Below are 72,089 nucleotides of genomic sequence, written 5' to 3'. Positions count from 1 at the left end.
AGGCTTCTCTAATTCTCCAGCTAGTTCAATTGATAAAGATTTGAATTGTAGGTGTCAACACCCAATTTTTGCTCGGTCTTCTCTGTAACCCACTTTTCACATTCCAAATGGCCGATTAAACCTTATCAGCATCTTTAGAATATGCCAAAACCCTAAGAAACTAAATTTCAACTCAAATAGCTTCAAGCCCACCGTCGAATCTACAAGATTCCCTTTCGATGGTCCCGATTGTGCCACATCACCACACCCATTACCCGATCAGACTCCTTCACATGAAACAAAGCCATCTATCATCCAATCACACCAAATTTCAGTCCTAAATTCCTTCATTTCACCATTAGATTCCAATTCAACGTATCTGATACTACAACACTTCTCAAACCAAAAACCTCCGTAATTCAAATCCAAGCCAGTTCGTTGTAAATCCGCCGAACATATTATTATAGACTGCCACGTCAGCTTTAACCGCCGGGTCAGACCATTTTTCTTGTAATGGACCACTTGATTGGCGGCAAAATTTTGCAGTATGTAATTAAACATTTAGATTTTATTGTATTTAATAAAGTATCTTTATTTTTTTAATATAGAAATAGATGTAAATATTAGATGTGGAAGATGCATGTTTATGCAATCAAAGGTACGAACAAATTACCCCTAATAACAATCTAATACTAATAATTAAGAGTTAGAGAGGAGAGAATTAAAGGGGAAAGAATAGTCTTTCGTGTTTTCAAAAACAATAAATAAATAAATAAAAGTTTATGTATAAAAATATGTGTTTTCTTTAAACAAAAAACATGTAATGAAGATTCCTACCACAACTCCGCGCGCTAAACAGTGAATCCTGATCAAAGGCTGAGAGGAGAGAGAGAATATGGAACCTATCATTCCTCTTCTCTCTCTCTCACTCTTACCGTATTTTTATTTTTTTTTTTGGCCTTTCTTATCTTGTTATTTAAGACGTGAGGATCCAGACCATGCCACAACAATTGTGAGAGCAATCCTGTTTTGCTGCGGGTGAGTAATTCTGTACGTAATTGTTCATCCATGGCGCCATCAGACATTAACGTGAACGTGCTTGAGCAATGTAGAGTCGCTCCACCTCCTGGTTCGGTCTCCTCCAAATCACTCACACTCACCTTTTTCGACCTGTATTGGTTACCATTCCCAGGCGCCTCAGAATGCCTTTTCTTTTTTGATTATCCCCATTCAACCACCCATTTCATGGAGTGTCTCCTTCCTAGCATTAAACACTCGCTCTCACTCACTCTTGTGCACTTCTACCCTTTGGCCGGAAGTCTGTCATGGCAACCACTGGATTCATGCAAGCCCGCCATGATTAACTATGTTGATGGTGAATCTGCCGTTTCGTTAACCATAGCTGAGTTCAACAATGGTGGTGATCACTTTCACCATCTTTCTGGCAAACTAGTACGAGAAGTGAATGCATCACATCTTCTTGCACCTCCCTTGTCCCCATCTGGTTCGGTTGTTCCAACCATGGCACTACAAATCACCTTATTCCCCAATACTGGAATATGTCTCGGTATAACCATTCACCATGCAGTCGCTGATGGCAGATCAGCTTCACATTTCATCAAGTCATGGGCCTCAATTTGTAAGGGAGACGCACCTTTGTCCAAGGAGTATCTCCCATTTTTTGACAGGTCTGTGATCAAAGACCCAAAAGGAATCGAGCAGATATACTTGAAGCAGTTAGAAGAATTCTTCAAGTCTACACCTGCAGAGAAATTGGAAGTGATCAATAATATTCCGTCGACAGTTGTAGCACCCAACATGGTTCGAGCAACGTTTGATCTGAATAGAGTCAGCATTGAAAAACTCAAGGAATTGGCCCAACGGCCTCGACATAACAATAAGGACCAACTTACACCCCTTCATCCATCAACTTTTTCTGTGACAGGTGCTTTTGTATCGATTTGTTTAATTAAAGCAGGCTGTAGGTATGATATGTTGAAGCTTCTTGTAGACTGCAGGGCTCGTCTAAAGCCTCCCATCCCCGTAGTGTACTTTGGTAACTGCGTTAGAGGTTTCGATGTGGTGGTAGAGGCATGGCTTTCGGAATTGTTATATCGTTATTTGTCTGGGCAAAAGCCAAAAATCAAGCCCATTGTCCTTGCAGGGTCACCTCGGTTCGGGTTTTATCAGACCGATTTTGGTTGGGGGAAGCCAAAGAAAGTGGAACTCATATCAATTGATGCGACTGGAGCCCTTTTCTTATCAGAGAGCCGTGATGGAGACGGTGGGGTTGAGATTACTTTGACTCTCAAGGAGCAAGAAATGGATGCCTTTGCTTCAATATTTGTTACTTCTCTTAATTCTCTTTAATTTGATCCTCTAGGAGGGAATTGTGTTTCTGGGATTAATTTGTTTGTTGATCCTTTTTCTTCTCTGTCATCAGTTCTTGCTCGTCATGCACCTTCGATGTAGAGGTGACTGGTGAGATAAAATAAAGTTGTACGTACTTATCTGCAAGTGATGAATATGTTTTGTTTGGTAGCAATAGCAAGACAATGCTTGAGTTGGGGAAATGTACTCGGACGAAGCAATCGCCTCTTGTATTTTTAATTGCTTTTTCATTTCATTACCTCTCTTACTTGTATTTTCAAATTGCTTTTGTTTATTAAGACATTAGCCTCCTTTGAAACCTCGAATAGTTTGATCGTCGGAATTCTTGCCCCTGAGACCACATCCCAAGGATTTTGATGTCTTTTGACAAGGGCCGCAAAGGGTCGGGTCCGACCCAAGAATCACGAAGGATCCGAACCGATTAGATCAGTTTTGGTTTCAAGAATAGGAACTGACAGGCCGGTTCTGGGTCCTAATATAGTATCCCAATTATTATCGATTTAGAACCGGTTCCACCCAGTCTCAAACCGATTCAGACCCGACCTGAGTTATATACATATATATATATATATGTATATTATAATCAGGTCTATTAGGTCGGACCCGATTGTCCCAAGAATCAATCTATTCGGTTTTGGGTCCTCAATATTTCATGTCGGATTGGTTCTGGTTCTAGGTGGTCTTGACCTAAACCCAACCCATTAAATTAATATATTTTAATGGTTTTATGAAGAAATATAGTATAGTTAGTTATAATTTCATTAAAAATCATATGTTTAACTATAATTTATAAATTATAATTCTTAAGTTTTAATGTTTTATAGGATGGGAAAAATCCAACTCTCCTATCCAACCATAAAGCATGCATTGGCACAACTTGTAAGTAAAAATATAATTAATAATTATTTATTACTTAAATATTTATTATTTATTATTTATTTCCAAAAATTATCAAAAATAAATAAACATTATATAATATATTCAAGAAAAGTTATTAAAGAAGAAATTTCAATTCCTCTATGGACATGATAAATAGATCCATAGATCTAAAACATATTTAGTCTTTATAGGCAGAGAAAAAATTACATTTTCAATTTTTTTGTTAATTTATATTTTTCCCAAATATCTTTATGAATTTTCCATAAATCTACTGATAACACAAAAAAAAATTATGATTTTGAATGTAAGAAATGTAGATCAACATAAATTTAGGCATTCAAGAATAAAAGAAATCACAAGATATTATAAAAATAAATAAAAAACTTACCTATTTTTGCCATATTTTTTTCAAATTTTGAAAAGTCTTCAAAAAAATTAACGATTCACACTTGTTTCTTGTAAATCTAACACTATAATGAGGTTTGGAGTTTTAGAGTCATTTGGGGGTGAAAGAATGATTATTTCAGGGAAATGAAACTTGCTTTCCCCTTTTATTTTTCTTGGTTTTTACTAGGAAGGGCCTATAATGGTGTAGCTCAATTTTTAGCCATCCCAAGGTCCCTTGATGGCTGTTGGATTGGAAGTCCTCTGGACTGGTTATCTTCCATTTTAGTTCCTGTTCTAATGGTTTCCCATTAATACTTGTATAAACTCCAACTCAACCACTAATAAAAGTGATTAATTATGGTTTTTACCATAAAAAAAGGACCAAGTACAAGGCTGCTTAAACTATTGTGACCGCTTATGAGAGACCCTTCTACGTCAAATTTCATTTTTCTAGACCAATTGCTGCCCCAGTAAATACAGCTCATGGAGGAGGCTCCCACCAATGCGGGGTCTGAGAAGGGATAGATGTACGCAGACTTACCCCATTTGTTCTATATCAATCATGAACAAAAATACAAAATGAAACTAGAGACCCATTACCAATACATGCATGACCTTAACCAACATCAAATAACATTATCCTTGTTAGCTTGCTTGACAGAACAAATCACCTCAATTGATTCATTCTAGAATTTAAACAAATCCAGCCCCCAATCCCTAATAGACATTGTGATAGATGTTAGTGGAGATGAGGAGAAGAATAGAGAAAAATGTAGAGAAAATTATTCAACTCATCCAAAGATATTGATAAGTGCAGCTGAATTGTCCATCCAATAATCATAAACCCTGAATTGACCCCATTTTTTGTAAATTCCATAAGTAAAGCAGGTGATAAAATTGGGCACACCTTCATGGCCTAAGGATGGCCAACAAAAAAATCAGAATGTAAAACTGGAGCAAAATACTAATAAAAGCTACAGATTATCTGCTTAGCTTCCATAAAGAAAATTAAAATCCACAAAATTCTGTACGTGGCCCACTAACCCTATTCCATAGAGATCAATTAGTTACAAAATGTTAAAAACGCCAACGATATGCTCCAAAAGCATTTCTCAGTGTATTCATGATCTAGCACATCTGATCCAAGCAAATACATTATTTATATATGTTTTTTTGAAAACTGTATGGTAAAGTATTTCATTAATAATCTTTAGTGAGAAAGATCCTGATTTTTCAAATACCCATTTTCTTTTGTCTTCCCCTACTCCAGTTGTACCTAAATCATATGGAACCTGGGGCAAACTGACCAAGGAATTCACCTCCCGATCATTTAAGTTTCGCCTAAACTAGAGGGGTTCCAAATACAAAAACCATTTTGCCTCTCTATCTACCACTGAAGCATCCTTGTTAGTAGCAATCTTTCCCTAACAAAACATTGTTGACTTGTTTTATTGATCTAATCCCCATACCTCCATTAGCTCTGGAACAACGAACATTTTTCCAATTCACCAGATGGCATCTTGACTCCTTCCACCCCCTCCACTGAAAGACTCTTCATCTTTTTTTCTAACACAACAACCCTATTTGTCAAGATTGGGGATAGAGAGAGATAATAAATTAACTAGAAGGGAGGATAATATGCTTCTAACTAAAGTATGTGGTCTTTCAAGAGGCCAACCATCTACTTTTTCAATATCACTCCCAAGTAGAATTAGATTTGTAATTTTCACCCAGAGGCATGCCTAGGTACTTTGTTCGGAGATTACCAACTTTGAAGCCCCAATTAGCAGCCCATGCTTCCAAGTTTTCAACATTTCCAACTACCACTATTTTACTCTTTTGGATATTAATATGAAGACCCGTGATCACCTCAAACCATCTTAATACTACTTTAACATTCCAAATTTGCTCCTAGGAAGTGTCGTCTGCAAATTGGAGCAAAGAAATCTCCACTTCCCCATTCTCTACTTTGAAGCCTTCCATTAGCCCTCCTTGTCTAGCCCTCTCTACAGGTTTGGCAAGTGTTTTTGTCACACACATAAAGAAGAGTGGGGAGAGGGGGTCCCCTTGTCTTTGACCCCTAGAACTCCAAAACTGCCTAAAAGAAATCTCATTCACCAATACTGAAAAAGATGATGAAGAGAGACACACTTTTATTCAGTTTCTCCGTTTCTCACTGAACTCCATCCTCTTCAGCATGTAATCCAAGAATTTCCAATTCACATGGTCATAAACTTTCTCCGTATCCACTTTGCACAACAGCCTCGCCCATCCACTTTTCCTCCTTGAGTCTATTATTTCATTTGTTATGAGCACTCCATCCACAATCAATCTACCTCCAATGAATGTACTTTAGGATTCAGCAATCAAATTTGATACAACCTTTGCCATTTTGTTTGCCAAAAGTTTTGCTAATATCTTGTAGAAGCTACTCACTAGACTGATGGGTCTAAAATCACTCAACTTCACTACCCCACTTTTTAGGAATTAAAGTGATAAAAGTGTGATTTAAGCTTCTTTTAAGAGCACCATTTTCATGAAACTCTCTTAATGCATTCATTACTTCTTGTTTCACCACTCCCCAACATTTCTTATAAAATAGCATTGTAAACCCATCAAGCCCTAGGACCTTATCCCCCTCTAAAACTGTTATCACTTCCCACACTTCTTCCTCAGAAAAAGGCTTCTACAATTCTCCAGCTCGTTCAACTGACAAAGACTTGAATTGTAGGCCATCTAAACCTGGTCTAGTCCTCCAAGTTTCCTTATAGAGATTCTCATAATATTCAAGAATGTATTTTTGAATCTGATCTTCTTCCTCTATTTCAGCCCCCTGAATCTCTTTTTTTTTTATTATTATATTCTCCTTTCTTCTAGCACTTGCCATTTTATGGAAGAATTTTGTTTCATTATCGTCATTCTTCAACCAAAGACATCTTCATCTCTTCGTACATTTGATTTCTTCTTTTTCTTTCTTCCACACTTATGGAAGTACCCTCAAAAGACATACTATCCCACCATTTTTCCATCAAATCTGTGAATCCTGGTTTTTCAAACCAAGCATGCTCAAACCCAAATGTAGTCCAACCCCCCCGTCCCTAAATTCCCACAGTTCAACATGATAGGTGAGTGATCGGATAAGGTCTGAGAAGAGCTTCCAAGGACATTGGGGAATTTTTCCTCCCAATCTAAGGATTCCACAAATCTGTCTAACTTTACTAGAGTTGCTTCTTCTCGGTTTTTTGTCGAGGTATATTTCCCTCCTATCATCAAGAGATCCACCAACTCCCATCTCCTCATAAACTCAACAAAACCCCTCATTCCCCTTCTATTTTATCTGCATCCATTCTTTTCATAATAGAATCTTATTGTATTGAAATCCCCCCCAATAATCCATGGTTGATCCCAATTTATCCTACTACCATCCAACTCCTCCCAAAAAGAATCCCTCATTCCCTCTTCGTTTGGTCCATAGACCACTGTTAGAATCCACCCCAAATCGTTTTCCTAGGACTGCATCAAGAGGGAAATAGAGAACTGGCCTACAATACTATCTCCCACATTCACAATATCAATATCCCAAACAAACCAGAATTCCCCTAGTTGTACCTGATGAAGGGAAATTTGGCCCGACCTCGCCATCACTCGACGCGTGGCAAAAGCAAACAGCTCGAGGCAACAGAGCGCCCAAAACACAAGCACCAAAAGAAAAAGGAGCACGAGCTCCCAACCAGGAGCCCGAGCTCCCTACTAAGAACTCGAGCTCCCTGCTAGGAGCCTGAGCTCACTACTAAGGACCCGAGCTCCCTACAAGGAGCCCGAACTCTCTTCTGGGCCCAAAACCTCACAAGGCCGTGACCCGAGCTGGCCCATGGCAGCTCGGAGCACTCCCCAAACCGAACTCAAGACTTTGTCCCCCCCGTTACTCCGGCACTTCGCCTCCGAAATGCCAGACTAACCAAGCGTACCATACCTGACACCAAGGATGTCCGTTTCCAAGGGCGGCGCATCTGACTGATTTGGGATTTGACGCTTGACAACCGCATTTCAAATGGCCTCCTGCCACCGCCACCTGCCACCGTCGTCACCAGCCGCAGAAACGGCTCCGACAAAAGGAGCAGTGGCGGTTCTGCCCGGCCAGAAGGGATGACATCCAAACTAGCAGGAGCTCAGAGATAGTCAGGCCCGATCTGACAGAAGCCTGGAAGTGAGTGTGCGAGGTGGTTATAAAAGGCTCTCTACCCCCCAAGAACAATGTATGCAAACTTTGCGCTATCTGGTTTATCTTGCCTTTGAAGGATTCTAACTTGAGCTTCGGAGCCTCTACACTGGGTTCTCCTCGGAGCTTCTTCATCTCCCCCGTTTCAGGTCCCCAGTTACTCAATTCAGAGGCAAGGTCATTGACAGCTAAGACCGGCCGGATTGCGCATCATCAATTGGCGCCGTCTGTGGGAAATCGCTTCAAAAAGCCTCCCTCCAAACTCTCATACCCCCTTTTTTCTTCTTCAAAAAACCCAACGCTCATGGCCTCTTCCAGCAACGCCGGACGTGGCACAGAGACAAACACCACCGGGGAACAACTTCAAGTTCCCGTGGTGTGCGTTGGACAGTTCACCATCCCCCTTTCGGTGGATGGAATCCCCAGTTTAAGTGCGCCACAAGCAGTGGCGCCCATAAACTTCCCTGCCACACGCATCCCCTTTCCTCCCCCTATTGAGACAACCTTTACTGAACCGACTGCCGTCCTCTTGGCAGCCAGCCAAAACCGGTTGGACGACCTAATGCAGTGCATGCGGGCAATGCAAGCCCAAAAGCAACAGTTTCAGCAACACCAGCTTCACCAGCACCAGGTGCTGCACAACATCTCCCAGTATCACTATCAACAGCAGTTCCCCCAACTGCCACTGAACCAACCACTACTTCCACCTCACCACCCTGCTCCGAGGCCGGCCAAGGCCTCCCCACAGGATGGACCCCCCCACCAAGGCAAGGCCTCCAGGCCCCAGAACCCCCCTAATAGCCAGGCCTCTTCCCCAGGCCAAAGAGAGAAAAAAGTCATCCCCGCCTCGCAACTCGCAGGCGGGTCGGGCACCTCGCCCGCGAGATCGGCACCTCGGCGCTCCAAGCCCGAGTTCCCACTCGCGGGAAACCGATTCAGCGCACTGGCAGCAGCGGACTACCAACATTTCGGGCCCATCGAGCTCGGCAGCACGGAGGCCAGCAGTGCGAGTACAAGGCCCACTCAACAGCGAAGGCGTCGGCGAAGTCACCGAACCGCCACCCGTGTCCTGTCAGAGCTCAGAGGCAAAGAGATGAGCTCGGATGAGGCAGGAGTCACCCCGATTCTCTCAGTTCCCTCCCCCCTCGCCTCAGAACTTCTGGCGGTCCCCTTGCCTAGAGATTTCAAGCTCCCGCCTCTGGACAAGTATGACGGGTCCTTCGACCCCAACGACCACGTTGACGCTTTCCAGTCCCAAATGCACCTCGCCAGGGTCAGCGAATCATGCATGTGCGTGGCCTTCACCACCACCCTCTGAGGGGTAGCCCGCACTTGGTACAGGAACCTGGCCCCCGGGTCGATAAAGTGCTGGGCTCAGTTCGTGCAGGTCTTCACTGCACACTTTGTCACCAGCAAACGGTGCCCCAGAGCAGAGGAAAGCATCTTCGGAGTAGTCCAAAGGGAAGGAGAATCCATATGGGGCTACATCAAGTGATTCAACGAAGCATGCTTGCAGATACCGCGGTTAGACCCTACGGTGCAGCTCGCGGTGGCAAAAAGAGGGGTAACGCACAAAGAATTCAAATGGCACATGGTAGCTAACCAGCCTGCAACCGTGGCCGAATTCCTCAAGCTCGCGGACAAGTTCATGAGGACGGAGGAAGAAATCAACCAACGAACCGAGGGCGGAAACGAGAAAAGAAAGAGGGAAGGCGAACCCTCTAACCCAGTCGACCGAAAAAACCAGGCCCGAGAGCCGAAGTCGGGCCAGTCGTTCCGAGCTCCCCCAGCAGTTTAGACGGATTACACGCCACTGAACACAAGGCGGACCAAGATCTTAATGACGATCAAGGACGCCCCATACGTGAAGTGGCCACCTCGCCTGAAGGGAAATCCGAACGAAAGAAATAAGAATTTGTACTATAGTTTCCATATAGACCATAGTCATAGTACCGAGCAGTGTAATAATCTCCGAGACGAGATAGAGGGGCTCATCCGTCGCGGATACTTGAGAAACTTTGTACAGCACAACAATAATAGCAATAAGGCAGATCGGCTAGGGGAGCACGAAAAGGATGCCCCCGAATCTAGCAGCATGCCTGCCGAACCGTTACAGCGATAGCCTCCGGTGGAGAGGCCAGTTCGGGGAACCATCCATGTAATTGTGGAAGGTTCGGTGGTAGCAGGGTGTACCTCGGCAGCAGCCCGAACTTCAGTTCGTGAGGCGGCCCTCGAGGAGCGGAACCCTCCAAAGAGACCAAAGACCGAAGAACCAATCTTCTTCACGGAGGATGACGCGCGAGGAGTCCGCTACCCCCACGATGACGCGCTTGTCATTAAACTGAGGATCAGCGACTTCGAGGTCAGACGTGTACTCGTAGATTCGGGCAGCTCGACGGACATCCTCTTCAAATCAGCGTTTGACTAGTTGCAGCTATAGAGGAGCAAACTGAAGCCCGCAAACACTCCCCTGGTGGGTTTCAGCGGAGAGGAAGTCAGGCCCCTCGGAAAAATAACAGTACCTGTGGAAGTCGGTACATGGCCTTGTGCGGTCAGACTCAACCATGACTTCCTGGTGGTCGCGACCCCCTCCCCATACAATGCCATAATAGGACAGCCGATCACGCATATCCTACGGGCGGTGGTCTCCACCTACTATTTGGCCATGAAGTTCCCTACGGACTTCGGTGTGGGGGTAGTGCGGGGCGACCAACTCGAGTCCCGCAAGTGTTATGTTGTCTCCCTGAAGGGAAAAACCAAGGCGGCCGGCAACCTCGATCTAGAGCGGCCTGCGGAGCAATGAGAGGAACGAGCTTCGCCCACAGAAGAAACAGTCGCAATCCCGACTTCGCCTGCGGACCCGGCTCGCACACTCCAGATCGGTGCTTCCGTCGAAGAACCCCTACGGATTGAACTTGTGAGTTTTTACTTCAAAATTTAGATATTTTTGCATGGTCCGCAGCCGATATGCCCGGTATTGACCCCGGCCTTATAACTCACAAACTTAACACTGACCCTGTAGTCAGACCCGTTAGACAGAAGAAACGCAACTTAGCCCCAGAACGCAGGAGGGCGGTTGACGAGGAGGTCAAGAAGCTCCTCGCAGCAGACTTCATAAGGGAAGTCCATTACCCGAGCTGGGTGGCCAACCCTGTGCTGGTAAAAAAGGCGAACGACAAGTGGCGCATGTGCGTCGACTACACCGACCTGAACCGAGCTTGCCCGAAAGATTGCTTCCCCCTCCCCAGAATTGACCGCCTAGTGGACACGACCTCGGGACATGAGTTGCTGAGCTTCCTAGACGCCTACTCAGGCTACAACCAAATCCGGATGGACCAGTCCGATGAGGAAAAAACCAGCTTCATAACCGAGTTCGGTTTGTACTATTACAAGGTCATGCCCTTCGGATTAAAGAATGCCGGGGCGACCTTCCAAAGACTTGTAAATAGGCTGTTTCAGCCCCTGATTGGCACGAAGATAGAGTGTTATGTAGACGACATGGTCGTCAAGACGCAGTTTTCACAAGAATTAATACAAGACTTATATTCTATCTTCCAAATCCTGCATCAGTTTAGCATGAAATTGAACCCCAACAAATGTGTCTTTGGTGTCACCTCGGGCAAATTCCTAGGCTACATTGTCAATCGGCGCGGTATTGAGGCCAACCCGGACAAGATAAAAGCCATCCTAGATATGAGACCACCTCGGAAAGTAAAAGAAATTTAGAGGCTAAATGGCCGCGTAGCCGCTCTAAGCCGCTTCATGTCCAAGTCAGCAGACCGCTGCCTACCTTTCTTCAAAGCAATCAAAGGCAAAGGGTTCGAGTGGACCCATGACTGTCAGCTCGCGTTTGACGAGCTAAAAGGTTACCTCGCTAGTGTGCCAACCTTAGCCCGGCCCGAGGAGGGCGAGGTCTTAGAACTGTACCTCTCGGCAAGCGACGAAGTGGTCAGTTCGGTACTAATAAAGGAAACAGACCGGGTCCAGCGACCCATATATTATGTTAGTAAAATTTTGCAGGGAGCAGAGACAAGGTACCTGCAGATAGAAAAGCTAGCATATGCACTGGTGATAGCAGCTCAAAAACTCCGCCCGTACTTTTAGGCTCACACCGTCATCGTCCTGACCGACAAACCTCTGAGACAAGTTTTACTCAAACCCGAGGTTTCCGGTCGACTGACGAAGTGGGCCATCGAACTCAGCAAGTACAATCTCCAGTACAAGCCGAGAACTGCCATTAAGGCCCAAGCCTTGGTAGATTTTATCGCAGAATGCACGTTTAGCCCCGAAGCCCCTGAGCCGGTTGAGCCCGAGGTCCCCAGTTCGGGCGAGCTCGGAGCTCCCAAGCCAATCGAGTTCGAACCCCGTGGAGTAGCAGCCAGCGTAGCATCTCTCCTGGTTAGACCAAGCGCGAACTGGGATGAGGAGCCCTGGATCCTTCACGTAGATGGCTCCTCGAACCAGTAAGGTAGCGGGGCTGGAATAGTGTTACGCGGCCCGAGCGGGACAAAGTTGGAATACGCACTACGCTTTGAGTTAGCGGCGTCCAACAACGAGGCGGAGTACGAGGCACTGATAGCCGAGCTGAACCTAGCACACAAGGTTGGAGCAAAGCACATAGTTATCTGTAGTGATTCTCAGCTCATGGTCAACCAGGTTACGGGCGAATATGAAGCACGTGAGCTCACTATGATTGCATACTTGGCAAAAGTAAAGGAGGCTCTGCTCAACTTCCAGTCACACTTCATCAGGCAAATCCCAAGGTCACAGAACACTGAGGCCGACGCCCTGTCCTAGTTAGCCAGCACTAGTCACAACGCCATGAGAACTGTGTACATAAAGGACTTACCTCGGCCCAGCATTCTCGGCGGGGCAGGAGAGGTCGCTCCCGTCACTGAAGCAGAGCCGAGTTGGATCGACCCACTCGCGAGCTTCCTGCTAGACGGAATCCTCCCCGCAGATCGCAACACAGCCAAGAGGGTGCGGCGTCAGGCAGCCAAATATGTCATGATAGACGAACGGTTGTACCAACGATCCTACACGCTCCCCTACCTACGGTGCTTGTGCCCAGCCGAAGCCGAGCTGGTACTCCGCGATACTCATGAAGGCTTGTGCGGCGGACACTTGGGGGGCAGAGCCCTCGCCCAAAAAGCACTACGACAAGGATACTACTGGCCAACGATGAAGATAGAGGCCATCGAGCTCGTCAGAAAATGCGACAAGTGTTAGAAGCATGCCAATATCCACCATCAGCCCGCTGCCAACCTCAAATACCTCACCAGTCCATGGCCCTTCGCCCAATGGGGCATCGACCTTCTGGGGCCATTCCCACCAGTGATAGGTGGGAGAAAATTCCTAGTGGGGGCAGTAGATTACTTCACAAAGTGGATAGAAGCTAAACCTCTGGCAACAGTTACAGCCCGAAACATACAGAACTTCTTTTGGAAGAACATAGTATGTCGCTTCGGGCTACCTTGGGTACTGATCTCCGACAACGGCAAACAGTTTGAGGATATCAAGTTCCAAGAATGGTGCCAAAGTATGGGAATTAGTCAGAACTTCACGTCGGTCGCACACCCGCAGGCAAATGGCCAAACAGAAGTAATGAATAGAGCCATCCTCCGCGGACTGAAAGCACGACTAGACCGAGCCAAAGGGTTATGGGCAGACGAACTACTAAGTGTTCTATGGGCTCACCGAACCACGGAAAAAACCGCCACAGGAGAGACCCCCTTTAACCTCACCTACGGCACCGAGGCGGTGATCCTGGCGGAAATCGAAGTACCTACGCTGCGACTAGAAGCATACGACGAACAGACAAACGAAGGTGAATTACGCATCAACCTCGACCTACTGGACGAGGTGAGAGACCTCGCGCACATCCGAACTGCGGCCTACCAGCAAAAAGTAGCTCGGTACTATAACGCCAGAGTAAAGAAGAGGAACTTCCGCATCGGCGACCTGGTTCTCCGTAAGGTCATGGTGCCTGAACCCGGCGTAGGGAAACTTGAACCAAATTGGGAAGGACCCTACAGAGTAAAGAAAGCAATCGAGGGGGCATACGAGCTCGAAACCCTAGAGGGAAAACGAGTACCCCGAGCATGGAACATTGTCAACCTAAGGCGATACTACCTATAGACTGCCAAGGCAAGTACCCCGAAGCCGAGGTAGAAAACGAACTAGTAGAGGACCGAAATAGTCAGTTCGGCAAAAAACACAGCTCGAAGATAGGACAACCAACACTTAAACAAAAAGGCCATTTCATTTCAGATAATGAGGTGTACAAAAAAAAATGAGGAGCCATTTCATTCTTTACAAGTCCGGGGCTACTTCTTCGTTATCAGAAGCCACTTCGACGATACCCGAAGGCCCTGCCTCCCCCTCGGAGTCCTGTTCACCATCCGCAGCGTTGGCCATCTCCTGAGTAATACGCGAAGTGGATATGGCGCTGATGTCGAGCTCGGGGTACGTATTCCAGATCATCCACCGGCTTAGCTTGAAACCCCTCCTGTAGGAGTCCACCATCAGATCATCGAAGTCCGGCGAAGCAATATAATCACTAATAGCTTTCTTCTTCGCATCTTCAATGCCTTGAGAGAAGATCTGAGTCCTCTCCCTGATATCCTCTTGAAGATACTCGACCTGATGTTGTAGGTCCAGCTTGAATTCCGCCATATGTTTCACAACCACTCCCATAGCCTCAACATCTTTTTGAGACCTCGCCTGCCTAGACCGCGCGAGGCGAGTAGCCTCCTCAACAGCATGAGCAGCCTCCTCGGCAGCTCGTGCCTGCCTCGAGCTCCTCTCCACCTGGTTCGCCAAGGCGTGAATAGAAGAGTTCACCTATCGAAAGGAAACAAGTGATCAGAAGAACGAATACAAGAATAAAAGTCGAAGAACTCTAAAAAAGGGAGATCACTTACCACCATGGCATGGGTAACAGCACGGCAGGCCACTTGGTGCAGAGGAAGATCGGTCCACGCCGCGACTTCTTCGAGGAAAATGGCTTCCTTACTCCTCTGAAGAGCGTGAGTAGGCGATAGCACACTCCTAAAGTCCCCCAGGGCCCCCGAGCCTGATGGCCCAGCTCGCGTTTGGGCAGACTCGGAGTAGGCGGGAGCCCCTGTGTGAGTAGTTTCAATGTAAGGAGCCCCCGCCGGCTCCTGCATAGGAGGAACCATCTTGGGCTCCATAGGCTGATCCTCCGCCGAATAGTCCGGCACCTCGGGCTCCGCACCCTGGGGTAGCTCGGCGCGAGTTTGCTTAGCCACCCGTTTTCTCCTTTTCATGCCCTGGAACAAGTGCCCACCTCGGGTCCCTCGAGAGTCCATCGCACCTGCGAAAAGGAGTTCGACATCAGTAAAACAAGCAAAAGAAGAGCAAGACAGGATCGCTAGGGGAAGAACCTACCCGAACTCAGGCCAGCAGCCATAAGCTTGGCCTCCGTCAGATACTGTTCACACTTCAGCCCAAGCCGCGCCCATTGACGGAGGCCCTTCACCGTCTCTTTGTCAAGTGTGACGCCAGAGTCGGGAGCGGCCATCCCCCAGCCGGTCTGAAACGGCCACCCCAGCGCACTTTGCACCCCGAAATAGTCCCGCTTCCACGCCGGGACCTTATTAGGGAGTTCGTGTAAGAGCTTGAAGACAGGGCGAGGAGACAGGTAGTATGCCCGCCTACGCCCAGGAAGGGGACCCACTTGCTTTTTAAGCATTAAAATAGAAGAAAAAATCTCCAAGTCCAAAGAAAAGTTCTCCTCGCAGAATAGGGAGATCGTCCCCACTAAATTCCTAATGGAGTTCGGGTGAAACTGGCCGACCGTCACACCGAAGTGGTTCAGGACCTCGACAAGAAGAGGATGGAAAGGCAGCCGCAGCCCCGCAGCGAGCTGCTCCCAGAATATCACGATCTCATCAGGACCGTGTTCCCAAGGAAAGCTACCCGTAGGGATAAAGTAGGCGAACTCCCCGGGCAAGTTATAGTAGTTTATGAGGGATTGGAGTCCCTCAGGCGTCATGGTCGAAGGTCCGAACTAGTCTGGAGCCCGACCCCGACGAGAGGTGGACGCAAAACTACCCGAGGCCCCTCGACCTATGGGTTCAACCTCTTCCTCAAGATCTACATCAGAATCGCTAGAACTACCGGGGGATGCAACATGATTCGTAGAACCTGCATCAGACCCGCTTGGACTGTCTGAGCCATCTGAGCTAGACATCAGGGGGTGAAGACGGGTTCCAGGAAAAGAACTCACCTGGGAAGAAGACTGGAGTAGACCACGAAAGCTCGAACAAGAGGAACCTGGGACGCGAGCTGAAGAGCCTGGACGCGAATTGAAACTTAGACGCGAGCTGAAGAGCCTGGACGCGAATTGAAACTTAGACGCGAGCTCGAGAGGTACAGTAGCAGCGACTGGGGTCCCCCCCCCCCGCTATTTATATCCACAGCAACCGGAAAACGACGATCCAGATCGAAGCCGATCCAACGGCCCACAATTGCGCTGACCGCACGTCCTCCGAAGCCAAGACATGACCAACGCACGCCTTTTCGAAACTGACAGGGTATCAGCGCACGTCTCCCCACAGTAAAAGCGGTTGCAGCACGATCCCCGAAATTTGAGAAAACGGCTACCGTCACGTCTCCCAAACGCGCGCCCTTTTGAAAAATCAAACCAAAGTGCACGCCACCAGTTGAATAAAATTCAAATTACGGGCCAAAATCCTCCCGCCTTAGGAACTCCCCGCGCCAAGACCCTTGGCGTAGGGAGTGGGGGGCAATTGATGAAGGGAAATTTGGCCCGACCTCGCCATCACTCGACGCGTGGCAAAAGCAAACAGCTCGAGGAAACAGAGCGCCCAAAACACAAGCACCAAAAGAAAAAGGAGCACGAGCTCCCTACTAGGAGCCCGAGCTCCCTACTAAGAACCCGAGCTCCCTGCTAGGAGCCCGAGCTCACTACTAAGGACCCGAGCTCCCTGCAAGGAGCCCGAACTCTCTTCTGGGCCCTAAACCTCACAAGGCCGTGACCCGAGCTGGCCCATGGCAGCTCGGAGCACTCCCCAAACCGAACTCAAGACTTTGTCACCCCCGTTACTCCGGCACTTTGCCTCCGAAACGCCAGACTAACCAAGCGTACCATACCTGACACCAAGGATGTCCGTTTCCAAGGGCGGCGCACCTGACTGATTTGGGATTTGACGCTTGACAGCTACACTTCAAACGGTCTCCTGCCACCGCCACCTGCCACCGTCGTCACCAGCCGCAGAAACGGCTCTAACAAAAGGAGCAGTGGCGGTTCTGCCCGGCCAGAAGGGATGACATCCAAACTGGCAGGAGCTCAGAGATAGTCAGGCCCGATCTGATAGAAGCCCCACCACATAGTATCATGTATTTCTTTTAAGATGTCGCTTCACTTGATCCTAATCAAAAAGACTAAAACCTTAATAACATTATTTTATGTTTTCTTGAAAATTTTATTCTTCATCTCCTCTCTGTTGTTTGCCTCCCAAAAAAGATCTATCGTAAGCGATAACTCATAATAAACTATAGTCATTTCTAACACTTGTTGTTTTTTTTGAATTTTGTACCAAAAAAACAAAAAAAAAACGTCAACAAACAAATAGTAATGAGACACAGGATTAATATATGTAGTGAAAGTTGAGTTAAGACCTAAAATCAAGAAATTCTATGAGGTTTTAAGGGATGGGAAGAAGGTTGGGTTGGACCCAACTCCAAATTGATTTCAGGTAGGGTTGGGTTGGGTTGGGTTGGGCTAGAGTTAAAGGAATTTAGTTAGGGTTGGGATAGTTGGGTTGGACTAGGGTTGGCCTTAACCCGGCCCTACTTGCAGCCCCACCTTCCAAACTGAGCCTAGGCTGTGTTTGGTTGCAGTGCAATTTTATTTGCACTAATACAAATAGTGCATCCTTCCAAAAGAATGCAAATTCTCATTTAATTTCGTTTTGGGTTTTACTTTATTTTGCTTCAAGTCTTAAGTTACTTCATGCAGTCAAACAAAATAAGCTAAACTTTAAAAGAAAAATATATTAGAATTTACACTCAAATCTTTTGCACTATCATAGTTTTTCATCAGTGCAAATTTATTTGCATTGCAACCAAACACAACCTTGGCACATTTTCTTCAATGTGAAGCAATTAGTTAAATTTCATAGTAGAGATACTTTTGCTGTGGAGAAAGTTCAAATTTATAAAGCAATGTTCAAAGTATTGAAAACGCAAGGTGTATCAAAAAGACAATTTTAAGAAACGTATTAAGATACACTTTGGATACGGATGAAAAATTAAGATACGCATAAATATGGTAAAAAAATTCAAATAAATCTTAAAAAATATATTACTAACTATATTTACAAATTTTATATGATTGTAAATTAGTCATTTAAATATAAAAAACCATAATTTAATGGTTTATATAAAGTGACATATCGGGACACAATTAGTAACCATTGAAAAAAATGTTGGAATAACTAAAATGTAAAAAAAAAACAAAAAAAAAACTAAAATGTGAATGCCAATTTTCAAGAACCAATATAATTAATCTTAATATTTATTAGTATATAAATTTTAATAATTAATTCTAGCATTTATTAAGAAAAGCTCGTCACTCATTAAGAAAAGTGAAAATTCACTTAAAACTAAAAATACGTATAACTATAGCAAATAAATATGTTTGGCCCATTGGTGAACTTGTGGTTGTTAAAACTTAAAATCAAGTGACCAATTCAAATTTAAATTTAAATTTGCCTTGAAGTAATTGGCGAATTAATGAAAGAGAAATTAGACATAAATAAACGACATTAATGAGAGATTGGGTATTAAATATGGATTAACAAATAACGAATATTGCCGATAGTACGATTTTATAAGTTGCGATATTTTGAACCTTGTTATAAAGAACCAACTTCTTAAGAAGGGAAGATGGCCTTTGCAAGTTTGGCTTTTAGAGCTTTCTAACTGCAATTTCCATACTTGTGGTAAAGGAGACTTTGCCTTAGCAAACTCTACAGAAAGAAACTTTACATCTGGATGTAAAATTATGGAACCACTTCCCTTCACTCCACTTCCAACATGTAAAACGACCCAAATGGTCTAGGTTTTGAAACAAAAAAAAAAAAAAAACCCATTAAATTTGCTGTATGAGGTTCGACATCAGATCTGGAATTTCTGTGATTTTTTCCTTGAAAAATCCACAAACCATCACTACAAGAATCATATCAAAAAGCTTCTAAAATCAGGGCGAATCAAACCATATATGGAAGATTCATTGGCTGTCGCCATAACCTGTATGGACTGTTGACGTCATCCGACGACAGTCTGATATCAATAGATCATCTTGTAGGAGAGGATCAGTAGAAGAAGTGTTCCTCAGAGCCTCTACCTTGCTCTGATATCAAGTTGTAGTTATAGGGTTTGTAGAAGAAGAGAAGGATGTATCAAAGAGGAGTGTGTGTACTATTCACACCCTCAAAAATGCAATTTATATTTTGAAGAAAAATTACAAGAAACCAAGTCCAATTCAACTTTAGCTTGTGTAATTTTTTTGTAATACATACATTTACATGTTATTTATTTAAAAAAATTGAATAGTTAAATCATATTATTTGATGTCATGGCCCAAAATCATTATTCATTAGGCCTGAAAAGCTTGTACCCAACCCATGCCTGGGCCTAGCTTAAAGCCCTCATCATTGGTGCTAAGTCCGGCTCAACCCGGCCCATGGACCCCTAAGCTTGATGTTAGAACGTACAATGCAATAAAGTTAAAAAATGGAAGAAAAGAATTATCCTCCTAATTGCTTCACCTTCAATATTACAATTGAAAGAATTTTTTCCTGAAAAAAATAAGGTTAAAAAATTAGTACAATTTCTTAGTGAAGTGGTGAAAAGGGGTTTTGTAGTGGAGTGGAGATGACGATGGTGATTGGGAAGAAGATGGTGAGGCGGTGCCACGGTGGTGCAAAGTAGACAAGCATAGTTTCTAGGTGGCTTCTTTTTTGGCAATGAAATCGGAGCGGACTACAGTGGTGAGAAGGAGAATGCAAAGAAGATAGAATGACCGGTGGAGTGTGAAGTTCAAACCTTCAGGAAGTAAAGAGAAGGTGGGAGGAACGAAGTTTTCCTTTGTTGAAAAAGTTAAAAATTTTGGAAGGAAACAAAGTGGTGGTAATTACACTGGCTAGGAATTCTACCAGAACGTCATAGGAAACTAAAGAAGGTCATGCAGGCAATATTAGCAGAAGATAGGTGGATTCATTTAGCACTCTCGGGGTCGGACATAGAAGCTGAAGTGGTTAAAAAATAAAAGGCAAATTGGCAGAAGAAGTGGTGGTAGGAAGAGGGGTTATCAGTGTGTCACAGAAGACATTGGTGGAAATGAAATGGGGAATAGGGACTCTAGGGAGTTGGTGGGACACGTAGCAGAAGCTAGAGAAGGGCAAGAGGAAGGGGGTCAGTCAAACAAAGCCCAAACAGATCTGGGTCATAAATCTGCTGCGAAAGGCTCTGTACCGTCAGAGATAGGTTAGATGGCAACCAATGACTTGGTTCAAAATTTAAATTGGGATGCTTTTTGCGTAGTAATAGTTGAGAAGTGTTGTAAAAGGATGGAGAGTTGGGGAGATCTCGGTTGTTGGTGAGGGAGAAGCAGATCCAAATGTCATCATCAAAGAAGATGGTCCAAATCTTTCACGAGTCCCTCTCCACTGGACAATCAAGAGGCTGACCTCACGCTTAGTGTGGGTGGGTTTGAAGTTGGATCCATGTGGGATAGAAGAGGCTAATGGGCTAACAATGCCAAGCCCACCACAAAACATGCAGGGGACCACATTGATGAGACTCAAGAGAGTAATATAAATTCTGAACCCAAGCAGTGCAAGTTGGAGGGTAGACCCAAACCAAACCAGATATGGTGGAAGCGTCTAGGGAAAGGCCAGGTTAAAGAGGAAAGAGGGAGGATCGACGAGGTGGAGATTTGGTCATTCTAAGCAAGACCAACATTGAAATCGTTGATGGGGAAGAGCTGCAACCATTATCCATGATTCCGACTGAAGAAATACATAAGACGATCTAGTTGCTTGGCTTGTTTAGGTATCATCAAATTCATTTGGAGCAGCTGATGGTAACCCTAAAGTTTCAAGCTGGGTGCTTTCTAAGATATTAAGCACAGGAAACTTCCTAGGGGTATTGATGAAGGGGTTGGGAGGCCACACCAAAGAATACTTGGTTGAGATAGAGAGGAATGTTCTGCAGGAGAAAAGGAGAAAGGGTCGATCGGGGAACAAAAAAGGAATTATTTAGATTGGTGTGGGGATTGAATGAGAAGGTTGGAAGTGCAAGTAGGGGCAAGAAAACAATAATGGGAAGATGAAGTGCTAGGGAGGGGGGTGTGACAGGTAGTTGCGCATACCAAGCTTTCTTTGTTCTTGTGTATATATGGAGACACTTAGGATAGTCTTGTGGAACATAAGGGGTTTAAACTTAGGCAGAAGGAGGGTGGTAGCCAATGTGTATATGAAAAAGTGGAAAGTAGGAATTTTCTATTTGTAGGAGACGAAGATGGAGAGAATGAATCAAGCAGTAGTCAGAAACATATGGGGTGAGCCTAATTGCGACTGGAAGGCTTTACTGGTAAGGGGTACAACTAGGGGAATTCTGGTTGTTTGGGATATTGATATTGTGAATGTGGGAGATAGTATTGTAGGCCAGTTCTCTATTTCCCTCTTGATGCAGTCCTAGGAAAACGATTAGAGGTGGATTCTAACAGTGGTCTATGGACCAAACGAAGAGGGAATGAGGGATTCTTTTTGGGAGGAGTTGGATGGTAGTAGGATAAATTGGGATCAACCATGGATTATTGGGGGGGATTTCAATACAATAAGATTCTATTATGAAAAGAATCGATGCAGACAAAATAGAAGGGGAATGAGGGGTTTTGTTGAGTTTATGAGGAGATGGGAGTTGGTGGATCTCTTGATGATAGGAGGGAAATATACCTCGACAAAAAACCGAGAAGAAGCAACTCTAGTAAAGTTAGACAGATTTGTGGAATCCTTAGATTGGGAGGAAAAATTCCCCAATGTCCTTGGAAGCTCTTCTCAGATTAGGGGCGGGGGGGGGGGGGGGGGGGTTGGACTACATTTAGCAAGGGGTATTGATCATGCGCAATCCGGGCGGTCTTAGCTGTCAACGACTTTACCTCTAAATTGAGTAACTGGGGACCTGAAACGGGGGAGATGAAGAAGCTCCGGGGAGAACCCGGTGTAGAGGCTCCGAAGCTCAAGTTAGAATCCTTCAAAGGCAAGATAAACCAGATAGCGCAAAGTTTGCATACATTGTTTTTGGGGGGTAGGGAGCCTTTTATAACCACCTCACGCAAAGTTTGCATACATTGTAAGAGCAACTCAATGCAACATGCTCAACCGGTGCATGCAATCCCATCTAGGTTGAATCAAATTGTGCCGAAAACTATGATGGAAGATTTCGGCAACAAGCCAAATCAAAGTGATTGGAAAAAACAAAAAAATAAGAAAAAATAAGAGAAAAATAAGATGATATCGAAAGAAATCTTCAAAAATGATAAAACAAATGTTAAAACATATATATAATGGGGAAGATTGCCCCCTATCCTTCAAATATAAAACAATCCTTTAATCCTCTTAGTGGATCATATAGGAAGAAGACAGTTGTACAAGCTTTCTTGTTTCTTGATTTCTTGATTCCACCACATGTTCTTGAAGTCAGTTAGAGCACATATGTTTTGTATCTATATATACAAGTAAATAGAAAATATTCAACACTCTTCTTACATTTTATATGGTATCAAAGCACCTCAGGTGTTCAAGATCCCTCGTTTCCTACTATCATTCTTTGTTTTTCTTTCTTCCAGTTATTTTCCCGATTCCCATGGCGCCCGATGCAATTTCCGATAACTCTGTTGTTGATTCAATGATCCTGCATCACCTTATTATCTTCATCCCTCCGACAATCCTTGTGTTGTTCTTGTTTCATCTCCTCTGAACGATGACAATTACTCCACCTGGAAAAGAGCAATGAAGAATGCTCTGTACACCAAAAACAAATATGGTTTTGTTGATGGCTCGATAGTGAAACTTGATGAGTCTTTAGTCAATCTGACTGCTTGGTTGAAATGTAACTCGATGGTAGTATCATGGATTTTCAATTCTTTGGAAAAAGAACTCCACAAAAGTTTTTCATACATAGAGACTGCTGCAAAAATTTGGAAAGATTAAAGCATGAGTTGACAATCTTGAAACAAGAAAATCTTCCAATATGAGCTTATTTTTCCAAGATTAAAGCATTATGGGATGAATTGAGGATCTACCAAATAGTTCTAGCTTGTGCTTATGACGCAAAGGAATTTGTTACCGAACGGAAAAGAGAACGTGTCTTTCAGTTTTTGCTTGGTCTGAATGAGAGTTTTAGCGTAGTCCATTCCTACATCCTCAGCAAGGAGCCCATTCCTTCTATTAGTCGTGTGTATTCCTTGATCTCACAAGAAAAGTGACACCAAAGTTTAATGCATTAGAAATTGCCCACTCTTGAAACTGCTGCAATGATGGTTAATAAGCCATTAACCAAGAACCGAAGTTCAAATGCGAGCATTGCAAACGCAATGGTCACACCAAAGACCATTGTTTTGAATTGAACGGGTATCCACCCAATTGGCCTGGAAAACGATTTACAAATAATATCAAGGCAACAACCAAAACTAGTGGTGCAAAATCTACTTCTCCAATTATTGGATCAACACTTGAGCAATATCAACAGTTATTGGATATCCTTACACCACCAGCTTCGGCTAATATCGCTGGTATGTATGCTTCATGTTTCCATTTGAGTTTGTAGTCCTAGATTTTAGATAGTAGGGCTATAGGCCACATGTCTATGGTTGATTCCTTTAGGACTCAATCTACCAGCAGAATAACTATGTCAAGGCCAGTTCGGTTACCGAATGGTGATATCTTGTCAGTATAACCCCGATCTAGAATTACAAGATGTCTTGTGTCTACCTAATTTTACTTGCAATCTCATATCCATTAGAAAGATTACTAAATAGTTGAATTGTGATGCTATTTTCTTTCCTTCATTCTGTCTCCTTCAGGACCTTCAAACGAAGAGGGTGATCTGTTTAGGTGAACAAAGAGGCAATCTATATTACTTTACTATAGTACAAACCTCAACTACTCTACATACAGTAGTTGTAGATTAACAGCTATGGCATCTACACCTTGGTCATGCTTCGTTTGATCACATTTCTCTCATTTCAAACTTGAATATAACAAGACATAGTACTGGTGTTTGTTGTAATGCATGTAATAAGGCCAAATTGGCCAGACTTCCTTTCCTTAATAATCACACCATTTCTTCTACTACTTTTTCCTTACTGCATTGTGACATATGGGGCTCTTATCGAACTCCATCGAACTCAGGTGCTCAATATTTTCTTACAGTGGTGGATGATCACACATTGTGTGTAGGTTTTTCTCATGAAATAGAAATTTGAAACAACAAAATATCTTGTTTTGCTTTATAACTGGATAGCAACAGATTTCAATGTGCATGTATAGGCTATTAAATCTGATAATGGCCTAGAATTTTTAGCTAAACCTCTTTTGGCCTTCTATAGTGCTCATGGAATTGATCATCAGACATCTTGTAATGCCACACCCCCCCAACAGAATGGGGTAGTAGAGCACAAAAATAGGCATCTCTTAGAAATGGCTCGAGCCCTAAGATTTCAAGTAGGTCTTCCAATGAAATTCTAGGGAGAATGCATTCTAACAATGGCATACCTCATCAACCACTTGCCAAAGTTCCTGACAAGGTCCATGACAAAATGGCCCCTTGCTCGGTTCGTTGTATATTCATTGGATATCCCCATGGGAAAAAGGAGTATTGTCTTACAACCTCGAGATAGAATCTATATTTGTCTCCCAAGATGTGATATTCTATGAAGGTCAGTTCCCATTCAACTTCCTGGTTCCTACAACACCTAATCATTCACCAATTATCCCTTTACCAGTCTTGGACAATAAGCCTGTTACTACTACAAATCCAATAAACTCTTCTTTGGTCCATGACTCTGTGAATAAATATGGCATAAATCCTACTATGACTGAATCCATAATACACACTAATGAACTTACTAATCCATCGACTACTCGGTTTAGACATGAAGTTAGACCTCCTTCCCATTTGAGTGATTACATATGCCCCACCATTAAAACTTCCAGACCCACTTCAAACCCAGGATCAGCCTTGTCTTCTACACTCTTGGATCATATTGAACCAAAGAATTATGCTAATGTTGCTACACATCCACATTGGCAAAAGGCCATGAAAGAAGAGCTCTCTTCCCTTGAGCGCAACAACACTTGGGTGCTGACTCCCTTACCTACTGACAAAGAACTCATTGGCTTTAAATGGGCATTCAAGTTAAAGTTGAAGCCTGATGAAACAATAAATAAATACAAAGCCCAATTAGTAGCCAAAAGCTACACACAAGAAGAAGGTATTGACTACCATGAAACATTTGCCCTAGTTTCCAAGCTCACAACTATATAATGTTTGCTCTCTATAGCCGTAGCTCGGCAATGGAATGTTTAGTAAATGGACGTCAATAACGCCTTTCTTCATGGTGATTTACATGAAGTATATATGATTCCACCACCAGGTCTCATACCAATTGGTGATAATTGGGTTTGTCATCTATGAAAGTCCTTATACGGTCTTAAGCAGGCCTTGCGCAATTGGTTTGAGAAATTAGCCCAAGCACTGAGAAACAATGGCTTTCAACAGTCAACGGTTGACTTTACACTCTTCACTTCAGCAAGGCCTAATAGTTTTCTTACTATGCTTGTATATGTTGATGACCTTCTTATTGTTGGTAGTGATCCAAGTCAAATTGTTGGTCTAAAAGCATACCTCAGCAAATGTTTCAACAGAAAAGACCTAGGGTCTCTACATTATTTTCTTGGAATGGAGTTCACAAGGTCAGATTTCGGCATATTCATGCATCAGCGCAAGTATATTCTCAACATCCTTAAAGATGTTGGAACGATAGGATGTAGACCCAATCCACATCCAATTACTCAACAACAACAGTTGACAACAAATAAGGGACCTACACTTGCACATTCAGATTCCTATCGACGACTTGTTGGAATACTCATTTATCTGACTGTCACACGCCCAGACATTAATTATGTCGTGCATTCATTAAGTCAATTCATGAACAAGCCAACTCAGGCTCATATGGATGCTACTTTGCACATACTTCGTTATCCTAAGGGAACCTTACATCATGGACTGTTGTTGTCATCCACTAATGACCTCGTGATTAGAGGTTTCTGTAACTCCGATTGGGCTGGCTGTCCACTTACAAGATTGTCCACAATAGGCTACATCACCTTCCTTGGCAATTCACCCTCTCGTGGAAAACAAGAAAGCAGTCGATTGTAGTGCGTTCAACTACTGAAGCTAAATACAGGTCAATGGCTGTTGTAATTAGTGAACTGATATGGTTAAAACATCTATTCACTGATCTTGGCCTCTATCATACCAGACCAAAGCTTCTCTTTTACGACAACAAAGCCGCTCTACATATTGCAGCCAATCCAGTCTTTCAAGAGCATACAAAACATATTGACATTGACTGTCATTTTGTGTGCGAACACCTTCAAGTCGGGACTATTTCTACACAGCACATTTCTACCTCTGCTCAACCAACTGGCTTATTCACCAAAGCTCTCGGCCGAGACCAATTTCACCACGTGTTCTTGAAGTCAGTTAGAACACATGTGTTCTACGTTTATATATACAAGTAAATAGAAACTATTCGACACTCTTCTCACATTTTATAGATCAAATGGAGAACAGGGATTATACTTCCTCCACCTCTCAAGGGAATTCGAGCAAGGTAAAAAAATTGCTTTCTGCTTCTTTCATGAAGAAAGATTTATCGATGATAAATAAGAAGAGAAAGGAGGTGGCTGATTGCCCGGTGAACATGGATGAGAGAAAGAAATTGACCAAGGTGGATGACAGATGGGCTCTTTGTCTCTTTGCAAAGTCCAAAGGGGAACCTGAACCCATCAAGGTCATCACGGAAAAAGCCAAAGACTGGAAAATCAAATGCAAAACTGATATCCAAATAATTGGAAATGAGTATTATCTTCTCACTACACCAAAGACTAATTATGAAAAAGTTCTTAACGATGGTCCATGGATTACAAATGGGAAATATTTCATGATTACTCTGGAAATTTGGTTTTAATTCGGTCAAAGCAAAGATAGAATTCGTTGATATTTGGATCAAACTTCTAGGCCTTCCCCTAGAGTTCTGGTTCAAAGACAACCTTGAGTTCGTCTTGCGTGATGTTGGCATAGTGTTAAAGCTTGACATAGATACAGTAAATATGTGTACGATGAGCTACCACTCACCTATGATGGTGAGGAGCAAAACATAAGAGTATTTAATGAAAATGTATTCGACCTTTACACTGAATGTGGTTGGAGGGGTCACAAAGTGTTCAAATGTGTTAAGTTGGAAAAGAAAATTAATAAGAACGAATAGACCGGTTAGATATAGGAAAATGGAGGGAAAAGAGAGTGTTTGGGAAACAATATATATAAGTGGAATGGATTTAAAATCCATAGATTTGAATGTGCCAGGGGCCTAACCCGAACTCATTTCCTGAATGCAAGCCAGAAACCATCTTCCTAATAGAAACAACAGTGGGTTCTAAAGCTTAAATTGGCCAACAACCAATTAAGTGGATGAATTAAATGATGGAGAGAGGAAGGAGAACTCATTGACATATCCAAAGCCTATAGTGGAGTTAACTCGCACTCATAGACCTTTTATTTGTTGCATTCTTGAGACTAGAGTTAACCAATAGTTAAGAATATTATTAAATCCTTTTCTTTTTTTCAATGGGTACTTTGTAGTTGATTCTATTGGCTTTTTAGGAGGCTTAGGGATTTTATTGGACAAGAACACTTGTAAAATTTATGTCATTTTGTTAAATGATCGTCTTGTGCATACTCTTATCACTGATTCTGATTTTCTTGGTGGTAAAACTTGGTAATGCACCTTTTTTTATGCCGCTCCAAATAAAAAATGAGCAAAAAATTGTTTAAGACTGGATAAGAAACATTTCTGAAAACACTATTGGAGTGTGGTATTTATTGGGTGACTTTAATGCTATGAGGACAAGTGAAAACAACATAGGTGGAAGAATGGTGCTCCCCTCCCAAACTAGGGATTTTAACAGTCTAATTAGTGATTGTAACCTTATTGATTTAACCATGACAAGAAACTAATTCACTTGAAAAAATTAATTTACTTGAGAAAATCTCGATTGGGTCCTCATAAATGATGACTGGGGTAGAGAATTTCCTAATGAAGTTTTGGAGAATCTTCCCTTTCTCTCATCATATCACTCCCCTATTCTATTAAACATGAATTGCTCTTTCCTTATAGGATCCAAACCTTTTAGATTCGAGGCCTTTGGTGTGCATGATTCAAAATTTGAGGATCTAGTTTCTTAATCTTGGACCCTTGAGAGATGTTAGGGGTTCAAGAGCAATGCAATTTATAAACAAAAGGAATTGTTTAATCCTAAATATAAGAAAGAGGAATAAGGAGCATTTTAGAAATATTTTTGTAAAAAAGAAAAAATTTGCTTCATAGAATTAGTGAAGTCCAAAGATAGATTGTAGAAAACCTGAACAATAGAGCTCTTAGGCGGTGTTTGGCATTGATGTCATTGCTCCAGAAAACGGTGACACATCAGCGCCACGTTGGAAAAATCAGTGCTCCAGAAAACGGTAACATGTTTGAAACCATTTTTCCATAAAAAAATAGTGTTCTAAACCACACCTTGGAAACCGAGAAGGTGTGGTCTGGGGAAACGCCGAATTTGACATTTTTTTCAATTTGGAGCTCGTTACGGCCAACAAGAATATGATGTGGCAGTGCCGTGAACTTCCTATAATGGGTACCAATGCTGAAACTGATATGGAGAATTAGTACCAAACAGAAGGTGTTGTTGTTGCCCCAGGAAACGTCTTACCTAACAGCAACATTTTGAAACAAAAAAAGACACATTTTTCTTAAAAAACGGTGCTTCCAACCCACACATATACAACACCATAGAAAATGGTGATGCTGTATATGCAGCATCAATGCCAAACATATACTTAATAATCTTGATTGTTCTCTCCAAATCCAGCTAGACACTATCTTCAAAAGATGAGGTTTTTTTGGGCTCAAAAAGTAGAATAGATTTGATTAAATTTGGAGATAAAAATAATAATTTTTTCAAACTATGGTGTCAATTAGAAGAAGAAAGAATAAAATTTACAGAATTTAAAAGGATAATGGGGTATGGATTAATAATGATCATCTGGAAATTTCGGATTTCCTTGCAAACAAATTTGAGGAGAAATTCAAATCCGAAGGTGTCTTAGGATTTGAAGGCTTCCGGTCTAGACAGACTTAATGTTCTATGCTTTAAAAAATATTGGAATATCATTGGGGACTTTGTATGCAATGATGTGAAAGCCTCTTTTGTTTTGGAAAAATTAAATAAAACTAATAATGAAACTTTTATCACTTTGATCCCCCAAAGTTAAAAGCTTGGAGTTTGTTAATAATTGCAAATCTATAAGCATCTGCAATGTCATATATAAAATTATTACTAAAATTCTAGTTAACAAAATAAAATCTTTTCTCGGTTCTATCATCTTCCCTTTCCAAAGTGCCTTTGTCCCCAATAGACAAATCAATGATAATATTTTGATTGATCAGTAAATTTGGATTTCCCAAAAAAATGGACTAATTGGGTCATGATATGTATTAAATCAATCTCTTACCAAATTTTAGTCAATGAGTTTCCTATAAGGAAATTTGAACCTTTTAGGGGTAAATTAAGTGCTGACCAGAAATTTTGTGGAGGAAACAAACAAATCCAAGAGTCCCATTGGTTGTAGAACCTCAAAAGGTGGACCTTGTGTTCCTATTCTTTAATTTGCCGATGATTATCTGACTTTTGCTAAAATAACCATTCCTACTTGCTTGAGAATCAAAGAAATTTTATTAGAGTTTGCTAAAGACTCATGTCAAAGCCCAAATTTTGCCAAATATTTCTTTGACGTTTTCTAAGGATATTCAAAATAGACTTCAAAAGATTATATCGAGATTGATGAGAAGAATACCTCTAGGAAAAAGAATGACTCCTTTTTAGGGGCTCCAATTATTAATTGTCGAGTTTCTAGAAATTACTCTCACTCTCGGATGGAAAATATTAAACGAGAAGAAAAATCTTTGAGTTCAGGTAGTGACCCAAAATACCTAAGAAAGGATAAATTTTGGAATACTACTCCAAAAAACAGTATTTCTTGGGCTTGGGGAGACATTCTCAGTGCTAGGCCTTTACTTTATAGAGGGGTAAGGTGGAAAAAGGAAATGGTAGAAATGTCAAATTTTGGAAGGAAAAATGGATTGACTTGGGCCCCATTAAGGAGTTAATGTACAGAGATCTCACCAACGAGGAAAATGAACTCTTTATGTTTGATTTCATTGATCATGAGAGAAAAAGTTCGGAAAGAGGATATGGTTTGTAGCCTTGTGCTGAACCATGTTTGGGACAACATTAGATCTATATTCCTCCAATCCTCCCTTCTAGCTCATGCAAGGATAAACTAATTTGGAGGTATGATCCCAAAGGAATTTCACTATTAAGTCTGCAGACGAGGAAGCTAGTGTGATGTCAAAGAGAGTTGGGAGGGCCAACTAATGTGCTTAGCAAGATTTTGAATCTCAAAATCCCCCCAAAGATAAAAACTTTTCTCTACCTTCTCCTAAATGCCTAGCTTCCATTAAAATCTCTTCTTATCTCTCATGGGATTGTTATTGAAGGAACCTATAGAATGGAGAACGGGACTCGTTCCATTACTTGCATTGCTAGGGATTATTTAGGCAATGTCTTAGATGCTAAAGCTTATGCTATTAGAAGGGCTTCTACAAATGTTGCCGAGGCTTGGGAAGCCCATAACATTGCTCTTAATTTCAAGAACCACCCCGTTTGTATTGAAGGTGATTCTCTCCTTGTCATTTCCTGCCTCAAGGAAAAGATTGAGATCCCTTGGAAGTTGAAGACTATCATTCGTGAATGTTCAAGGCTGGCTTGTGTTGTGAATTGTAAAGTCTCCTACTTCCACTCCTTCAGAGAATCAAATCAAGCTATAGACTGGATGGCATATCAAGCTCTACCTCCCATCCCCCCTTCCTTCTGTATATCAGACCTCTCTTGTGCTCTATTGTATATTTGTAGTAGTGATGCTTGAGGAAGAGCTACCCCCTTGGCTTGTGTAGCTCCTCTTGATCTTACCAAAAAAAGAAAGAAAGGAATTTTTGTAATGTTTATTTTGTACTTGTGTTTTTGTATTTTACAAATAAAAAAATAAAATTGTATTTTTATGAACATGTCATTTCTTGTCGAGCCATAGACAAGGCTAGGCCTATCAATGATACCTGAAAATCCATGGCTTGATCTGACATCTGATTCGATTATCTCAGATTCAGATGATGTACTTATGTAATCGGATCGAATTTAGATTTGACTCTATTTGATCCGATTATATTATAATATTTATTGATTTTAATATATATATATATATATATATTATATGAATTTACATATAAATAAATTCAGCAGGCTATATTTAAATTAATTTATTATATATAAAAGTTGAAAATGGGGTAAGTATGTTAAAATAAACATCTCAAAAACCATTTTGGTTGTCGGTTTCTGGTTCTAATGATCCAACCATTCAGTTAGGAGTGTCAATTGGACTGGGTTCAATCCAATCAAATCTGGTCCAATATGAGTCCATTACAAATGAACCAAGTCTAATCCAATCCGATGAATACTCTGAACCATTTTGGATCAGTCCAATTCAATGGTTTGACCGTACAATCTGTTTAAATTAGTTTTAATTTAGATTGGTTTCAACCCAAACCTGTTCCATTGACACTCGTATTCTTATCTTCTATGGACCAGATATTGGTTCAATCTGACCCGATACAATATAAATCCATTATATATAGACCATGTCCAATCTAATCCAATAAATACTTTGAATCATCAATAAATATGTCTTATTGATCTCCATAAAATGCATCCAAATTTATTTTGATTTGAATGAATCCAACCCAAAACCAATCCATTAACACCCGTACATCTAATGCAGTCTAACTAAAATTTGATTGGCAAGTAATTAAAGTGGTCGTCAAATACCTTTTCTCAATTCAAGGATCCTACGAATATTTTTGGTTTGATAGAAAAGAGAGTCATATTAGTGGAAGAATGTATACTTGTAATGCAATAAGTTTCAATATCAATTAATCATGTCTAAAATCTATTTTTTTATTGATTTATATTTGCAAGATGTACTTATCAATTACAATGTCAACTATAACATTCACTTTATCACCAGTTCATCTTTTTTACTTCACAGTGCACCATATTATTTGCTTAGAAAATAATAAAAAATAAAAAAATGAGAAAAAGTTTTTAACAAAATTTGTAAAATTCGTTAGGCTGGTTTTGATTTCAGTGTAAAATTCCATTGTCGGTTCGCATTTATACGCATTTGTTTCCAGTATAAAAACGGACCAGTGTAAAACTCCACACCCGATCCACTTTTTCAGCTGTTTGTTTTCAATGTAAAACTTACATAAAAAATTGATGTAAACCACTTATTTGACTCACTTTTTCATTGTAAATTGATGTAAATGTACGTAAAGGATTTTTTCACTGCAATCAAATTCAGCCTTATGAATCATCCCTCAACTTTCTCTCTTCCGTTTTATATCCAAAAACAGCACAGGGTAATTTTTATTTCATTCGCCACGGTTCCTTTCTGATAGAGAATATTTAAGCTGCTCCAATTTCATGGGATACGAAATCTGACGGCCCATTTTTTTTTTTTTTTAAGCCCAGACGGCCTAGTCTTGGCTCGGAATATAAGGGCCTTTGGGTACTCTGGAGTCTTAACCCTAACATTTCCTTCATTAAAACTGGGCCTTTCGGGGTGGTTTTGGGCTTCACCATAAAACTGGACTCAGGAGTTCTTGTCACATATTTATGGAAGGTATGGACCGAGTCAAAATTACAACTAGTACACTATTCCACCTCCATCTCCATGCCCTATTTTTCTCAAAGCTTTTGCATCTTCTCTCAGTCTCAGCCAAAATAATTCTGCCCAAGAGGAGGAGAATCATTCAAAGTCAGGAAACTGAAGTTAAGAAATTTTCTCGCTTCTTAGGGTTAAGTTTTCCTTTTTCCCTCTCTTGTTTGAAGAACTTTTTCCTATTGTTTCAAGGATAGAAAGCAGTTCCTTATCTTCTTGTTTCACAGATCAAAACTATCAAAAGCGGATCTTACCAAAACCATAGCCATAAAGGTTATCTTAGGAGGTGTTGAAATACTCATCAGCATTTTCTTAGTTTGATTTAAAACCATACCCATAAAGGTTATCTTAGGAGGTGTTTACCAATATATATGATCTTAATTTCAATACAAAATTGAAGGCCACATCAGCAAAAATGATATAATTTTGCTGACGTGGCTATTGTTTTTTCTTTTTTGAAAAACAAAAGCATACATATTGACAAACATGAAACACCCCCCTTAATTTATCAAGAATGGACAACATATGTTTCACATAAAATAACAATTGCCTTCTTATTTTCACTCCAAAAGCATGTATCATCTGTGTAGAAAGGGTCCTTCTGGGAGAACAGAACTCCATCGAATAAACAAGAAAATATAAATGATGTAATGTTTGTAATAGTCATTATGATGTAGACTTATACCAAGAGAATTATGATGCAGAAATACTCATCCATATTGAAAACCCACTCAATCCAATTAACCATCAGCTAATTACCAATCAAAATTGTTCATCACCCAATTTCACTGCCAAATTCCCTGTTTAGAACCAAGGCAATCTAAAGGATGAGCATTTTCAACAGATTTTCAATCAACCCCCAATGGTTCTTATGTTCTTTAATACCAACCTATCTGTTAATTTATTATATTGTCACTGCACAATTATAAAGAGCTAAAGTAAATCTAACACAAGAATTAATTAAATCTGAAACTGTTGCTTCAAAATTTAGAGTTTTGAGCAACTTAGGATTTCAATTTGTCTTTATGCAACCAACTAGGGTTCTGATCTGATGTTGACTAATAGGCTAATAGCCAAGGATTTTTAGCTGGGTGAGAGGAATTGGCACTAAAATCCACCCATAAGTGTTGGTTGGGTTGAATAACGACAACCCACATGCTGAATAGATTGCTCAGATTGTTCTCTGGTTTGGTAGAACCACTGGAAAATGACGAGCATGAAAGGGTTGGATCTAGAATGAATCATGTTGATTAACAGGCCCTTACCCAATCAATCTGGGTTCTGGGGTGGTGTTAGAGGGCAATCCAGGCCGAAGGGGCCACTCTCAGACAGTCAGACTCAAACCCACATTCTCATTCTTGTCAATCTGCATCTGAGATTTTACCATGGCACAAAGCATTGCTGTGTCGTATGATCTGATAAACTTTCTGGGTCCTAGTTATTTGAAGATTATGAGGGGCTGAATGATCTAATTGGCTGGTTAACCAGTGAAATCGTGACCCCATGAGACAGCACTGGTACAAAGCAATGAGTCAATGACCTTTGGAATGGATCAACTGGTCTAAATTCACATGAACAAACTGGAAAGACTCCAAAATTATGGGTGGAGAATGGAGATCAATATCACACCTCTGATCTAAACGTATCTGATCCATGAACCAAAATGTATTTGGGTTGGTTAAATATAATTCTTGAGTTTGTTTCCATTCCTTCTAGGCTTCTATCATGCATGTGTGAGAAAAATATTTTCCAACCAAAATGCGGATCCTAAGTCGTGCGGGTCCAATTCTGATGCAGAGCCAAATCAAGTCTACGTAGCAGAATCAATTCTAATCTCCTTGGCAGACCACAAATCCAACCTGATCTGATCTTAGGATCCAACTCATCTTGAAGGCCAACATAAGGTCGTTTGATAACAGATGAAGCGGCTGAACTGAACGACTTATCGCCTTGTCTTTTAGTGGATAGAGTAGCTAATTAAATAATAAAATATTGGAGGGTATAGTAAGTAATCCAACTTCAGCTTCAGGCTTCAGTCATTAAGGAGCTCACAACCTCCTTACAAGGTTATTAACTAAATGACAAAGTAATAAGTCATTCAGTTCAGCCACTTCAGCTATTTTCCAACAGTTTCAGAATTGACTAGAATTCAGACATGAACCATATGGTTTCTAATAACTTCATCAACCTTTATCTACTCAACAATAATTCAACCTTTTGTCTCCAAAGGGCTATCGACATTCTTGGTTCTTATGGTAACAGGTACATAAATTCTACCCTCCATTTACACATTTGAATTTTAAAAAGAATTGTCTTATTGTGACCCACAACCTCATCTTTCGCTTTCAGTCACAGTCTTTGTAGGCTCCATAAACATAATCATTTCAATGTAAAGTCTATTCTTCTTCAACAAAAGGACCCTAAGGGAGCAAATAACCTTTTGGACTGTTAAAAATTCACAGATAGGCACTGGGCCATGACAAATAAGATGTACTAATTAGCATAAACCTTCTAAGCTTCCTTTGCCAATTCACCTAGAGACTGTAACATCCTTCCATTTCCATGTCCCACCCTTCTAACAGATGAGGTCCTGTTGGGTTTGGCAACACCCTCTTTGCTATCATTTTCGATTCATCGATTTCGGTTTAGATTTAGATTTAGATTCTTCTTCAACCAATTCATGGTGGTATGGGATCACATTGCTATACTATTTCATTGATTATTAAGGCCTGTGTCCGGCAATGCATGGTCAGTGTTCTGCTGATGTACAGCAAGCCTGTACTAGCCTCATTGCAGTTTGTATCTGTTGAAAGTGACTCTCATCTTAACCATATATCTCTGAGCACAAGTATCTACAGACATGATTTGGGCTTGATTTGACGACAAGAGAGCACTTATCCCTCCATATCAGAAAGATTTACAACATTCAGAAGAACAGGAGAAGATCACCCAAGTGGATAGAGATACTCTCTTCTTCACCTGCAAAAGGTAACAGAGAAACCTTGAAGGTACCATTGTTGCCATTCCAGATATTTCAACAGAGGCAAGCTGGCTGAGTCTTGAGAACCAGCAATTCATGGCCCACTTAGCCAATCCTATTGTTCTTTCTGCGTTGTATGAATAAAAATGGCGGGGTTCATTCTGGGTTCATATACTCAATCCAAACCATTCTTCAGTCTTTACAAATCTTCATCTTTCTGCAACATCATCACCCCAACCACTCATTCTCTGCAAGAGCATCCCTAGTCCCCTACCAGAGTAAATGATCATAAACATATAGAGGTTTTATGTATTGATCATATCCCATTCATTCAAACCATCCTCTTAAAAGTGGATGAAATCATGTCCATCCTACAACCATCTCCATTAATGGGGTTAAAGGTCTTATATCTAAGACCCATTATTTTCAGTGTTGCAGGTTAATTTAAACAGATCCAATCTAGTCCATCTAGTTTCAAAAACAGAAGCACCTCAGATCAAACCCAAATTAAGACCCATTTTCTGTCATCTCCAATGAGATAACTCCTTGCCATACAAACTATTCACATTTACTTTTCATTTATACATCTACATTATATTTATACTGCAAAAAGATAAGATCTCTGGAAGTAAAAAATAAGATGTGACAAACGTTCCAGCATTTGTTTTTGCTAATCTCAATATAATAAAAAAAAACACACACAATCTTTTGGAGCGGTACTGGTAAATTCACCTGCATTGGTGGCAGATGAGTGGATATATCCTTCAGTTGCTCCAATTTAATAAGAGAGCAATTGATGAGCCACCCTTAATTATAGCAAATATAACAGAGGGAAGTGATGGGTCAGGTAATTGGCAAACATACAAATAATAAATGAAGAAGATCTATTAGACGGCCCGTATAGATCCTATTCCCCACACCACCAACCCTTTTGACTGGTAGCCAACCTCCATTGAACCTTGCCAACTTGGGTGAAGATTACCTGTGAAAACTCAAAATCAGGCCAAATCATTCTCATTGGACAAAACCATCCCATAGAAAAGGAAACCATCCAACCATCCGGAGAAAGTGGGTCTGAATATAAACCAGTCAATTAGGTAGAGAATACAGAACAGGGGAAAACCATATATTTGATTTTGAGTCATTGCCTTCCACACTCTCACCGAATCAAACGCCCGTTTTCTCTGACAACAAAACAAAAGGAAATGAATTAATGGGAAGAAAGAGAAAATAAAGAAAAGAGAGAGAAAGAGGAAGGAAAAGAAAAGACTTGCACCATCCACTCTCTCTCTCTCTATACACATTTCCCTCTCTAACTTTCTCTCAAACGGTTCCCACCATGGGAGACAGAAGCCAGTGACAGAGCTTGCGGAAAAATAAACAAAACGGCCATTTTTTGTATTTCAGAGAGTCTTAATTTCAGGGTATGGGTTTAAGTTTATATTCGTTTCTTGTTTTCCTTAATGAAGAAAATGATGGGTCTTGCCCTACATTCTGTAATGTGCTTGTGATCTGATCTCTGTACTGTTCTTACTCCCTTTTTGATTTTTATTTTTGGTTCTTGTTGCAACCATTCCTGCAATTCGTGATCGATTTTTTTTGGCATTGTTAATGGCGGAATTTACGTAATTGTTTCTAATTTTTCTTTTGGAGGTTTGGATTTTCGCCGTTAAATGATATTTGAGTTGTTGATGCTGCAGGTGGTGGATGGATTGAATTACAGGGGCCGGGGCTTACTGTTGTGAGCTCTGCCTCTACGTGCTTCACCCTCCTTTATTGAACCAGTAGACAATTCGATGGAGAGGAACTAAACTTTAATCTTCTCGGGCAGAGGAGGATGAGGAGGAGCTGGAATTAAAAAGCAGAGGGGGAGTTCTTCGACATTTGCATTATTGGTGGCCTCAGGTACATTAATTTGCGATCTCTTCATGTGATTAATGTGGTGGATAATTTGTTTTATATGCTAACTGCATCATTTCATTAATATATGTATCCTACATATTGGGTCGAGTTACTGCAATTTGGTTTCCTAAGCGTGAGAGCTTAAAACTTGTGGTTGTAGGCAAGAAATTGGATCTGGACGTCGTTGTAGCTTGGAAAATTTGAACTGGGTTTTCTGGGTTATGTTACAATCTTATTGAATTTTGTCAGTTTGAGTGGAAGTAGATTTTTTTTGTCCTTTTTAATGTTTAATACTTAATTTGTTTCTTCCTTTGCTGATTTTCCTTTTTTTTTTTCATTTTTAGGGGGACTGGGTGGGGGTCGTGAGACTTGAGAATTGGTTGTTGACATTGTTATTTCATCCTTCGAGTTGTTTAATGCTTTTGATGTGCAGGTGGCCACAGCAAGAGCTAGATTTGACAATTCATGCAAATATCAAAGTCTCCCTCCCTGAACCCCAAGAGCTCATATCCTCATCTACTTCTCTGCCTAGGTTTGTATTTCTCCCATCACTTGATCTCTTAGTCTATACTAACAGTGAATGGTTCTGACACCAGAATGTGTTTTTAGGGATTAACTAATGATTGTAATTTCTAGTTGGTCTCAAGATCGAACCGCATTCTGATCAAATTATTACCAAAAGAATTGTTTGAAGTCTTTCAATTGGTTAATCTAATACATTGTTTTTAAGTTGTTGCAAGTAACTCTGGAACTCCCTTGACAATTTGGGGACTGATTTTGATATCTTATACTACTAAATGATTACTCTTGCTGAGGGATTCCCTGTTCTTTTTTTTTCTCAGGGAAACAACTGTAACTACGAGAATGGATGATCCAAAATCTACAATGTCTACTACTGCTCATTTCATTGAGCAGCTACATGCCGATATGTCCTCACCACATGAAAAAGAGCTTATTACAACACGTTTGCTGGGCATTGCTAGAGCAAGAAAGGAGGCAAGAACATTTATCGGTTCCCACTCACAGGCCATGCCATTGTTTATATCCATCCTCAGGAATGGTACGCGTGTGGCTAAAACGAATGTTGCTGCAACTCTGAGTGCTCTCTGCAAGGAAGAAGACTTACGGGTGAAGGTGCTGCTTGGAGGGTGTATACCACCATTACTCTCGCTTCTGCAGTCTGAATCAACTGAGAGCAGGAGGGCAGCTGCAGAGGCAATCTATGAAGTTTCCTGTGGTGGGTTATCGGATGATCACGTGGGTATGAAAATATTTGTCACAGAAGGTGTGGTTCCAACCCTGTGGGATCAGCTCAATCCAAAAATCAAACAGGACAAAGTGGTAGAGGGTTTTATCACTGGAGCCTTGAGGAATCTTTGTGGAGACAAGGATGGGCATTGGAAGGCTACACTTGAGGCAGGAGGAGTAGATATTATTGTTGGACTTCTTTCTTCTGATAATGCTGTTGCTCAGTCCAATGCAGCCTCTCTCCTGGCTCGTTTGATGTTTACTTTTAGTGATTGTATCCCCAAAGTTATAGATGCTGGTGCTGTTGAAGTATTGCTTCGACTGGTGAGTAAGGAAAATGATATTTCGGTTCGTGCAAGTGCTTCCGATGCTTTGGAGGCTCTTTCATCTGATTCAACAAGGGGTAAGACGGCTGTGGTGGATGCAGGTGGCATACCTGTTCTTATTGGAGCTGTAGTTGCTCCTTCTAAAGAGCGTATGCAGGGGGAGTGTGCACAGGCTTTGCAGGGACATGCCATTCGTGCTTTAGCAAATATCTGTGGTGGGATGTCTTCTCTAATACTTTATCTCGGAGAACTGTCCCAAGCACCTCGATTGGCTGCTCCAGTTGCTGATATAATTGGAACACTAGCATATTCACTGATGATCTTTGAACAGACATCTAGCACTGAAGAAGAACCATTTGATGAAACACAGATAGAAGATATTCTAGTAATGCTCTTAAAGCCTCGAGATAATAAGCCGGTTCAGCACCGTGTCCTTGAGGCTTTGGCCTGCCTCTATGGAAACACTTATCTATCGAGATGGCTCAACCATGCAGATGCAAAGAGCGTCCTCATCGGACTGATAACCATGGCATCAGCTGATGTTCAAGAATATCTGATTCTCTCTTTTATCAGCTTATGCTGCGATGGGGTGGATCCATGGGAGGCTCTTGGAAAGAAAGAGGGCGTTCAGTTATTAATATCTTTCCTGGGTTTATCTAGTGAACAACATCAAGAGTATGCTGTTGCGATGCTTGTAATCTTAACAGATCATGCCGATGACAGCAAATGGGCTATCACTGCTGCTGGTGGCATTCCTCCACTGGTACAGTTATTAGAGGTGGGTTCTCAGAGGGCAAGGGAAGATGCCGCACATGTGTTGTGGAATTTATGCTGCCACAGTGAAGACATATGTGCCTGTGTTGAAAGTGCCGGAGCCATCCCAGCATTACTATGGCTTCTAAAAAGTGGGAGCCCTAAAGGACAAGAAGCTTCAGCAAGGGCACTTAGAAAGCTTATACGATTGGTTGATTCAGATACCATTGATCAGCTTTTGGCGTTGCTTCTAGGAGATACTCCACAGTCAAAGGAACACATTATTAGGGTGTTGGGTCATGCACTCACCATGGCCCCCCAAGAAGACCTTGTGCAGAAGGGTACTCCTGCTAATAAAATCCTTACATCTCTTGTCCAGTTTCTCAACTCCTCAAATAAGGAAACTCAAGAGTATGCAACTTCAGTTCTTGCTGATCTATTTAACAGTAGACAAGATATTTGTGATAGTCTTGCAGCTGATAATATTGTTCTCCCTTGTAAGAAAATATTGACCAACGAAAAAGAAACTCAGGTTGCAAAGCAATCAACTCCGGCCCAGGGTGAATTGTCCTGTCCAACCAAGGCTAAGGCTAAGACCACGAACAAGATGCCTTGCATTGCTGAAAGAGATGTCAAGGCACTAATCAAGCTGGCGAAAACAGCTTCCATCGATGCTGCTGAGACTGCACTAACTGCACTGGCTGATCTTCTCTCTGATCCTCAGATAGCTGCTGAAGCTCTGGAAGAAGATGTCGTCTCAGCTTTGACAAGAGTACTCGGAGAAGGGAGCTTAGAAGGTAAGAAGAATGCATCGCGCGCGCTTCATCAGTTATTAAATCATTTCCCAGTAGAAGATGTTCTTACGGGAGACGCACAGTGCCGTTTTCTGGTTCTTGCACTTGTTAATTCCTTGACTGAAATGGACATGGATGGGAATGATTCCACTCATGCTCTAGAAGCAGTTGCAATTTTGGCTAGGACAAAACAGAGTGTGAACTTCACTAAACCCCCATGGGCTGCACTACTTGAAGTTCCCTCCAGTTTAGAGCCACTTGTACACTGTTTGGCTGATGGGCTTCCTCGAGCACAAGACAAGGTAATAGAAATTCTGTCTAGGTTATGTGGTGATCAACCTGTTGTTCTTGGTGATCTATTAGTTGCAAACCCAAGAGCAATCGTTTCGCTAGCTAATAGAATAATGAATTCATCCAGTCTACAAGTGAGAGTTGGAGGGGCTGCACTACTCACTTGTGCTGCCAAGGAACACAAACAGCAATCAATGGATGCACTTGCAGCATCAGGTTTTATAAAGCCACTCATTTATGCTCTTGTTGATATGATGAAGCATGATTCTAGCTGCCGCTCTCTAGAAATTAAAGTAAGAAAACCTAGGGATTATATGGAAAGGACTCGTTTATGGGAGGGAAACAAATTTGATGTTCCTGATCCAGCCACTGTCTTGGGTGGAACGGTTCCTTTGTGGTTGCTAGCAATAATTTCTTCATTTAATGCAAAGAACAAAATCATTGTCAAGGAAGCTGGAGGATTGGAAGCTCTGTCTGATAAGCTTGGAAGTTATACTGCCAATCCACAGGTAGGTTTTTTCTCTTTTTCTTCTTTCTTAAACCCCCTTGCCACCTATCTTTGAGGTAGTTACATCTTTATAAGTCGGGTTCTTTTGTATTCATCTAAATATGGATCTGGCTTATTTGTATAACATTTTTACATTTTTTTAACTTTTATGTATCTGAATGAAAAAGATTGTTTCATTACAGGCAAAATTTGAGGATACAGAAGGCATATGGATTAGTGCCCTACTTCTGGCTATTTTGTTTCAGGATGCAAATGTTGCTCTTTCTCCTGCAACCATGAGGATCATACCTTTACTGGCTCTTCTGCTCAAGTCTGATAAAGTGATTGATAGATACTTTGCCACTCAGGCAATGGCTAGTCTTGTCAGTAGTGGAAATAAGGGTATACAACTTGGGATTGCAAATTCAGGTGCAGTTGCAGGGTTACTGACTTTAATTGGTTACATTGAACTAGATATGCCAAAGCTGGTCACTCTATCTGAAGAATTTTCTTTACTACAAAATCCTGATCAAGTTGTTCTGGATCACCTTTTTAGAATCAAAGATGTAAGAACTGGCCCTATTGCACTTAATTTAATACCTTTGCTAGTGGATCTCTTGAGACCAATGCCAGATAGGCCAGGTGCCCCTTCAATTGCTGTTCATCTTTTGACGCATATTGCTGGTGGAAAGGATGCCCACAAACTTGCAATGGCTGAAGCTGGAGCTCTTGATGCTTTAGCAAAATACCTGTCTCTGAGTCCTAAAGACACAACTGAGACCACCATATCTGAACTATTAAGAATCTTGTATAGCAACCCCGATGTTGTTCGCCATGAAGCTTCACTTAGTTCTTTGAATCAACTCATAGCTGTACTGCATTTGGGGTCAAGAAGTGCTAGGCTTAGTGCTGTTGGGGCTCTGCAAGAACTTTTTGATTATGAAAACATCAGAGATACTGAATTAGCCAGACAAGCCATTCAACCTTTAGTTGAAATGCTTAATACTGGATTGGAAAGAGAGCAACAGGAAATTCTTGTTGCCCTAATAAAATTGACATCAGGAAGTGCTTCAAAGGCATCATATTTAGCAGATGTAGAAGGAGATCCACTTGAGATGCTGTACAAGATTTTAGCATCTTCTTCATCATTAGAATTGAAGAAAAATGCTGCACAACTGTGTTTCGTTCTGTTTGGTAACCCAAAAGTACGGGCAATGCCAATTGCCACTGAATGTATACAGTTTCTCATATCACTCATGCAATCAGATACAAGTGCAGCCGTGGAATCTGGTGTATGCGCCTTTGAGAGGTTATTGGATGATGAACAACAAGTTGAATTTGCAGCAGCACATAATGTTGTAGACCTTCTTGTTGGCTTGGTTGCTAAGTCAAATAACCAAATTACTGAGGCTAGCATCAATGCTCTCATAAAGTTGGGGAAAGACCATACTCCTTGCAAGTTGGATATGGTCAAAGCCGGCATTATCGATAGATGCCTTGAGTTACTCCCTTCTGCACCTGGTTCACTGTGTTCCTCAATTGCTAAGTTGTTTCGCGTCTTAACAAATAATAGTGGGATTGCAAAAAGCTCAGCTGCTATGAAAATGCTTGAGCCTCTATTCATGGCTTTACAACATCAAGATATCAGCATATCGGGACAGCATAGTGCCTTGCAAACACTTGTAAATATTTTGGAGAAACCAGAAAACCTTGCAACGTTGAAACTTACTCCTAGCCAAGTAATTAAACATCTAATTACACTTTTGAAATCCCCATCTCAAACCATCCAACAATTAGGCACTGAGTTGTTGTCTCATCTTCTAGCAGTGGAGAATTTCCAAGAGGATATTACAACACAAAATGCAATTGTGCCTATCGTTCAGCTTGCAGGAACTGGAAAATTGAACGTGCAGCAAACTGCTATAAAGGCATTAGAGAGTATCTCCACAATCTGGCCAAAGGCTGTAGCTGATGCTGGGGGTATTTTCGAGCTCTCCAAGATTATTATTCAAGATGATCCTCAACCACCAGAAGAATTGTTGGAATCAGCTTCATTGGTCCTATCAAATATTTTAAAAATAGACACTGAGTATTATTACAAAGTTTCTCTAGAGGTGCTGGTGAAAATGTTGCACTCAGTATTGGAGAGCACTGTTACAGTTGCTCTTAATGCCTTGATTGTTCTAGAGAGAAGTGATCCTTCCAGTGCTGAACTGATGGTTGATGCCGGTGCAATTGATCTGTTGATGGACCTTCTAACATCTCATCAGTGTGAAGAGGCATCTGGAAGACTACTTGAAGCATTATTTAACAATGAAAGGGTACGAAAAAAGAAGGTTTGCAGATATGCAATAGCTCCTTTGTCTCAGTATCTTTTGGATCCACAAACCAAATCAGAGACAGGTAAGTTCCTTGCAGCTATTGCTCTTGGTGACCTCTCCCAGTATGAAGTACTTGCTAGGGCTAGTGATTCTACATCTGCATGTCATGCTCTGATAAGCTTGCTTGAAGATCAACCAAATGAAGATATGAAAACGGTGGTCATTTGTGCATTGCAAAACTTTGTTGTCCATAGTAGGACAAATAGGCGAGTAGTTGCAGAAGCAGGTGGCATATTGGTACTTGAGGAACTACTACTTTCTCCCAATCCAGACATTGCTGCTCAAACAGCGTTGCTGATCAAGTTACTATTTTCGAATCACACGCTTCAAGAGTACGTATCAAATGAGCTCATCGGATCTTTGACAGGTAAGTCATTTCTGAAAGACCATAACCGTTACCTCTCTTGTCAACCATTTCCATGAGTCCTCCTTATAGTTTACAGATCATCTTCCCTTGTTAATAACTTAATATCATGTTTATTTAGAGTCAGCCATAGACTATAGTTTTACATAATTGCATAACAACTTGAACCTCTGACAAGATGCACTGCGGCTTGAAGGCAACAAAACAAAAGAGAACTCCCTCCTCCCCCGTCAGACCCGAGCCTTCTACATCCTCAAACAGAAACCTCCTTCCCCAACTGCTACTTAGTGGACAACCCATTATTCTTCATCCATTATTCCTTTCTCTCCCCCTTCACCGTCCTCCCAGGCCTCACCCCCTTCCCCCCACACTCCTCAAGTTGTTCAGCTCTTCCCTTCGGTTTCTTTCAAACTGTTCAATTGCTTTCCTGACTACCGCTCCCCACCCCCCTCCCCAAAGGAGAATAATCCAAGAGATTTCCCGATTTTGACCTGTCTGTCCATTAGTCTATCGATGCCCACTTTTTCCTTCTCGGGGATAGCTTCCTTAGAAGACTCTTCGAATCCACCTCCCCGCTCTTTCCTGTCATTTTGTTGCTCGGATTGTAAATCTGCGGCTACTCTATTATCCTCCACTTCCATTCTAGCCTCACCATATTGGCTACATATGTCCATGATTTTATTTGGATGAGACTTACCATTCTTAGGCCTATCTTTATAAATAAGCTCATTACGGTCCACTTCTTAGTTCCTCCAACCAACCAAATAACCACTATTAATCAGATATTTGGAAATAGAAAATTTCTAACTAAAAACATTAAAGTCTCAACTTCATAGCAAAGGCCTTAACAAAAGGTCAAGATTTATACACATGTCACTAAATATGCAGCAGTAAGGATGCACTCTACCCATAAATCAAGAGAAAGGCCTAATTGGAAATGGAGAGCACATGCCACGTTAAGTAGGTGGTGGTGCTTCCGCTCCACAACACCATTTTGCTGGGGATTGGAGACACAAATATGGTGATGAATAATGCCATTTGCATATAAGAAAGACTGCATGGGATGTGAAAAAAAAATCTTTACCATTGTCGGTGCGTAAGATTTTAATGGAAAGGGTAAATTGGGTCTTTACATAAGAACGGAAGTATTGTAAAATGTGCAAAATCTCTTATTTGAATTGCATTAAGAAGACCCATGTACATATGGTGAAATCATCCACAATGGAAAGAAAGTATCTTGCCCCAGAAAAGGAGGACCCCATATGTCACAATGCATTATAGAGAAGGGTGCATCAGTAGTGATTGAACTCTTCATAAATGGTATGCGTGTTTCTTAGAAAGAGGACAAACATCACTACGTATGGATGGACAAGAAGTAGAATTAACATCAAGAAAGCTAGACTTAAATTTATTCAAGGGCCCAGATGATGGATGATCAAGTCGCCAGTGCCATAGGTCAAAGCTCAGTAAGGTAAAAGTGAGTGTGATGTTGGTGGTGTGTCATGAAGAAAATAATATATCCAGCCATGTTCTTTACCTAGTCCAATTACTTTCTTCGTTGAAAGGTCCTTAAATACACAATGATCAGGGTAAAATGTCACAGAACAATGTAATGAAGAAGTCAACTTACTAACATAAAGAAGATTAAAACAAAAGCTCAGCAATAAAGTACATTAGTAAGTGATAGATCTTTGTTAAGTGAAGCACAACCAACAGATGCAACAGGTGTAACACGGTCACCTGGTAGAGTAATAGGGCTTAGGGATTTGTCATGTTTAGTGGTGGAGGAGAGTAAGTTAGGGTTCCCCACCATGTGTTCACTAGCACCTATGTCAATGACCCAATTGGTGCTATTCAATGACTAAGAAATTAGGCAAGATGGCCAAATTAGCAGGAGAGCTTTATCTTATTCAATAGCTTAATGATCAGTTGGCTATACTGTTCAGTCATGATCTGAGTGCTGGGCTGCTGGCAATTCATGAGGGATTCGAGCTGCCATCTGGATTATCATCTTTTGATGGGCGTGAATTACTTGTGTTATTAATGCGGCACTTGAAATGTGAAGGGTATTCATTAAGTTTGTAGCACACGTCCCGAGTGTGTCCAATAATATTACAGTAGGTGCACCTTTCTTTCAACTTTGGTGGGTATGATGCATTGGCTATACCAGGGGTGTTTTGGTAGCAATGTCTGTGCTAGTTGCAGTTTCCAATATCGTACTAAGTGCAGCACTGTCAGGAATGAGATTGGATAGCTCTGTGTGTTTAATCTTGCAAAACTAGAGAATAGGCCGTCCCAATGGTGGGCAAGGGATCCATTAAGTGAATCTAAGAACGAACAATAGAGTAGCTATCATTTAGACCCATAAAAAAATTGCATTAGTTGCTGCCGTTGAAAATTAAGTACTTATCTCTTTGGAGCCCGAGCAAGAACAAGAACATGAAGGGAGAGGTGCATAAGTCATAAGTTCATCACATTGGCCTTCCAAGTTGTTATAATAAGCTGCCACGGAAGAATTGTTTTTCTGGAGCGTTGCAGTTGACCACTGGAGTTGATAAATTCTTGGTCCATTACTGACAGAGAATTGCTCCTTCAGATCTTTCCACACTTGGGGCAAGGTCTCTATGTATGGTGTTTAATATGGTTCTTCTGTGGATACTTCAATCAATGAAGCCAGGTTTATTCTTGGCTGAAAGTGCCATGGTCAAGGCTCTGCTCCAAGTGGCATAAGTCTCACTAGTAAGTAGGCTGGTTACTAGAACTGTGCCCCTCTTTCTTCCATCGCAATGATTGACCTGGGTTAGGAGATGCTCTAATACCATGATAAATTTCTATCAGAGTTCAAGGAGAAAAAGAAGGATAAAAAAGATAAATACAGAGTTGGATAATGACAACATGGAATGATGGAGATAAGATGATGTTATAGCTCGATAGGGAAGTGGTAGTGTTCTGTTGGAACACGCCAAGGCATGCAAATGGAATAATGGATTTTTAACCTAGGGACTAAAATTGGGTCCAATCATAATCCAGCTTAATGTTTGTGGGCCCTACTAATCTAGGCCATTACATTGGCTTTATGATAATCATGAACCCCTTGAACCCCCCCCCCCAGTCTGGATCTAGTAACAAGGGATATCATTGGAAAAGAAAAGGAGTTATTTCTTATAAAAAAATGTGTTTGAAATTTTGAATTTTAAGGAAACAAGTTTTTGTATAATGAAAATAACCAAGGGAGTGTTTGGTATTGTGATGTTCTAAGTCTCAGTATTTGTACTTGATTTTTGGCATTGGATTTCCAGCAAGGTTCTAAATGTTGACTTTGGAACATGCTTCATATTTTTTCAGATTTTTTTTTCAAACCTGTTCAGGGGGTCGGTATAAGGCCTGTATACCCCCAAAATAGGTTAAACCCCCAAAACACCAAGCATTTCACATATTTATGATTCGTCAACACCAATACGATATGTATCGATTGATATAAGCTGATGTTATGAAATTTTAATCCTTGATTTTCAGAGCTGGAGATGTTTTACCACATAATACAGTGTATAATAATTTATTATTGTTTTAAACACCTAGATAATCTAGGCACCAAATAGGACATCCGAAGTGGAAATGCTCCTGTTAGGGGAAACAACTTTATGATGCTTCCCCCCCCCCCCCTCCCCCCTGAAAAAACTTGTACTTGATTTTGTCCAACCAAACAGGATTTTTGGAAGGTAAAGTCAAAACACCTACAATGGTGCTTAGCTGGACTTTAAACAGAAATGGAACACCAAGGTTCCAAAGACCCCCTACACGAAATTGGGCCATGGTAGATCATCTACCATAATCTGTAAATTAAGAGTCAGGATCCACTTTTTTTGGGCATATATAATAGTAGCAGGCATGTTATTATCCATTGAAATCAGATATTTGGAAATTGGTTACAGCTTCTATCTGGAGCAGAATAAAAATCGAACTGATTTTATCAAACAGATTCTGGGGTTGAGCCCAATCTAAAGTTTCTTTTTGCTCCAAAGTGAGACAACATATTTGAGCACAATTTCCATCAAGAAAACATCAAATGGGTACTTGGAATATTTTTCTTTTCTTTTTATTTGCACACAAGGGTGGTCAGGATTCATCATGTTCATATCAGATTGGCTACAGGTTTTCATGCCAGCTGCCAACCGGACACAACCCTCATCTTTTATCTGGGCTTGGGGTCAGCAATGTAAGACAAGCCAACACTGGAGAAGTTGGTTGTCATTTTGCAGCAAAGTTTTTGTTTATTTTATGCACTCTTTTTTGCAAGCAAATGTTTCTTTTGATATAAAAAACATATCTGTGTATTATTATTTGTGCATGTCTTTACTAATTTGGATCCTATCAACATGCCATGCAGCGACATTGGAGAAAGAGTGGTCCACGCCAATTGTCTATGAGGAGGTTCTGAGAACAATACATGTGATGTTCAGCAACTTCACGAAGCTTCACAATTCTGAGGCAGCTACCCTGTGCATCCCACATTTGATAGGACTACTCAAGGCTGGCAGTGAGGCAGCTCAGGAATCTGTACTGGACATATTGTGCTTGTTGAGACTGTCATGGTCAATTTTGCCAGTAGATATTGTTAAAACACAAGCTAAAATTGCTAGTGAAGCTATTCCAGTTTTGCAGACGATGATGAAATGCCCACCGAGATTCCATGAGAAAGCAGAAAGCCTATTGCATTGCTTGCCTGGATGTTTGACTGTCACTATTAAGCGTGGTAACAACTTGAAGAATACAGTGGGAAACATGAGTGCCTTCTGTCGATTGACTATTGGAAATTGTCCTCCACGTCATACAAAGGTAAATCTCCCCTATGCAGCTGCTTCTCACAATACTGGCTTCATTTGCAACCAATTTAGCGATGCAGTTATCCACCTAATTTAAGCTTTCTCTTGGATCTTCTGCCTGATTATATAGACTAGTCTGCTAGTCAAGGACCATTTTGGGAAGTCTAATTGACCCATGAGTCTTGCATGCAGCAACGTTCTTTGGGGTCGGATAGGAACATTCTCATCCTTTATTTATAGGGTAAATTTCATCCTTAAAAACCTTGCCACGTGTTCAAGGTGAGAACCTTTTACCTGGAAATATTGCATTTCTGGATGGTTGTTGTTACTACATCAACAATTGGAAATGAGTAAGGTCATATAGCAGCTTCCTGACACGATCTAGCATGTCTTTGTTACTTGTAGGAATTGTGTGCTGATCCAAACCAGCCATTAACTGGATAGGATAACCTTTTGGATTGGCCACATCCCCATCCCCCATATCAATGGAGTCATATCCGGTTTTAGTTTATTATTTAGAACAAAAAAAAAACGAATATATATACAAATAGTGTAGCAAGGGCTTTGATCTGAAACTTGCCGGAGAGAGAGAACATAAATATTTATTAAGGCTAGAAAATAAATATCAAGAAAATAGTAAACCTCGTTATCATAGAAGAGACAAAATGATGAAAACTAACATTTCTGGAAGTTTTAACTGATAATGAAGTATATTGCAAATTAAGTTTGGCAATTTCTTGGAAGAAATTCCGAAGCAATGTTTTAAAAACCAATCTGGAGGTAGGCTAAATTGTTTTTTGCCTCTGGGTCATAGGTCGTCGGTTCGACCAAATCATGATACATCAGCATAAATGTATGTATGTATGTAGGTATGTAGGTATGTAGGTAGGTAGGTACTATTTTATGTTTAAATTATATTTTTTATTTCAGTTTTTTATTTTTTATTTGTAAAAACGTTAAAAATTAGGATTTGTGGCAAAAGACATGTTTTTTGTTGAAAATAGTAGGGCAAAGCACCCTCGGCTCCTTAGATCTTCAAAAGCTATCTAAAATAAAAAATAATAATAATAAAAGATCATCTCAATCGAATAATCAAGTACAAAGCTGTGACCTCTTCAAGTTTGTATATGTATTTAGTGTACAACCTGTGACCCGGTGACCAGGTCTAATGGGTCAATTGCTCAACCAGACCTTGGGTTTTAAGAAATGGGACCCAGAATTATGATCAAGTGATGGTTCAAACAGTTAGACCAACCGAGTCAACAGCAGGTTTGAAAACATTGTTCTGAAGTATTTAATCATGAAAGATGTTTCATCTTATTCGCTCTAACCTATTTCCCTTAATTTATAGGTGATATTTTATGAAAGGTTCAATGTATTACCATCGTGTTAGTAGTGACTAGATATTAATTTTCCGCTCAGTATTTTCATTTGTGGTTGACACTAAAACAATTGATCATCATAATTAGGTAGTGAGCCACACTACAAGTCCAGAATGGCAAGAAGAGTTTACTTGGGCATTTGATGTGCCTCCAAAAGGACAAATGCTTCACATCGCTTGCAAAAACAAAAATACATTCGGGCAGGTATGTGGGTATTCCGTTGCATGCTTTTACTTTCCAGTCCTACAGAACTTCATTGTGACAGGTTGGTGATTTGTTCCTTGCAGACAACTCTTGGCACAGTGACAATCCAGATAGACAAAGTTGTTTTTCAGGGGGAATACAGTGGGATTTTCAACCTTAACCAGAATGGCAACAAGAAGGAGGAAGAGAAGGACAAGGACGGATCTTCTCGTACATTAGAAATTGATATCACCTGGTCAAATAAAATGCCAAATGAGAAAGCATCTGAATGAGCAGTCGGCATCTAAACTTGTACACCTGTACACAAGAAATTAATTGGCTAAATATTTCCATCCCAATATATATATTGTAAGTTGGTCGGTTGCTAAGTACTATTCCTGAGCAGTCGGCATCTAAACTTGTACACCTGTACACAAGAAATTAATTGGCTAAATATTTCCATCCCAATATATATATTGTAAGTTGGTCGGTTGCTAAGTACTATTCCTGCTACTCTGCTAGTCCAGTTTTGCATCAATTAAAAATCACACTGCTGAGGTTAAATGTAAATATGCTTACAAGCTGCCAAGGCTAAACGTCTAACAGTTCCCAGAACGCCATCATTCAACAGCAGATGTTAACCCTTGCTTGGGTTTCAGCCCTTTGATTTTTCTCTTATATTGCTTTTTCTATTCAGAGTCGTAGAGGGTTGCTGTACAGAGTCTAGGAGCCCACAACTTAGAATAGGTATTAAGATAATTTTTTGGTAAGAAAGGTATTAAGATATCAGAACCAATAAGGTGAATTTATAATATTTAGGGTCCAACTAAGGTGAATTTATATGCTAAATTAAAATTTCAACCAACACTTTAAAAAAAAAACACCATATGGTCTATTTATTTTTCATTGTTTCAAGTTACATAATGTACTTTTATGTGATAAGATGTACCATTAAAGACTTGTTAAAAATGTTAATGTATTAAAGTCGTTCAAGTGATTATATCATAATGCATATACAGTTATACAGTAGAATATGTTATCAGTGTCGAATCAATGTGGAGCCAAATCTCTGGGTTTTTCCCAAGGGTACAGTTAAAACTGTTGAAGCCAATGAGAGCAGACATCAAACTCCACATTCTACTCCAAGTCATAACAGATTCAACTCCACTGCATCTGATTTTCACGGGTACAAGTGTAGAACTGTAGAATTATAACTTTAAAATAAAGGTGGAGAAGATTTTATAAAATCATTCATAATATTTGGGGTGGAAAGACGTACAAAACCACCCATTTTCAAGAGAGTCCCCATCCTACATCCTCATGATATTACCACGTCTGCATGAGAAAGTCTTACATGGAAGTGCTTTTGTTAAATAATAGAAACAGAAGAAAACAACAACCGTGCTATTTGGATGGGGCAAGATGCAACTCAGTAGGTGGCTCAACACTCATCAAGAGAGAAGAAATGCATTGTAACATAGTAGTTGATCACCCAATCCATTCAAAGAAAGGTTTGCATTACAATCTTTACATCCTAGACTTCATGTTTCAGTAACCTTGACAGCACCATCCGACAGGCCTAGAGTTTAAATCATATGAAAAAGGCACAATCAGACCCATCTGCTAGTTTGTAGTCAGGGCGAGGAAGTAAGCATAAGAAAAGCACAGGTAAAAGCATGGCAAGGACATCAATGCACCTGAATCAAAGACATGGCTACTTTGCAGCAGCAACCAGAGCAGATCGAGCCCTGGTAAAAGAGGCTATTAGTGATCCAAGTTGCAATTTATCATTGCACCCAAAACTCAACCTATACCTGCACATCAAAAACCAGCCAGATGATACAATACACTTCAATCCTCAAATGTTGGTGGCAAAATCATTTGTCAAAAGTGCATGGGGGTGGGGGGCTGAAACAGTCTTTAACATTTTGGTCCATAAGAAGTCATAAGAACCCAAACCTCTATCGCCATCCCAACCTATGAGGCTTTAACAGAACCTACTACAACTCCCCAAATGGAGGGGATGACCAGGATAGGCACACATAACTTGATTTTATGGTTATGTTGCTGAGAATCTTAATTATGTTCATTGGTGGAAGCTGTTCATTGACTTTATTGTTGACCGTAAATATGGTTTCATCCACTCTCTGCCACCCAATAATCTTGAATATAGTCAAAACAAAACAGTTATTTATAAAGTTGCACCAATGTTGTTATGGTGCAGATTGCCAACCCATTGAGCTTTAGCATGAACCCAAGATTGTCATAGTTAACACCTTTAGAATGAAACAGGTCAATCTCTTCCATCACATGGTGTAACACTCAGAATAATCAGTAGCACTATCTATCATACTGAAGACCTAACAAGATGAATGAAATAAAGAGAAAGAAAACTTATCAATGCATCTGTATGCATGAATATAAACTCTAAACATTGCATACATGCACTAGGTATATTATGTTACCACTAATGTTTGCATTTCTTGTAAAATTGAACCAAATGGGAAAATGAACGTTTTTCTAGTATTATAGCTCCATTTGGTTGCATGTAAAAATAATGATTCCAGAAATTGTTGTTGTATAGTGTTTTTTCTTTTTTTTTGTAAGAAAAAAAATAGGCCGTTGAAAAAATGTCTTCCAAAAAAAGTGAAATAATTATCCTTCTAATTTTTTACTAGTCATTTTCCAACAGAGACCTCTATACATATCTTGCAACATTCCCATATTTCTAAGCCATGCAGATTTGCTTCCAAGTTAAGCAAAACACCAGGAAAATTAGGAATATGATTCATTTTCCCATTGAATGACAATTTTTTTTTGATGAATGGAAGATGCCATTTGTCATTCCAATATTTCATTTACACATGTTCCAGAAATAATCAGAACGGCAGCAGCAAAATAAACAAAACAATCTACAGATAAGAACATGAAGGAGCCTGGAAAAAGGCAGTAAGAAGACTCCAATAACTTATCATTCCTTATCTTTATCCTTTATTTTTTTCCCTCTCTCTCTTTCTTTGAATGAAGAAGACTCCAACAACTTATCATTGAATGTCATTTTTCAAGGAAATCAATTGGTTTCCTTCATTAAAGGTGCAACCAAATGCAGACTATATAGAACAAGGAGTAACACAAATACATACTCTATGTCAGCCAAATCATTAATCAACTGCACACGAACATCGGATGGCATTTTGATCTTAAAGATGAACCTGTTAAAAACAATCATACAATGATAACCAGGAAATGCAAAGGTTCACAATGACAAAGAAAATCAGTGAATGGAAAGAACTATGCATTTAACTTACATGGTAACCTCTCTCACAATGTCTACCAATGCTAATCCTTTCTTCATCTTCATCTCAGAGATACCTTTGCATAGCTAAGTAGACAATATAAAAAAGCTACAGTTTCTTGTATAGACACAAAAGAAAGAAACCAATCAAAGAATCACACTTTAAGATAACCTAAGTTTCTGGATACATCTGTAACTAGTTGCAAATGATTCATTGAGAAGCCAAAAAGATATCTGCTCGATGTCTTTGGGCATTGGATTTCCGGTACATAGGTAGACAGCCTCTTCAGTTATATGCTGAGAAGCCATATGCGTCGACTGTGCACATTGACAACAGGATCAACAACATAATCCTAAATTTCATTCACGTGATAAAAAGAATTAACAGAACAAGAAAACAGTATCTAACATCCAAAGTTAATAATCTGCACCTAGCAAAAAGTTTCACTAGAACATTGAAGGCAATAATTTAACAAAAAAACTCCATCTCAGCATTTTTATAATGAACCATGACATTAAATATTTTAGAGTAGCTCATAAAAACAAAACCAATGCTCTTTTTTTCCTTTCACTTGTTTAGGGTTGTGTTGGTACCGTGGTAGTCTTCTCGGGAAAGCAGTTGTACTAGATTGACGCTTTGTTACTTGTTGCTTATTCTAGTTAGGTGCCATTAGGCACCACATAGGATATGAAGCTGAAAATGTTCCCTTGGAGCAAGAAACACAAAAAAAGACATCTTCACTTGAGATTGAGGTTACTTTCATCAAACCCAAGACACAAGTACAACCATTTTGTTTAAAACAACCCAACCAAACAAAAAAAATAACATTAGGTAAGGTTGAAATGTCTACATGGCACTAATGTGGAATAAAAGTACAAATGGTTCCTGAGAAAACTACCACAGTGCCAAACACCACATAAGTCTCTACTAAATGCTACAACACTGACATGGAGTGAATGCCACCCATACTCTTAGAGGGTCCTTATTAGTATATACATGACAAACCATAATAGCTAGAAGCCAGGACATGCTTGTGTCACAGATTCGGGCACTATAGAAACTGTGCTAGAGGACACTCAAATAGGTGACCACGGTGCACTCACATTGCACCACAAGCCTAACCCCCCCCCCCCCAGTGCACAAGAAGAACTGCACTGGAAGGATTTCAAATACAGCCACAGCACCTATATTATAGCATAGTCTGGAAACCTCTACAGAGCAATCCCACAAATAGCAAATCTCAAGCCAAAATGAACACTTCACAATTGTGATGTAAAATACTAAATTACCATTACAGCACAGAGCACAACCAGTGTTGTTTTAAGAACCTCGTTATTGTCCTGCGATTTGGTACATCATCGCAGCAGTTCTCTACGCTGTGATGACACCCTACATAGGTGTTGCATCACAACAGTTCAATCTGCCCACAGCAAGTCTGCAATGACAATTGGTATGTGGACTCTCTCAAAAACTGTCCAAGTCACAAGAGCCTTCTAAAAGTAGGGTTGTAGCTACACTCGTGCTCCCATGCAGATCCGGAGGAGAATGTCGGGAACCCAGACCCCAGGACTAAGGATCTCTGTATTGACACGTGGCAAAACCCAATTTACAACCGCTCTTGATCCAAATCTAACCGAATAACAAACTTTCCTACTTTAGGGAAAGCTTCCTTTCTTCTTACATGATTTCATCTATAAATAAAGGAGGCTTGAAGCCCTCCTCACCTACGGCTTATCACTCTTGTGTGTAAGCTCTGCCAGATTGTGCTCTTAGCCTCCATTAGAGCCTTCCCTGCAACTTTTCTCCCTCCTTCCTCACCTTCACAAAGCCATCTACCATCTTTCAGTTAGATCTCCTTGGTTGCCTTACCTTCCCCGTTCACAGCTTGATGTGCCCATGTTGACATGATAGAATACCAATGCCAATACAAACACCAGATATTACATTAGTTTATTTTTTATGTGTCCTACAAGTGAAAGTTGGTACTATCAAAATTTAGTAGCTTAAAAACTAGAAGCATGGCATCAGCATATTGGGTAGGACTCTCCTATCAGTATCCATGTCAAATGTTTCAAAAAATAATTAGTCTCTGTCCACATTTCCTGCATAAGCTTCCAAATGCATATTCATACATAAACATTCCAAGTAAAGAAAGGAAACATATTTGATGCATAGAAAAGGGTGGTCCACATCTGACATTTCATAAAATGTAGATCTCTAAAACTATGGGCCAATGAATAATTTATCTTACCTATTAGTGAAAGCACACTAAATATCAACCTCATATGATCTATAGACACTTAAAATGCATAACCAGAGGTTCTTGACCAGGCCTATACGATGAAAAGCAGCAGGTACATGCCAATGAAGAGAACAATATACCCAAAGGCATGGAACCATGGTGGTTGAATGCCATAAAAGGTCAGTGTGTTGGTGCTACTTCCAAATTCTGTAGAATCTAAATGAATAGAAATCTGTCCCTTGTCGACCTTCACTCTGGGATAAAGGATTTTACCATGCAAGGAAAAAGGAACCACATATGGATACAGAAATATGATTAAATAGGCAAAGATTTTTTAGGATGACTATTACATTCCATCATGCAGACTTCTATGGGCTAATGTTAGTTTCTACCACTCACCAACGCCCTAGTTTTTTTTTTTTTTTGAGTAAAGGCAAAGTATAGAATTTCATTCAAAATATGAAGCCCCTGTATAACAAGTGGCTATACAAAGGCAATTTACAAAAAAACATCTCCCTATTTTCTATAACAACACATATCCCTGATTGTTTACAAAGAGAAAATCAAATACAAAAATGAGTTATAACTGCATCCTTTGAAATATTTGTGAACAGCTAACCCATGAATACGTTTTTCCTATAATTTTCTGTACCAATGTGTCTGCTTCACTGTGCTTATCTTGGAAAATCCTCCTATTTCTTTCCTGCCAAATACCCCAGAACACATTAGCAGGCATTATGTTCATGCCATCTTGCCTTTCTTGCTTAAACCATCCACCCTCTACCCCTTCAAGAAGTCCACCACAGAAACTGGTTTGCACTCTTGCCACAAAAATGGCCAACATCTTACTGCAAATGTAGCTTGCAACACTGCAGTTGAGAAATAGATGATTCACAGATTCCACACAACCTCCACCCTTTGTCCCTAGTTCTTTTCTTTTCTTCTTTGTTTTTTTTTTCAATAAGCAAGGCCCTAGATTGTTTTCTTTACTCTGATAGTCCAGTATCCTATATCCCAATTTCATGAACTGCCTTTTTGAACTTAATAGCCAAAATCCCGATTTCAGAAGGATCTTTCTACCTAGAAGCATCATAGTAGGAACTATGATAGGTTATCATATTTGATCTATGTCAGCTATTCAGATAAGAGAATTAGAACCTGTAAAATGTTCAAAGCTTTTCGCATGTCACCACTGCTTAGCCGTACTAGTGCTGCTAAGCCGCCCTCAGATACATCAAGCCTGGTTCAAGGAATGTTACATGGCATGAGTTAATAAAGACAAAGAATTTATAGCTAGATTTAAGCAATCAATATATGCATATAGATATTGATAAATATAAAAATAGTGTATACATATAATTTTCCTTTTTTGACAGAAGGAAAAAAAAATGTATACATATAGATATTGATAAATATAAAAATAAAATAAACCCTTGACCAACCACCCAGTAATAAAACACTGGTACACAATCTTAGTCTAACAGCATAATAGGTTTGTTCAATAATCCTTTTTGATAATCAAAAACGAATCTATTAGGAGTAAGAGAAAGAGATCAGGGAAAAGGAGTAAGACATACTGAATATGTACCTAGATGTATCTTTTGATGGTTAACATGAACTTTATTAAATGGTAAAAAGAATGAGTTAGTTACACATAGTACAAAGAATGCCAAGAATCCTTCTAGTGAGGTAGATACCACCTCCCTATTGCCTTACAAATAAAGTACCCTATTACAAAGTGCCCCAATATAGTTGCCCCCTATTTACCTCTTGTCTGGCCATGGCATTGACCAAGGAGTTGCTGATCTATAAGCCCACTGAAACTTTGCTTTCAATTCTGTTGCTAAGGATCTTGATCTTTCAAGTAATTCCAATGTTGTCATGCTCCTTGGTTGTTGTATTTCAGCCAGCAAACTACCACCTTAGAATCTCTTTCAACAACCAATTTCCTTACATTTAGGTTTCTTGCCATTATTAGGCCTTGTAATATTGCTAGCAATTCTACCCTAGTGGGATTCCCATTTTCTATGGGTCCCTACTTCCAAGTACATTACCAATATATGCCCATTGTGATCACTAAACTAACACAGGCAGATAAAACATACCACTTAACTGATTTTATCTTAAATGTGCTTTGGCTATTCAAGCATAAAGGTAGTGAAGGGGTTGCAACAATTAGGCTATGTCCAGGGGCCGAAGAGCCATTGCCCTCAAGAGACAATAATTGTACTATAGATAAAAAGACCTACATATTTAAGATGATATGCCAATATGACCTCACCTAGTCTGATGGTCCAAGATCAACTTGTTCCAGGGGAAGCAAGAAACCTATTCAATGTATTGCCAGTAACCCCATCTCTATAAGAAAATGGTAATAGCATGTTGTAGGCTTGTAGCAGAGCACATGCACATTTCTTGGACAAGCACAAATGTGTTCATCGTCCTCTGTTATTCATAGTCCATGATGTTGCTAGATTGTAGAAAACCATTATATAATACAAAACTGAAATATATTTATTAAACATAAATGCATTTAACAGTAAGCTCAGCAACAACGTCAGACTGCTTCTAAATAGGAAATCAAAGTATCGTCTTTTTCCCAATTTATCAATGTTAAGAAGCTCAGGATCACCTATTCCATATTTCAGATCATTTCCCCTCTTATAACACAATACAGGTTCTCAGCAATTTAGTTGTTTTTTCCCTTGTAAATTAGCATTTCTTTTTAACCTTTCTAATCTCTAACACCTGTAAAATGAAAATTTACAGGTGCAAGGTTGCTAAGATTTTGTGCCATTATAGAATATTTTTTTCCTTTTCCTCATTCTTTTTCCTTCCTTTTTTCTGAAGAATAAAAGGAAAATTTTATTAAAAGGAAAAAGAATTACAGCAGGAAGATGATAAGATATCATCCGAAAGGAGAGAATAACTAAATGACCCAACAAACAAACTACAAAACCCCTTAAACAACACCTAAAGAACAAACACACAACTTACATGCCAACAAATCATGCTAAACTAGATTCAATCTAAAAACCTTGAAACATCTGGTACAAATGCTCAATCTTCATCCACAAACTCATCCTCCTGAAGTCCTAATCTGAAACTTCCTCGTCCCAAGCTTCGCCTCCTTTCAACAGAGCTTTTTTTCTTTAACTTCTCTTCCCTTTTTATCCTTTCAAATCCCTCGAAAGCCCTCCTAGCAAACTCTTCACCACCCAAAAAACAGAGACCCAAACTTTTTCCAATCGTCACCTCTCTATCTACCCACTTTTGAAGAGTCACACCGCCCAAATTATTACCCTTAAACTCATCACTTTGCACCTTGGTACTCGCACCAAAAACAGAACCCTCACCGCCCTCCTTAATGGCTTGAACATCCTTCCCCAAAAGAGAATCCAGTGGTTGCTCCTCAATCATTGTTCCTTTAGACTCAGCTCCAGAAGACAAATTGTCTCTCTTCTTCTCTTGTATACCCATTTGTAGTCTTTTGTGGGTCCTGCTCCTTTCAGACCGAGCTTCAACCTAGAGAAGATTTTTCGTCACATGCACTACATTAGAGTTTCTTAGACTGTGTTGTTCCTTACTCATCATGGAAATGGTTTTTTGGTAGGGATAGGATAACCTGACCTCTCCAAAGGGCACTTGTAATCTATGTAAATTTCTGTTAATATTTAATTCAAACTTCTACTATCTATCAATAAAAAAGAAGAAAAGATAGGTTCTCTTTTTTTTATCAATAACATGTAACTTCATTAAAAATTAGGGAAAATACATAGAAGCAGAGGGAGGTAAACTGTCTTAACTCCCCTGCAAACAAAACAAAAAAAAAAAAAACAAGATTAGAAATGAGCCCAAAACAAAGAATCCCTGTTCACCCTTTGCTTAGTTAGTCCATCAGCAAATGAGTTAGCAGTTCTCTTCACCCAGCTGCATTTTATCTCAATGCCTTAGCCAGCTATTTGAATTTTTTCCTTTCATTGCTACAGTTTCACATTCCAGTTTTGTCTTCTTATAACCATCTTACCACCACCTCTGAATCACCTTCAATTACCAGCCTCCTAATGGTCAATTCTCTTGCTCTTTGGATTCCTTCCAAGGCTGCAAATATCTCAACCCTGAGAGAGTACCCTCTCCAATTGGGCCTGAGTAAATGGCTAAAACATTCCCTTCGTCATTCCTGAAAACTCCCCCAATACCTAACAACCCTGGATTCCCTATGATACTGATACTTCCATCGAAATTCAGTTTTATGAAGCCAGAGAGGGGTGATATCCAAGAAAGACTTGGGACCCTCTTAATCTGGGCAGAACTTGCTGTCTCTTTCCAATTTCCTAATAGGTCATCCAAGGTAAAATCGGTGAATAAGTCCAATGATTTCAGCCATTGTGCCACCCTTACATGGATCAACTCTATTAAGTTCTCAATGTTTCTGTCCTTTTCTGAAAAAAATTCTTGAAAAGATAGGTTTAGTAGTATACTAATATGGTGTTGTAATTCTTTCCAATAAGAGATAATAAACATGTGATTATTTCTTGAGCTCTTTGGATTACCTACAATCTTTCAAATTCTCATAAAATTCACATTTCTGTATACCTAATGCTATAAAAACATATTAATTTATAAAGCAGAATTTTTAAGAGTGTATATAAACACATTTAAAAGACAATCCACAAATTTCCAAAAGATATTTTATCATCTTCACATTGTTATTAGAGTTCCAATAAACCATAACAAGTTAAAGTATCCTACCCTTCAGCCTCTATCACATATTTAAGACGATCCATGACATGAGAAGCATCAAGAGGGGCGAAGCGAAATCGAGTACATCTTGACTGCAATGCCGGAATAATTTTGTTGACATGATTACAGATAAGTGTAAATCTGGTATTCTTTGTGTATTTCTCAATCACTGCATATCACAGAGCATAGAAACAATTATGTTTAGCATAAATAAAAGGCTTCCAGTAAGAGTTAGTAAAAATAAGTAGATGAAAAAGCAAACCTCTGCGCAAGGCAAATTGTGCGTCTTTTGTCATGGCATCAGCCTCATCCAATAGGACCAATTTCACAGATGATTTTGCACTAAGAACAACAAAGAATGGTTAAGTCAATGGATGCATCAAATAATATCTTACAAAGAACAAAGATAACTAGCTTTCATCTTTGTCAAACTAGACAATGCTTCATCTTTGTCAAACTAAGATCAGCTTAACCTATGAGTATCTGAATCTAAATCAAGGGAGAGTGAAAACATTCAAGAATCAGGGTAGGGAGAGGCATTCAGTGATGGATTGAATATCTGTTCGGAGTTTGGACTGCTTGAGAAACTTTAAAGTATTGTTTTGTTAATTATTTTTACATCATTTATGTGCAGATGTTTTCTTAAATGGAAACTAATAATAGCAATTAGTACCCAAAAATATGCCAAACATTAGGCCCATACCCAGCCTACCCCTCCCAAGACCCTAGATAGCTGTGACTATCATTGGGTTGAGAGAGCCTTGGATGAGGATGATGTGTAGGCAATAAACAAGTTAGGATCTAGAGTTCTATATAGTAGACAAGGTGTCTGTCCTACATGGGAACAGCCAAAGAGAGGCTAAAGTACATATGACATCTCTAAAATATAGTCATTGTATGGTTGACAATTAGCTCTGTTGCATATAATAAATGAGCCCAATTTCAAACCACAATTTATATGCACTTCTGCTCCATAGCATGAAAGTTCAGATTAAGGTGGGAACACTACCCAGATTAGACATTCTTGTGAGTACGGGGGGTGAAGGCAAGCCATTACTTGAAGTCCGAACCAAAAGGATCCACAAAGACTCTAGGAGGAGTTCAAAACCTAAAAGCCCATCAAAGAGCCTCATATGTGTACAGTGGCTTTAGAGATTCTAAAGAATTGTAGACAAATAAATTACTTAAAGGAAAGAACATCTTTCATGAGACTCAGTTGCTTTCTATTCTGCTCTATTCTAACTATTGACCACTAACCACTGAACGAACCATTACCAAAGCAAAAACTAGTTCGTGCTTTAAGTTGATGCTAATGATATTTTGATATCTAGGTCTCCTAAACGCACAAATGGGGGTCAAACATTGTTAAAGTTGAGAGTGTGACAGAGAGAAGAAGAAACACCCAATTACTGCCAATACTCAAGTGTTGTATAAATAACTACAAGCGAGTGAAGCTTGTCAATTAGGGCAAATGCAACAACAAACTACAAGCTCTGTAACAACATCACACACATCAATGCGAGTACCATAATTCTTGTCTTGTTTAATTAAAACAAACTAAAAATGCAAAACAACTACGATACAAGTAGATTTTATTTAAGCATCAACTAGATACAGAAATGGAGGCTACAGAAATTTACCCAAAGGAGAAACTTTGGGTGCTTGCGAAGTCTTGAATCTGCTGCCGCACGACATCAATGCCCCTATCATCGGACGCGTTCAACTCTAAGATCATGTTATGGAACTGAGTTCCATAGAGCTTGCGAGCGACAGCAAGAATGGTCGAAGTCTTGCCGGTTCCGGGAGGCCCGTAGAGGAGGAGATGTGGCAGTTTGTTCTCGTTTGTAAGCCTATCAATCGTGTCGACGATGTCTCTGTGAGCTGCCACATCGGCTAGGGATTGCGGCCGGTACTTCTCGACCCAAGGCGTCGCCTTGCCGTCCGTCGGGACGGCGATGACGTTTTTTCCCTTGTTGGACTTCGCCCGGTTATCGGCACCGTCGATTTCCATCGGCGAGGCGGTCTCTGCCATCTCCGCAGTTCCTCTCTCCGCCTGAGAGCGCGTTAACACTGTTTTGTGGCGCCAAAATGCTTTTTAGGCGGGGAAGAAGGCAAAGCCCGTACCGTAGCACGGTAGCGGCATACGCCACACGGTATGAACTACGGTGACGGTCTACGGACTACAAAAGATGGTTCGTCCGGTCGATCTGTCCGGTTTACACGTTTCAGAATTAACCCAACCAGACAGTCCGCTTAGAGAAACCCGACTGACCCCTGGGTTAATTCTCTAACTAAGTCCGACTTGACCCCTGGGCTTCCGGTACGAGAGATTACCAAGATTCTGGTATGGTGCGGGATTATAAGCCATGAGGAGCAAATCTGCATGAATATTTCTGGCATGCAGGTAATGGAGGAGCTGGCGTCAAGGATTAAAATATCGACACAATATGTTCGATACGGGCATATTGTATCGGTACAGGTGTATCGTATCGGTACGGGCATATCGTATCGATATCAGTAAAAAGGGATACAATAGTACGATACACGTCCAATTATGCATATCGATACCATATCTGTGTGTATCGCACCGTATTGTTGATACATGCTGATACGGACCAACATTCAATTTGTGATATTAATTGAAATAAAATACATTTTATTAATTCTATCATTAACATGAACCCAAACAAATACAAAATACTATAAACTATATGTTTGTTCAATAATTCTAACTTAACATAAATAAATAATATTAAAAATTACTACTTTATAAACATTAATGAAGTAAACAATCTATCAAATTTACATTTATATCAAAAATTGTTTTTTACTTTCACTAAATTTATGCAAATAAAAATATTAATAATAGATAATTATTTTAGTACTTAAATTTCATAAATTTGTACATTATATGTATCTTTAAATTCTATATATTTATTTATAAATTATTCATTGATATTTTAATTTAGACTATAAATAATATATTTATTCTTTACAAAAATAAAAAAATTACAAACTATTCAAGAATATAATATTAAATTGAGTTCATCAAATCCATTAATTTAAATTTATATAAAAAATGATTTGTTATTTCAGAAAGAAACTATAGGAAATAAAAATGTTAATAAAGGAATCGTTACTTTAATAATTAAAAATTATGAATTTCATATGATATGTATCTTAAAAATTTTAATAATTTTGATATACTTTTAGTTAAGTTTAAAAGTAAAAATATGATAATAATACATGTATCTTAGAAAAATTATAAATTTGATATGATAGTAATTTTGATATTATCAAACATTTCAAAATTTAATATTTAATTGACTTTTTTGTTAATGTTGAAAAGTAAAAGTATAAAATAATTGTTATAATAATTAAAATATAATAATTGCATATGTTTTGTGTCTTGAACTTTATAGAATTTAACATAATAATGGTTTTGTACATGTTTTACTTTGTAAAATCTATATAATATGAGTCTTGGACTCTTGATTGTTGGATTATCAATAGAATTGTAAGATGTTTATGTATCTTGTTATATTAGTAATATATTTCTTTATGTACAAAATTTGTATCATTTTCGTAGTGCATCTATGCGGTTTTATATCTTTCGTCTGTATTCATGTATTTTCAAAGTGTATCCATATCCGTATCTAAACTATCCGATTCGATACCTGATACCGATACTTTGATCCTTGTTTGACGAATAGATTGGCTGAACAAGACTCAAGTAACCAAAGAGTCCCGGCAGGTTATGGAGCTTCACTTAGAGCTTCACCTGACAAGAAAGCCCGTAGGTGGAAGGGAAGATGTTAGGTGAGCAAGGGATTTGCTTAGGAGCAGATAGATGTAGGGCTCATTCAAACTTGGAATTACGATGGCAGGAGAAGCCTCACTCAGACATGTGAACGATCCCAACGAGCATGCCAATCAGAGTGGGTTTTGCAGAAAGAGTTTGTTTCAAGAGGCTGAGGGTGCAAAACCGGGAAGCTGCAACTTATTTCAACAGGAAGGTATTTTCACGGTTTTTGTGTCGTTGGGAAAGCCAAGACGGCAGCCGGTGACGGAGAAGACAGAATGTAATTACGAAGACGTGATAACTGACAGGGGGTAGCTCGAGAGGTGGAGTTCTGCAGATAGGGGTGCATCAGTCACAGCCCGAGTGGGAGTGGGCCCACAGGAGTCGGGATCGAGAACAGATGGCTGATGTGGAACTTAATAGATGCCTGTTTGAGCATGCCACCTTTGATCATAGTCGTGTTATACAAGGGGCCTAATGGAGCCTACTAAAAAGTAAATATTAGTGGAGCCTCTTGTATTGCAGTTTCATCTCCTCTCCTCTCCTCTTGAAGCCGAGACACATGCTTTCCTTGTCGATGCTCATTTTTCCACGGAATTGGATTTATTTAGTGTCGTCATTTTAGAGAGGGATTCTCAAATTTTAGTTAATGTGCTATTGGATTGGATTGCTGCTGAAACCTGCAATGGAGGCTACGTCATGTAGTAGCCGAGTGCAGGATTGTACTTTCTTCCATTGATCATTGTTCAGTCTCTTACTATCATCCTAGGGCCTGTAATTCAGTTTCTAACTGTTTGGTAAAGTTTGGTACATCCATCTCACACACCTACACATAGGCAGTGACTCATTCTTTACTTTCAGCCTCATTCTTTGTAGTATAAGAAATGGACTTGTATCAAAATATTAGGAAAGCCCACAACACAAAAAATAATTTATTTCGGGTATTGGGGATAGCATTTGTTATTTAGTCTTGCTACCAGTTTCTTTATTCTTCAAATTTCGGCAAATATGGTTATGTTTGGTTAAAATTTTTCTTCAAAGAATCACTATTTAAAAATGAGTTCATCGTCCATGCAAAAGAAAATCCGATATCTAATATGGTGACAAAAGGGATAAAAGGAAATATAAATCATTACATCATTTCCCTAAAAAATAATGGAAGAAAATATAATTTAATGCAAGTCAGAATATATTGATGTTGAAGGATAACCATGACATGTTCTTTAAGCCATAACCCCCTAACCCTTATGCCTATAGGACTTGATCTTAGTTTTTTTCTACAAACAACCAAAGAATCTAACTGAGCCACCATTACTTAGTTGTTTCGTGCTTTTCAAGATATTATATGTTTTTATCAAAATAAATTTTCTAATCTAATGAGTAAAATATTTAATTAGTATATTCAATATTGTGAAGTATTTATACATTGTACTTTCATATGTTTTAAATTAATTAATATATTCAATACTTTATACTACTCAGTATTTTCTTAATCATTATATTTTTAAGTTAATTATTATAATCAATAATTTAAAATATTCAATATTGAATTAATAGTATTTAAATTTGGAGAGAACAAATACTTTAAACTTATTTATATTAATATCATAACTCAATTGAACTTAAATTTAGTTGTTGTAAGGGAAAATTCCAGATTAGACCTTGTGCTTTGGGTCTAGTGCCACTTTGGTCTCCAAACTTTAAAATGTGACAATTTAGTACCCGAACTTCAAAACATGCCAATCTAGCACCTGCCATTAACCAGCTCATTAACCAGCCATTAAATGTCATTTGAAAAGACAAAAATACCCTTCAAGTGTCATCTAATTATCTTTATCAACCATCCAAACGTTGACAAAAAATGAATTGTCCCAAATCCTTGCCTCTTCTGTTCAAGAAAGTTGGGGTCACCAAAATGCCCACTAAGACATAACCCCCAACTTTTTTGAATAAAAGAGGCAAGGATTTGAAACTGTTCATTTTTTATCAGCATCTATATGGTTGATAAAGAAAATTAAATGACACTGAAAGGGCATTTGTGTCTTTTAAAATGTCACTTAATGGTTGGTTAATGGATTGGTTAATGACAAGTACTGGATTGACACATTTTGAAAGTTCAAGTACTGAATTGTCACATTTTAAAGTTTGGGGACCAAAGTACAAGGTACTAATTTGGAATTTTCCCTTGTTTTAACTCATCTATAAATTAATTTATTGATATAATTGTTTACTTATTTTCAAATTATAATACATATAATCTTATATTATCTTTTAGCTTTTAGATTAAAATAATACATATAATTTTAATTTATATTGGTGTTTCAGTTTAAACATTGCTATTATAATACATATAATCATATATTAGTAACTATATTTACTTGATTTTTTAACTCAGACCACAAATAGCAAACATATACCATTATGGCCAAGATTAATAGCTATGACCAATCCATTATCCAAGTTCCTAAAAATTATAATAAATCAAGAAGTGAGTAGCAGGAAATTAATAAATAAATCTAGTGTCAATTTGATCACCATGGAAGATGTTAAACAACATGGGAAATGAAAGAAATTTCAAGATGCAAACATTGCTCATGATTTAGTGTAATGTGGTGCAATCTATTGGTTATTCGGTTTAACTCAGTTCGGTTTTATCAAGTCCACCATAAATGTTTTCCACTTATTTTACCAAACTAATGGAAGCACCTAATGCTTAAGGGGGAAAAAGAAAAAATAAATATTCCTTAGTTCCTACAACTAATTGGATTTGCTACAAACAGAAAACATATGACATAACCTCTTCCTTTAATTTACTGTTTTTGAGCACCAACCAACTAACCCTAAGCCTATGCCTATCCTCCCCTGTTCTTACTTTCTTGACCCCTCCATTCCCTCCACCTCTCCCAACTTCTTTGACAATCCCATTCGCATTCTCTAGTCCCTATGCATCACATAATAGGGAAAACATAGTTGTACCTACTATTAACCCTATGCATTTTGATGATAACAAATTCATTGAAAGTATTAATAAATGATGCTAAGCGTGCAACTGTGTCAAATTAATCCAATTGAGCTGAAGTGGTTGACAAATTTACTATGAAGAACCAAGCTTAAAATGAAATGCTTTGGGTAGTTGTTAATCAACTTGTGACTCCATAGAAGTTTGCTACCAAGAGCTGAAAGGAAAAGAGAATCAAGTTCAAGTATTCTACATTGTGTGTCATGCTTTTAAGACTCAATGTAAATCACTTGCATGAGATGCACTCTATGGGCTTAAAACTTGACCAAACTTGGTTGACCTAACCATAAAGACCAATGGCCAGTAGTAGATCTGGTTCTTTGGTGTTATTGGGCTTGAAAAATGACTTAATCTAAGTTTAGAAGCCTAAGAAAATGATTTTTGGATCATTGAAGCCAATATCTCTAAGTTTCTAAAATTGTGAATAATGAATAGTTGATTACCTATGAAAACTAAGGTCAATGTTGCTTAGACACTACTCATTAGTTGACTACAAAAAAATCATGGATCGAGTCAAGACTAGACATAAGTTTGTAGTCAACTATCAGGGAGAAGTAGTCAATTACTAAAGAAAAACGATACTTCCCTATGAGTGGTAGTTGACTATTAACTTGTTTTAGTTGACTACTCATAGAAAAATTTGACCATTTAAAGGCATAATTAATAGCTATTATCTCTTATGGTATGCCTTTTATCATGTTGGAAAGAACATTTCCCAGTATGGATTAATCCATTCCTAACGGATCTATAATGATTATATGCTATCTACCACTACAAATCGGTTGTTTTGGAATGAAAAACTCAAGAACTTAATCAACAAAAAATATGATAATTGAAAGAAAGCATTTGCGAGTAAGAGTTCTTGGTGAATAAAATATTTTTGAGCTTAACCAATTCTATAGTGAGAACAACTAAGTAGACTTTGGCTTTAATTGTTTCTCATTGAGATTTTTTTTTTAATCTCTTCAAGTGTTTGAGCCTATAGTTCTATGTATACTCTTGCATCTGATCTAGCTTGCTTTGTATTTTCTCTTATCAACCTATTATAGAGGCATTTGCTTTATATTTATGCATTACATTGCTATATCTGTTGTATTTGTGTGTTCAAGATTGAACACCATTGGAGGTTTAGTTGGCACGCATAAGCCAACTATTCAAGTTTAGTTGACACCTAGAAGTTCAATTGAGTCATGACTTATAGACACCTGGAAGTCCTACTAATTGTAAGATTTCACTAGCACTTGAAAGTTTATATGGTTTTAGTGGAATTTTTAGGACAATGCTTGAGAGAACATAAGCCAGGGTTTAACTAAACCTTCATAAAAACCCTTGTATGCTTTACTTTCTACAATCACTTGCTTTATTTGTTCATCTTTACTTATTTGATTGTTTTGTTATTTGCATTGGCATTGATTAGCACACATGTACACAACCTTTCACTCCATCAAATTTGCATTTATCGGTTTTGGTCAACATTAGTTGGGGAAATCTTTTTAGTACCCAATTCACCCCTCTTGGGTTAGACTGCCTAGGCAACACCTACATCAATAATAGAGGCTGAGCTACTTTGTCCTCCTCTTCTCTCTCCATTCAAAGGAAATGAACTTGACAATATGCCATTTCCACAACGATTTTAAAAGAATCTTCTTTATGAACAAGAGATGATTCGGTCCAAGGTTTAAACTATCAAAAATGCAAGGTGTATTGGAAAGACAATTTTAAAAGACGTATCGGGATACACTTTGGATGCGCATAAATATGGACGAAAAGTTAAGATATGTATAAATATATTAGGAAATTTAAATATATCCTAAAAATATATTAGTAACAATAATTATAAGTTTTAAATGATTGTAAATAAGTTATTTAAATGTAAAAATCCATATTTAAAATCATTTAATTGTAAATAATTACAATTAATAACTGTTGAAAAATGACGGAATAAATAAAATGTAAGAAAACAAAAAAAAACTAAAATATGAATGTGTATACATCAATTTTCAAATAACTAATATAAATGTTATGTGTTTACATCAATTTATATTAATATTTATTAGTATATAAATTTTAATAATTAATTCTAGAATTTATTAATAAATATCCATTAAGAAAAGAGAAAAGTTACTTAAAAATAATAATGCATATGACCATAACAAACAAATGGGCGTGGCTTAGTGGTGACTTATAGTTAAGACCTAGTGACTAAGATTCAAAATTTGCCATTGTTTAAATTTTGTAGTTTTTATACTAACAAAACGATATTAATGAGACAGGATCACTAATTAGTGGAATTAATGAGAGAGTATCATTAATTAGTGGAATTAATAAGAGATTAAATATAGAATTAGTGAAAGAAAAGTTAGAATTAAATATTGACGTGATTAAAGAGATTAATGAATGAGGGTCACTTGAAAAAGATCTAAGTATATCTATAGTTTCAGGCCTATATTGGTGCGGTACATACAAAAAGAAACGGAACAAATGATTTCTACATGTTTCATGTATCAAGCTCTTGTCGGAACGATACGTATCGGTCTCATTAAAAAACAATGATTTTTGAGAGAGGATTCCGTTTAGGAAGAGAGAGAGAGAAAGAGTCCATAACAATTATTTTTCTGAAAATAAGGAATTGTGGATTAAGAAGATAGGGAGTCCATAGGAAACAGATTCTCAATTTCCTAATTTGCCACAAATCGAGTCTTAGGTAACTATTGGCATTGACTTTCCAAAGAAAAAGAGAAAATATCCCTGCTAACTTGTTTAATGGGATAGCTGGGAAGAGTGAATAGAGGAGGGAGAGAAAGCTAAGGAAGGAGGGAGAAAGGAGAGAAAGGGTGACATTGACAACCTTGCTTTATATATTATAGCATAGACATGGATTCAGATACAATCCTCTTTCACCAGTCCATTGTATGATGATCTTGCTAAAAAGAAAAGAATATGATGATCTTTGTGCAGGGTTTTGTACAACCATTTTTGATCCATTTCCAATCAATTAAATTTCTTATTCTTTTGTGGGGAGGAGGATGTAGACGTTTCCCCTTGTAACAACTACTCAAAAGAACTGAAACATGTATTTTTATTGTAGCAAACTCCTATATCATTTTTCCTTTTAATTGTTAAGGTGGTATACATCAATTGTCATTTCCCTTGCCTCCCCATAAATGAAAAACAAAAGACAAAAAATTATATTGTTTTTTCTTTCAGTAAATCCTGTTCTGCTATACAGCATCATCTCCAAAAGAATAAACTGCAGGATACTGATCTGATAAGATACTGAAGTCGATACCATAAGGATGAGAGGCTTTGCCACCACGATCTTCACTGTTGAAAAAACAGAGAAAAGAGTTGTCCAGTGAGATACCCTTTATGTACAGTCATATAAAAGGAAGAAAATGAAAAAGAGTCCGTTCCAGACTTGGGGAGTCTATTGCAATATGTAGCTATCCATCCAATCTGCCTTTTCTCATTGTCATAAATCACTATTTTGTCACGCAGCAAAGTATCTGTAAAGAGCGCATCAAAAGAAAGAATGATAATCCATTTATAGAACAAGAAAACAAAACTATTGCATTTTGGTTCTTGGAGAATTACCACCAATGATATTGATATCCTGCAATCCTATTTCAGTACCATTCAAAATTCCTAAGCAGGCATTGCCATGAGACTGAAACAGAAAGAAACGTCAAGTGAGATTTTGTGGTTAAATTTTCAGGTGCTTCTCTCTCCACCTCTCTAAGATGATGATGATGATGATAAGTTTACGAAGTGCTTACACTGATAATCAAATAAGACTCGGGGAGTATTTCCAGTCGAGCATTCTTGCCATTTGAAAAGCTTAGTGTCAATGGCTTGAAGTGTTCCTTCACATCACGTATAGATTTAAACGGTTTTGTGCCTTTCCAACATATTGGGAGTGTTTGGTCATCCCGTGCTTCTTTTAATGGTTTTCCAGTTAAATCCTTCCTCACCTGGCAACATA

The 72,089-nt window shown here is 39.5% G+C and overlaps 4 protein-coding genes across 6 annotated transcripts in view; 2 read left to right on the top strand and 2 right to left on the bottom strand.

Moving 5' to 3' along the window:
* The first annotated feature begins 1,047 nt into the window (after nucleotides 1–1,047).
* LOC104587568 (malonyl-CoA:anthocyanidin 5-O-glucoside-6''-O-malonyltransferase-like) lies at nucleotides 1,048–2,349 on the top strand. The gene has a single exon (XM_010245230.1). The coding sequence runs from the start codon at nucleotides 1,048–1,050 to the stop codon at nucleotides 2,347–2,349; it is 1,302 nt and encodes a 433-aa protein (XP_010243532.1).
* A 34,535-nt stretch (nucleotides 2,350–36,884) lies between these two features.
* On the top strand, nucleotides 36,885–51,473 carry LOC104587550 (protein CELLULOSE SYNTHASE INTERACTIVE 3-like). 3 transcript variants are annotated; one of them, XM_010245207.3, is made up of 9 exons: nucleotides 36,965–37,495; nucleotides 37,772–37,976; nucleotides 38,407–38,505; nucleotides 38,816–41,894; nucleotides 42,076–44,620; nucleotides 49,005–49,174; nucleotides 49,280–49,453; nucleotides 50,910–51,026; nucleotides 51,110–51,473. In XM_010245207.3, exons 4-9 carry the CDS (start codon nucleotides 38,838–38,840, stop codon nucleotides 51,296–51,298), a joined length of 6,252 nt encoding a protein of 2,083 aa, XP_010243509.1. In that variant the 5' UTR covers nucleotides 36,965–37,495; nucleotides 37,772–37,976; nucleotides 38,407–38,505; nucleotides 38,816–38,837; the 3' UTR covers nucleotides 51,299–51,473. The 3 variants fall into 3 exon arrangements, with proteins under 3 accessions (XP_010243506.1, XP_010243509.1, XP_010243508.1); XM_010245204.3 differs by having other exon boundaries at nucleotides 36,885–37,495; nucleotides 49,005–49,453; XM_010245206.2 differs by having other exon boundaries at nucleotides 37,473–37,592; nucleotides 49,005–49,453.
* A 747-nt stretch (nucleotides 51,474–52,220) lies between these two features.
* Nucleotides 52,221–63,369, bottom strand: LOC104587551 (replication factor C subunit 3). Its single transcript, XM_010245208.3, has 9 exons — nucleotides 62,927–63,369; nucleotides 61,549–61,628; nucleotides 61,296–61,455; nucleotides 57,702–57,783; nucleotides 54,489–54,618; nucleotides 54,314–54,377; nucleotides 54,149–54,217; nucleotides 52,703–52,819; nucleotides 52,221–52,584 (listed from the first exon to the last, which is right to left on the bottom strand). The coding sequence occupies exons 1-8, from the start codon at nucleotides 63,316–63,318 to the stop codon at nucleotides 52,720–52,722; spliced, it is 1,077 nt and encodes a 358-aa protein (XP_010243510.1). The 5' UTR covers nucleotides 63,319–63,369; the 3' UTR covers nucleotides 52,221–52,584; nucleotides 52,703–52,719.
* Nucleotides 63,370–71,183: 7,814 nt separating this feature from the next.
* LOC104587552 (aspartic proteinase Asp1) overlaps nucleotides 71,184–72,089 on the bottom strand; it is a 3,295-nt gene continuing 2,389 nt past the window's right edge. Inside the window, exons 6-9 of the mRNA XM_010245209.3 lie at nucleotides 71,884–72,078; nucleotides 71,702–71,774; nucleotides 71,526–71,613; nucleotides 71,184–71,431 (exon numbers count right to left, since the gene is read on the bottom strand). Of these exons, the coding sequence (XP_010243511.1) occupies nucleotides 71,329–71,431; nucleotides 71,526–71,613; nucleotides 71,702–71,774; nucleotides 71,884–72,078 (459 nt within the window). The 3' untranslated portion in view covers nucleotides 71,184–71,328. The remainder of the gene's footprint in view (nucleotides 71,432–71,525; nucleotides 71,614–71,701; nucleotides 71,775–71,883; nucleotides 72,079–72,089) is intronic.

The sequence above is a fragment of the Nelumbo nucifera genome, chromosome 5 (genome assembly GCF_055504915.1).
Source record: "Nelumbo nucifera cultivar China Antique chromosome 5, China Antique-T2T, whole genome shotgun sequence".
Lineage (NCBI taxonomy): Eukaryota > Viridiplantae > Streptophyta > Magnoliopsida > Proteales > Nelumbonaceae > Nelumbo > Nelumbo nucifera.
Note: the sequence above shows the minus strand (reverse complement) of the source record. Positions and strands in the feature narration are given on the sequence as shown.

Bases quoted from the DNA above. Each gene is read 5' to 3' on its own strand.
- LOC104587568 (XM_010245230.1), top strand. From the start codon at position 1,048: ATGGCGCCATCAGACATTAACGTGAACGTGCTTGAGCAATGTAGAGTC.
- LOC104587550 (XM_010245204.3), top strand. From the start codon at position 38,838: ATGGATGATCCAAAATCTACAATGTCTACTACTGCTCATTTCATTGAG. The intron at 44,621-49,004 runs GTAAGTCATTTC...CATGCCATGCAG, and splicing joins GCTCATCGGATCTTTGACAG to CGACATTGGAGAAAGAGTGG. The intron at 49,454-50,909 runs GTAAATCTCCCC...CATCATAATTAG, and splicing joins GTCCTCCACGTCATACAAAG to GTAGTGAGCCACACTACAAG.
- LOC104587551 (XM_010245208.3), bottom strand. From the start codon at position 63,318: ATGGCAGAGACCGCCTCGCCGATGGAAATCGACGGTGCCGATAACCGG. The intron at 57,784-61,295 runs GTAGGATACTTT...TCCTTGAACCAG, and splicing joins TATGTGATAGAGGCTGAAGG to GCTTGATGTATCTGAGGGCG. The intron at 54,378-54,488 runs GTATCCAGAAAC...AGCTATGCAAAG, and splicing joins ATTTGCAACTAGTTACAGAT to GTATCTCTGAGATGAAGATG.